The sequence below is a fragment of the Phragmites australis genome, chromosome 22 (assembly GCF_958298935.1).
Source record: "Phragmites australis chromosome 22, lpPhrAust1.1, whole genome shotgun sequence".
Taxonomy (NCBI): domain Eukaryota; kingdom Viridiplantae; phylum Streptophyta; class Magnoliopsida; order Poales; family Poaceae; genus Phragmites; species Phragmites australis.
Window position 1 is genome coordinate 9,461,201 of NC_084942.1, and position 72,089 is coordinate 9,533,289.

The following is a 72,089-nucleotide window of genomic DNA, read 5'->3' on the forward strand; positions in this document are numbered from 1 at the left end:
GTTGCTCCTCGCGAGTGTCCAGCTCGCCGGTGTGCCTCCTCGACACTCGGTCGCGCTCTACCGCGAGCCACTCCAAGCGGTCGGCTTTCTCCTGCGTGGCAACAACCTCATCGCATGCCTCCTCCAGTGCCTCCCGCTCCACGGCCACCTCCCGCATGGACTTCTCATAGGTCGAGCGAGCCGAGGCCACGCGGGTCTCTAGCAACTTGCGGACCTCCTCTACTCGGCTCCTTTCGTCGACTAGGGTGGCACGCTCTTTCTCGAGCTTAGCCTGCTCTGCCGCAACGGCTGCCTCGAGCCGCCTGATGACCTCCCAGGCGCTTCCCAGCACCTCGAGGAGGGGTTCCGGGGCTTGGCCAGGGGATGGCCGGGGGCTAGGTCCCCTGTGAGCCCTCTCAGCAGAGGCGCTCGGGGACCCTGACGGCAGCCACACAGCGCCACCCTTGTCACGACCACCTCCCCTGCAGCCAGTTGCTCCACCCTCGGAGGGCTCAGGGCAGGGCCAGCCGGGGCCCTCGGCTCAGAGTCGTCCGGGGCTCTTGGCTCAGGTCCGGCCAGGGCCCTCGACTCAAAGCCGGCCGGGGCTCTCGGCTCAGAGCTACCCGGGGCTCTCGACTCAAACTTGGCCGGGGCTCTCGGCTCAGGGGTAGGGATGGCCTCGGCTGCTCTGGGGACAGCAGGCCTCCTGCGGAGCCCTTGGATGGCCTGGAACGAAAACAGGTTAACCCCAACCAAAATCCGGGCAAAATGTACTCGAGAAAGAAAAGGGGCTTACGTGGTTTTGGGCCCGCGGTACCGCCATCGGGACTGCGGGATCCAAAACTCTGGGTCCTACGGGCTAGGCTCAGGCCCAAGCTCCGGCCTCCTTCTTTTCGGGGGAGGGCTCTGGCCCTCGGGCCGTTGTGGGCTGGTCTCGGCGTCCGCCCCGGAGCCTGCTCCCGAAGACTAGCCGGTTCAGCCGGCAGCCTCGCGCTACCGGCCAGGCTCTGGCCCTCCGGTCGCTATGAGCTAGTCCCAGCCTCCGCCCCGGAGTCTGCTCCCGAAGACTGGCTGCCTCGATCGCCCGCCGTCGCACCGCCTGCCGTCGACCATAGTCGCAAAGGTGATGGCGACATGGATGAGGATGGTTGAGGGATATACGCCTGAGGATGCTTCCCCTTATCGCCCCGGGTCAGCGGCCTGCTGTCGGCGGCGGCGGCAGCCCACCCTCCATTATCATCCACCCCTGGGATGTGCAGAGTTCCGGGGCCTCGGCGCCCCGGATGGTCAACCAGCCCCTGGGCGTCGAAGGTCGACATCGTCTCTTGCAGAGTCGCCCAGCCCAGGTCTGCGCAAGGCGCCAGCTCCTCGCGTGGCAAGACCGTCCGGGCAAGGTCGTCGACGCTGGTCACCACCTTAAGCAGTGTCACTAGGGCCCCCTCGTCAAGGTCCCTGTCCTCGCCTATGTAGGTCCTCATCAAGTCGCGGGACCCGGTGTACATCCAGGCGAAGCGGGCGCGTTCCCTCAGGGGGGCCAGACGACGGCGCAGGAAGTCAGTGACCAGCATGAGCGAGGTAAGCCCCGCCCGGCGTAGGTCTTCAATGCGGTTCAGCACTAGGCGCAGGCGAGCATTCTCCGTGGGGACTGACATCGATGTAAACCCAGTCCTAGCGCCAGTTGTCCCACTTGCTACGCAACACATGTGGTATGTAGGCGTCACCGAGTCCCTCCCGCAGGCAGGAGTTGCAGCAGCCCACGACCTCTACCTCGTCCGACCCTTTCTTCTTCCCGGCCGTTCGAAGGATGAAGAAATGCCGAAAGAGCGCGATCGACAGCGGCACCCCCACGAACATCTCGTAGAGGTGGGCGAAGACCGCCAGGATGACCACTGACTTCGGACTCAGATGGGATAGCTGGACGCTGAAGGTGTCCAGCACTTGTAGAAGAAACACCAAAAATGGCGCCACCAGGCCAGCGGCGATGAAGGAGACGAAGATCACGATCTACCCAGGCCTGCATGAGGAGGGTGGATAGTTGGCTGGTGTCACCACCGACGCTCCCCACTGGCCAGCGGGCACCATCAACTTCCGAACCTTCTCCGTCACCATCGGCAGAACGCTGCTGGCGCTCGATGAATCCCGACAGCCGCTTCCTGCCCTTGGCATTTTTGCGGGTGGGAAGTGCGCTGGAGGAAACTAGAAGCAAGGTGCACCGAGGGCTGGAGAGAAAGCTCCTGGTGCGCAAGGAAGACAAAGGCAAAAGATGGCAACTGCAAGAATGGCGTGGGGGGTAACGGTTCGTTGCACCTCTCCTTTCCTATCGTGGGGAATTCAAACGCCCCATTCCTCGGCGCAATATGCGAGGCGCATCTCCCTCGATCCACGCAGTTGCCAGGCACACCTTGATGAGGACATCACTCTTTCGGATACACACACACCGAGTATTCCTCCAACAATAGGTCCATTGACACGAGCTCGTGCACGTCAACTAAATCATGAGGTGAGCTCGTTCCTTAGTGTTCCTTTATATTTTGATAAGGATGGGATGCTACTGAATAATTGTGATGTATTGTTACTTAGTTACACGAGAGAAGAACAGCAAGGGCGCCCAAGCCAAGGTGGAGGTCCAATCAAGTTCGAGTCCGTTTCGGAGTCCAGGACCAGCCTGCACTAAAATCGTCGCCCAGGACGTATACGGACTCCGTTTTTGACGTTCTACACATGGTTGGAAAGCTAAGGAGATAGACTTTCTAACGGGACTAGTCCCATGTCCAAATTCTTTCTGAGTCAACAGGAATCGTCGAAACAAGTGGACATCCAGAATCTGTCAGGGTGCTGCTCCACCATATTTTGGGCCGTTGGGCCGTGTAACGTGTTGGAGTCCATTAGGGACGCGTCCAGGGGTCCTTGGCCGACCCTAGTCTTTTATATACAGTAGCCTCTGCCCTAATTAGGGTTGGGTTTTGCTTAGATATTGATCTACACACAGATTGTGAGATTTTTGCTCTTGTTCCGGACCGACTAGGCCGCCGCAAGTGTTTGTGGAACCCCAACTTCGAGTGCCTAAATTCTATTCGCAATATTTCAGATTGCATCTTCTACGTTCTTGCTTGTGTTCTTGGTACGCTTACAGGGATTGAGCCTTCTTGGCGAGGTCAACCGCGCGACACGGTTGATAACCAACGGAGCTATGGTGTAGTGATTGCAAGCTAGACGATCTGTTCGGGTCGAAGCCTTTGGATCATCAACGTCGAGTTCTCCACCTACCGACTTATCGCTACCTATCGGAAGATCAGGCCTACAATCTCATCAACTGGTATCAAATTTTCAGGTTGCCCATTAGGTAATTTCATTTTCCCCTTTAGATTAGTCTGTTTTTCATCACCTAGAGTCCAGAAAAAGCCAAAAAAATTCCGTCAATTTCCGCTGCCCTAGAACCCTTTGTGCCTTTGCAATTTTTGTTTTCAGTTGCACGTTGTTGAGTTTGTGTCCGTGGTCGAGTCTTGTTGCTGGTTTTAGAGTCGTGTTCTTGGTCTTTAGTCAACGCTCCGTGCTGTTTTGATCACACCGCTATCCCATCGCCACCATCCCCACCAACAAGTCGAGCCACCACATTACTCGATTTGCCACCGCGAGCCGCCTTTTGTTACTTTCCGCCACGCCAACCCTAGATAGGTCGCAAGCCGCCTTGTATCAATTGCCCTGTCACCACTGCCCTCCTTGTTCATCTCGCGATCCTATTGCTTGCAATACCTTAAAGAGGTCGATTTCTGCAAGAGGTGCTTTGAAAAAAACCCTAACTCGACAGGGGTTCAGTAAAACAGCAATAACTTTCTCATACGGACTCGGAATCAGGCAAAAAAAAAATTCACGGACATCTACAGAAAAAGTTACATCTGTTGCTTTGCCGAGTTTTGCCGAAATTGTTTTCCCAAATTCGGCTCGGAAGATTGAGTATTTGAGCCGCGAAGTTTCCGCACGCTTTTCAGAGAACGTGCTTGATTTTCTATAGGCCACATCTTGCATCCGTTTGAGCTGAAAATTTCTGTGGTTGTTTCTTGTGTGCTCCTAGTTCAGAAAAAAATATCAGAAAAATACAAAAAAAAATCATGATTCCTACTAGTGCTAAAAGACAAAAAAGAGGAGCACATAGAGAACACCAGATAATTGTGCTGTTTGCTGTGTCTTTCTCTGGTCATTTTGTTTAGCTTTGTTTCAGCTATTGTGCTAGGACTAGGGACACGAGATAGACCAGCAACTGTGATTCATACTTTGGACACTTATTTAGCTTTGCTCTTCTGATTACAGTTATTGCTAATCCTTGCTACCATATTGTGCCTTCCAAGCTCCACCTCCTTTGATCCGAACAGGTTCACTCTTGCAATCATCCCACGCTTCCAGACTTGTCACCGGTTGTTCCTCCTTGCTGCGTTGGTAAGAACATTTGTAAGAGCGTGGTAAGATGCTTGAGTGTGTGTGATTCCACCTTCCACCACCTAGTAGTTGATAGGGATAATATTGTGTTGTACTTTGTTTTCTACTAACCATGTCAGGTGATGGCTCTCCGTCGGATTTTAAGGATTATGTGTCCAAGGAAGAACTCAACAAAGCCTTGCAGGATCATACTAGACTATTGACAGACATTAGAACAAGCATTGCTAACCTTGTCACGCGAGTCAACGACCTTGAGTTGCGACAGCCACCACAGGATGATGAACATTCACATGATGATGACGGAGATGGTGACCAGGAAGATGGTGAGGTTTTTGTTGGGCAAGATGTGTGTGCTGAGCAACGTCCTCGTGCTGAACAATTACGTCGTGACCACCAACAACGTCGTCAAGGTAACGGAGGTAATAATGTTAATTGCAACGGTCGCGATGATCCTTATTCTAAGATTAAGTTTTCAATGCCTCATTTTGATGGTGCATATGATGCTGATGCTTATTTAAATTGGGAAATGACGGTTGATCAAAAGTATAGTTCTCATATGGTTCCTGAAATGCATAGAGTTAGACTAGCCACTTGTGAGTTCACGAATTATGCTATTATTTGGTGGAATGGTTTAGTTTCTAGTGGCTTAGAACCTGAATCATGGCCTAGACTAAAGCGTGCCATGCGCAATAGATTTATTCCTCCTGATTATACATGTGAATTAAAAAAGAAATTGCAGCGCTTAAATCAAGGGTCTAAATCTGTGCATGATTACTATCAAGAGCTTCAAATTGCTATGCTTCGTTGTAGTATACAAGAGGATGATGAGGATACCATGATTCGTTTTTACTCCGGGTTGAGACATGAAATTCAGGACCTTGTTGATTATAAAGATTACAATACTACCAATAGGTTTTTCCATTTTGCTATCTTGGCAGAAAAAGAACTGCAGGGTCGACAACAGGTGCAGAAATTGCGGAACAATTTTGGGAGTACATCTACTTCATGAGTACCACCGGGACAAGCAACAACATTCCCTTCTACATCTACACGATCTGCTGCCCCCTCCTCCAACACTCGGGCGCGTTCAGCAGGAGCACCACCACCATCACGTGAGGTGAGCAAATCTACTGTTTCGCAGGATCCAATGCCAAGCTCTTCTTCAAGCGCAGCTACCACGGGTTGTACAACGGGCATTGTGTGCCATCGCTGCCAAGGTATTGGCCACGTCATGAAGGATTGCCCAAGCCAGCGAGCATACTCCGCAACAGCAAATGGTGGATATGTTAGTCATAGTGATGTCGAGGAAGAATATGCATTTGAAGCTAATCTTGCAGCCGATCATGACATGGATAGTGAGGGGGAGGAGATTAGTGGTACCGCTGCCACGGAGAGTTATGCAGCACGCACCTTTATTGTGAAGCGAGTTTTGAGTTCTCAAATGGGGCAAGCAGAGCAGCTACAACGCCATCATCTATTCCAGACATTCCTCATTGTCAAAGATGCACGTGTTCGCAAAATAATTGATGGCGAGAGTTGCAACAACCTCTTGAGCTCCGATCTTGTGAAGAATCTTTCCTTGCCAACACGTGCACATCCTCATCCATACTACATTCAGTGGTTCAATAACAGCGGTAAGGTTAAGGTAACACAATCTGTGAGAGTACATTTTTCTATTGGTTCCTACCATGATTATCCTGATTTTGATGTAGTGCCTATGCAAGCATGTTCACTTTTGTTAGGCCGTCCTTGGGAATTTGATACCGATGCTACACACCATGGTAGAAGTAATAAATACTCTCTCATGCACAAGGGAAAGAAAATCTCTTTACCTCCTTTGACACCTGCTGAAATTGTGCAATGTGATAAAGCGCTAGCTGAAAAAGAAAAGAAAGAATGTGTTTTGGAATCTGAAAATCAGCAAGTAGCTCAATCTGTTTTTCCACCTAAGAAAGAGAAGAACACACCTAGGTCCGAAGGCATTAAGTTAAAGGGTGGTATTATGCTTGCTACTAAATCTGACCTTGCTGAAATTCAAGATAATGATACTTTGTGCTATGCTTTGGTATGCAAAGAGGTTTTATTTTCAATTGATGATATACCTAGCTCTTTGCCTGCTACTGTCACTAACCTTTTGCAGGAGTATAAGGATGTCTTTCCAGCTGAGATACCCCCGGGGCTGCCACCATTGAGAGGGATAGAGCACCAAATAGATTTGATCCCGGGAGCGACTTTGCCAAACCGCGCTGCATATAGGACCAATCCGGAGGAGACTAAGGAAATTCAGCAACAAGTCCAAGACCTTTTGGACCGTGGGTACGTATGAGAGAGCCTTAGTCCTTGTGCTGTTCTTGTTCTTTTGGTTCCTAAGAAAGATGGTACATGGCGCATGTGTGTTGATTGTAGAGCCATTAATAATATCACAATAAGGTATCGTCACCCTATTCCTAGGCTAGATGACATGCTTCATGAGTTGAGTGGTTCTATTATTTTCACGAAGATTGACTTGCGTAGTGGTTACCACCAAATAAGAATGAAATTGGGAGATGAATGCAAAACTGCTTTCAAAACTAAGTTCTGTCTATATGAGTGGTTAGTGATGCCTTTTTGGTTTAACTAATGCACCTAGCACTTTCATGAGATTGATGAATGAGGTTTTACGTGCTTTCATAGGAAGATTTGTGGTGGTGTACTTTGATGATATTTTGATCTATAGCAAGTCACATGAAGAACACATTGATCATCTACGTGCTGTTTTTACTGCTTTGAGAGACGCACGTTTGTTTGCTAACCTTGACAAGTGCACCTTTTGCACGAATAGAGTTGTTTTTCTTGGCTATGTTGTTACTCCACAGGGAATTGAAGTGGATGAAGCTAAAATTGAAGCCATCAAGAGCTGGCCGACCCCTGGGACTATCACACAGGTGAGAAGCTTTCATAGCCTTGCAGGGTTCTATCGGCATTTTGTGAGAGATTTCAGCACCATTGCTGCCCCACTCAATGAGTTGACAAAGAAGGGCGTTCCGTTCCAATGGGGGCCAGCACAAGTGCAAGCTTTTAATACGCTGAAAGATAAGCTTACGCACGCACCTCTACTCCAACTTCCGGACTTTGGTAAGACTTTTGAGTTAGAATGTGATGCTAGCGGCATTGGAATTGGAGGAGTGCTACTACAAGGAGGTAAACCCGTTGCTTATTTTAGTGAGAAATTGAATGGGCCATCTCTTAATGATTCGACTTATGATAAGGAGTTGTATGCTTTAGTGCGAGTTTTAGAAACATGGCAACATTATCTTTGGCCCAAGGAGTTTATTATTCATTCTGATCATGAAGCTTTGAAACATATTAGAAGCCAAGCCAAACTGAACAAACGTCATGCTAAATGGGTTGAATTTATAGAGTCATTTCCTTATATCATTAAACACAAGAAAGGTAAAGACAATATCAATGCATATGCATTATCTAGACGTTATACCATGCTGTCCCAACTCGATCATAAGATTTTTTGTTTAGAAACAATTAAAGGATTATATGCTACTGATTTGGACTTTAAAGATGCTTTTGAACATTGTAAAGAAGGAAGAACTTGGAATAAATATGTGCCGAATGATGGATTGCTATACCGTGCTAACAAGCTATGCATCCCAGCTAGCTCTATTCACCTATTGTTCTTGCAGGAACCGCATGGAGGTGGTTTGATGGGACATTTTGGAGTGAAGAAGACCGAGGATGTCCTGGCTGCTCACTTCTTTTGGCCTAAGATGAGGCGCGACGTCGAGCGCTACGTGGCACGCTGCACTACTTGCAATAAAGCTAAGTCTCGCTTGAACCCACATGGACTTTATATGCCTCTTCCTGTTCCTAGTGTGCCTTGGGAGGATATTTCTTTGGATTTTGTTTTAGGATTGCCTAGGACCAAGAGGGGGAGGGATAGTATATTTGTCGTTGTGGATCGTTTTTCAAAAATGACACATTTTATACCTTGTCACAAGAGCGATGATGCTACAAACATAGCTGATTTGTTTTTCAGGGAAATCATTCACTTGCATGGAGTGCCTAACACCATTGTTTCGGATCATGATGCAAAAAATTTTAGCCACTTTTGGAGGACACTTTGGAATAAACTTGGGACAAAGCTGCTGTTTTCGACGACATGTCACCCTCAAACCGACAGACAAACGGAGGTTGTGAACCGCACATTATCCACCATGTTGCGGGCTATTTTGAAGAAAAATTTGAGGATGTCGGAAGAGTGTCTACCCCATATTGAGTTCGCTTACAACAGATCAGTTCACTCCACCACCAAAGTAAGTCCGTTTCAGGTAGTGTATGGTTTTAACCCCCGTGCCCCTATTGATTTACTTCCTTTACCAACATCCGAGAAACTGAATTTTGATGCTAAGACACGTGCTGATTTGATTCTGAAAATGCATGAGTTGACTAAGGAAAATATTGAAAAGATGAATGAGAAGTATAGAACTTATGGTAGCCAAGGTCGGAAACATATTACTTTTGAAATTGGTGATCTTGTGTGGTTACATTTGCGCAAAGATAGGTTTCCTGATTTGAGGAAGTCTAAATTGCTGCCTCGCGCTGATGGTCCTTTTAAAATTCTGGAAAAGATCAATGATAATGCATATAAGCTTGAGTTGCCTGCAGATTATGGGGTTAGTCCCACATTTAACATTTCAGATTTAAAGCCTTACTTGGGAGAAGAAGATGAAATTGCGTCGAGGACGACTCCAATTCAAGAGGGGGAGGATGATGAGGACATCACTCTTTCAGATACACACACACCGAGTATTCCTCCAACAATAGGTCCATTGACACGAGCTCGTGCACGTCAACTAAATCATGAGGTGAGCTCGTTCCTTAGTGTTCCTTTATATTTTGATAAGGATGGGATGCTACTGAATAATTGTGATGTATTGTTACTTAGGAACACGAGAGAAGAACAGCAAGGGCGCCCAAGCCAAGGTGGAGGTTCAATCAAGTTCGAGTCCGTTTTGGAGTCCAGGACCAGCCTACACTAAAATCATCGTCCAGGACGCATACGGACTCCGTTTTCGACGTTATACACATGGTTAGAAAGCTAAGGAGATAGGTTTTCCAACGGGACTGGTCCCATGTCCAAATTCTTTCCGAGTCAATAGAAATCATCGAAACAAGTGGACGTCCAGAATCTGTCAGGGTGCTGTGCCACCATCTTTTGGGCCGTTGGGCCGTGTAACGTGTTGGAGTCCATTAGGGACGCGTCCAGGGGTCCTTGGCCGACCCTAGTCTTTTATATAAAGTAGCCACCACCCTAATTAGGGTTGGGTTTTGCTTAGATATTGATCTACAGACAAATTATGAGATTTTCGCTCTTGTTTCGGACCGACTAGGCCGCCGCAAGTGTTTGTGGAACCCCAACTTCGAGTGCTTGAATTCTATTCGCAATATTTCAGATTGCATCTTTTATGTTCTTGCTTGTGTTCTCGGTACGCTTGCAGGGATTGAGCCTTCTTGGCGAGGTCAACCGCGCGACACGGTTGATAACCAACAGAGCTATGGTGTAGTGATTGCAAGGGAGACGATCTGTTCGGGTCGAAGCCTTTGGATCATCAATGTTGAGTTCTCCACCTACCAACTTATCGCTACCTATCGGAAGATCAGGCCTATAATCTCATCATACCTTCCGCCTCATCATCACTTCCCTCGAAAGTCGGAAGGGCACGCGCCCTTTCGGTTTTCCCCTTGGGCTATACCAAGAGCCTGGGCCAAAAAGCTGCAAGGCCCTCAAAGATTTCAGCACCTGGCGACAGAAAGCCACGTGGCACCAACGCTGTGATCGGCCTCGAAGAAATAAGGGCCCCATCCACAGTCTCTGGGCCATCGCCTGCCGATGGGCCCAGGGACTGCTGTCGGTGATCTGGAAACCAAGGGTTCCCGAGTCCCGAGGCCAGGATAGCATAGTGCCACATGGCGCCATCTGAGAAAGCCAGTTCTGGGAGGGGTGCTCGGGGCCATGAACAGTTGGCCCCCGAGTACCCGGAGTTCCCAGAGGGCCGAGAAGAGCCAGTTCCGGGAGGGGTGCTTGGGGCCATGAACAGTTGGCCCCTGAGTACCCGAAGTTCCCCGAGGACTCAAGAAGAGCCAGTTCCGGGAGGGGTGCTCGGGGCCATGAACAGTTGGCCCCCGAGTACCCGGAGTTCCCCGAGGACCCGAGAAAAGATAAGTCCAAGAGGGGGTGCTCGGGGCCATGAATAGTTGGCCCTCGAGTACCCGGAGTTCCCTGAGGACCTAAGAAGCCCCTTGCCGGTGGACCCCACAAGGGCTTCGCAGTGAGGTGTCAATCGGTGGGAAGCCTGATGCTGCATTTAAAAGGGAGCATGGCCGGTCACATCCAACCACTCCGCCCCACGCCTGCCGTACTGAGTACGTTAGTCCCTGTCACCGCCTGGCAGGAAGGCGTGGGGACATTTAATGCAACGGGCCCCATCGCATGTCACCCTGTGGGGCCCATAAAGGAAATGGCTTGGAGATATCGTCACTGGGCTCGAGGCGTATCGCCTGCCACCCTGCAGCGGTAGACCGTGTCAGGTCTGCTCTGACCGGACGGGCATGCAGGGATGTTCAGTGGCAGGCCGGTGGGCCCCCTGCACCTGCTAAAGTTGGGGCGTAATGGGCGACGGGACCGGTCGGAGGGCGCGTTTTCAACCCCTGTAACATCAAACTGTAGACCCATAATGGCTGCTTTCCATTTATGGCTTACAGGAACTCGTGCCCCCGTTTTGGGCATGCCGAGCCTCCCCCCGATAGGATAAAAGGGGGGAGGGAGCACTTCGGAGGAAGACAAGCTAACTTCAGGCGAACTTGAAGCAAGAAGCAAGATCGAAGCTCAAGACTTAGACAAAAAACCTTGTAACACAGAGATCCAGAGAAAGGCATTACAAGAGCATTAATAGCACATCATACACACAGGAGTAGGGTATTACGCTCCGTGCGGCCCGAACCTGTCTAAAATCCCTTGAGCATTTACTCCTACTAGCCGATGATCATCCGTCCCGCCTAGATCTCATACATTCGCATCAAATCCACATACGAGGTAGATCCAGAATCAGCCCCCCAGCCGAATCTCAAAGGGGGTCCCTCAGGATCCCCACTTGTGGTGTTCATCCACCGACGGTGTGAGAATATGAATTTGATGGAGAACAAACATGAGACCAACTAGAACTTCATAACCTTGTTGGGCATTAAGCGTGAGATGTCTGATGATCTCTTGTGCTGTTATGCCTTATGAGGTGTAGTTATTTGTTGTCAACCCAACACATGCCTCTATTGGTTCTATCCAATGGAGTCGATGCAAAGCCAGATAAAATTTTTGCAAAACATATGTATTACAAAAAAAATATGTATTTATAGAACATGGTATTACTATGTAGCCCTCGACTCTCTGGTCGAGGAGAAGAGTCCCTGATCGGAGAGTAATAAAGAACATACCTGTACCATCTAAAGTATATTACGTAGCCCTCGACTCTCTGCTCAACGACTAGATCGAGTGGAGAGTAGACTCTCTATTTGATGTGATAATCAAGACAGAGATTAGAGTTGTAGCATTAAAAAATGCCCGATGTGGCCTGTTCACTCAATAATTGAGTTTGAGTAGAAAGTAGAGCATCAACGCTGACATTAAACAATATAACTCATGGCTCTATGGTTAGCATGATATCTAAATAGAGAGTGAAGCATAAGCATGGAAATTATGTGATGTAGCCCCTGACTCTCTGCTCGATGACTCAATTGAGTGGAGAGTAGAGCATAAGCATCAATTCATTATTCTCGAATGCGTAAACCTACGAGTGTATGATTGTGGTTATGTTATGGTCATCGAGTAAATTCGAACAGTCGGGTAGGTGAGAATTAAAAACACACTCCCGTTCGTGCTCGTTTCACCGTAACCTTTGATTTAACATATCATAATGACGCGGCATCCCTCTGCATAGAGATTGGATGTGCTATAATGCCTTGGCGACATCTTAGCTTTCGTCCAACACGTTAGCCTTGAATTACCGCGCACCCAAGGTGACCTTGGAAATTCAACTGTCATTATCGGATCCTGATGGCTTCACCATTTTCCGTTTGATCCGTTCCCGTGAATATAAATAGGGGGACCCAAAGCCATTCATTTCACCCTAATCTCCTTCCCTTCTTCCCACACACTGCTTAGTAGAACTCGTAGAACTTGAAACCATGGATTCCACTCCATCGTCGTCTCCTGAGCAATGTCCAGAAATCAAAGAAGTAGGATCTCTCACCCCACGGCCTCTTGACATGGTTCCACTGGGAGTCATCATCGTTTCCTCTAATGAAAAGGAATTGAGTGAGAGGTTGAAGAGGAAAGGGAACAAAATGTCTACCAGAGGTCCTTAACCCTTCACTCGGCACCTCCTGCGCCCTCTACATTGACGCCATGGAGCGAACAACGTAGGAGTAGGTGACGCGGGCCGCACAAGAGGGACATGTCGATGGTGGTGATCTTGACGAGATCATCGGCTAGGTCGCCAGCAAGGCCGTCGGTGATGGAGCCCCTGAGCCTCCGGTGGTGAAGAAAGTGCGGTCGTCTTCTCCATCGACAACCGCCAGATTGCCTTCGCATCCCGTGGAGGATCACTCAACATCACTGGCGCCGGTTAGCAGCTCCAATAGGGTCTTCGCCTCGACCACTCTCCCTGGCCTTTATGCTTGTTGGCAGCCGGTTCCCTGGGCGATCAGCTACCGCCCCAAGGAGGAGCAAAAGAAATTCCTTGACTCGTTCGAGGGAAAGTAGGGGTCCACATACTTCTAAACTCTTGGAGATGGTGCATCTTCAATATTTGCAAGAGCTAGGCAAATCCTTTCTATCAACTTTCCACTAGCTATGCAGGTCAGAAAGAAAAATATGTAATAGGGTAGTCAGTCTAATCAAAATGTTATCGTTATATGAATGAAACTATCGGAGTTGACCGATGTTCCACGAGTTCTTGAGTACCTCACCGTTTGGACTAGATAACCGTACAGATCCAGGTCGAGTGACTTCAACTACCATATAGGGCTCCTCCTACTTAGGTGATAACTTATGGCGCTTAGCCTATTTCTACACCTTTCGTAAAACAAGATCCCCAGCAGTGAGTTTCCTGGGCTGGATCTTTTGGCTATGATATCTACATAACACTTGTTGATACTTAGCTGCTCCAATGGACTCTCGATCACGGTACTCCTCTAGTAGATTGATACCATCTGCTCGTAATTTCTCTTGCACCTCTTCGGAGTAACATTCCACTCAAGGCAATCCAAACTGCAACTCAGTCGGAAGCACTGCCTTTGCTCCGTAGACTAAGAAGAAAGGAGTTTCACCAGTGTCTCTGTTAGTCGAAGTATGAATAGCCCATAGTACTAAGGGAAGTTCCTTTGCTCAACGTTTTGAGTAAGTTCAACCTATCGAAGACCCGTGCCTTAATACCCTCCAAGACTATACCATTAGCGTGCTCAACCTGATCGTTACTTTGAGGGTGAGCTACTAAGAAAAAACAAGTTTTGATGTCAAATTCTTCAAAGAATGCAATAAAGGTCCCACTTTTGAACTGGCTACCGTTATCTATAATTATATGATGCGTGATGCAGTATCGAGTAATTATGCTCCTCATGAACTTATTGGCCACTTCTGCGATGATTTTTACTATAGGTTCGGCCTCGATCCACTTAGTGAATGTGTCGATAGTCACGAATAGGAACTTATAATCGTCTTGGGCCCTTGGGAACGGTCTCAGGATATCCAAGCCCTAGATGAAGAAAGACCAAGAAAGAAGAATTGTTTGTAGAGCTTGGGCTACTCGAGTAGTTTGCCTTCCAAAAAATTGGTAGCTCTCACACTTTTTGACCAGCTCAGTGGCATACTGGATGGCAGTCAGCCAATAGAATCCTTGGTGGAAAGCTCTTCCGACCAAGGTGTGATAAGACGCATGATTACCACACGTGCCTCCATGTATATCGAGCAATATTTTATTTTCCTCTTCCTGAGTGATGCACTTCATTAAGATTATGTTACTCCCCTTTCGGTAGAGCTTGTAGTCTACCAAAGAATATAGCATGGACTAACAAGAAATTTTCTCTGCAGACGCATCATCATCAGGGATCTCTCGACCTTTGAGATAGGCTCAGAATGGAGTCATCCAAGTCAGTTTGCATTCGAGTAGTGCAGCTACCGTGGCTGCGGATTCTGCCTCGCTGGCCTGACCAGACTGCTGATTGGGTTGGGTAGCATCTGCACTCAAGTTTCTCGAGACAGATGGTTTGTAGAGTTTCTCAACGAAGACCCCTACAGATGTGGGAGAATGAGACGAAGCGAGCCTGGAGAGTTCATCGGCGGTGGAGTTGTTGTTTCTGCGAATGTGCGTGACTTCCAGCCCATTGAACTTTTGCTCGAGCTTTCGTACTTCGCTCAAATAAGCTACCATGTTGTTGTCTAGGAATGGTACTCCTATTGCACTTGGTTTATGACTAGCTGTGATTCCCCTTTCATGAGTAGTCGCTTGATTCCAAGTGATATAGCAATGCGGAGCCTGTTTACTAGTCCTTCGTATTCTGCAACATGGTTCAAAGCATTAAATTCTAATTGAACAACAAATATGAGTTCGTTGCCCGTTGGAAATTTAAGTACGATGCCAACCCCCGAGTCTTGAAGCATGAGTGATCCATCAAAGAAACATGTCCAGTGATCTTTGGCCTCGTTTGGCTTTGTTTCCTCAACATTTGTCCATTCAGCGATGAATTATGCTAGTACTCCTAACTTAATGCTTGTGCGTGGTGTGTAACCTACGTTGAACTCATTGAGCTTGACTGCCCATTGTGTGATTCATCCAGTAGCCTCCCAATTGTGTATGACTTCCTTCAGCGAATACATCATTACGATGGTGACCTTGTGCGCTTGGAAATAATGTCGTAGCTTCCAAGAAGTCATCAGGACTGCATACAACAACTTCTACACTTGCGGATATTGTAGCTTAGCATCATGTAGGATTTCGCTTACGTAGTAAACCGGTTTCTAGATCTTAGCCTTCTTCTCGGTGCATTCCCGCTCGACCACTAGGACCATACTCACAACTTGTGTGGTAGCTGCAATATGCAAAAAGTGCTCCTCTTTTTCATTAGGCTAAGTCATAATTAACGAAGACAATACATACCTTTTCAAGTCTTGAAAAGCCTTCTCCGCTTCTTCCATCCACTCGAACCGGTCATGTCTCTTTAGCAGCTTGAAGAAAGGCATCACTCGCTCGCCCATCTTGGAGGTGAATTGACTAAGGGTTGTTGTGCATCCTGTCAATTTCTGAACTTTATTTAGCATTCGAGGTTGACCTCTGTTTTGCATGGGTTGGCCTCTGTGCCTCAACTTGACACCAGGAAACCGAGAAGCTTGCCGGACAGGACGTCGAATGTGCACTTCTCGGGGTAAAGCATCATACGATACTTCCTAAGGTTGTCAAATGTCTCCTTGAGGTCATCAATCAATGCATCTTCAGTTCTAAACTTGACTACAACATCATCAACATAAGCTTCTACAGTGCACCTGATTTGGGGCTTTTTGCAATTTTGAATACATCGTTGATAAGTAGCACTAGTATTTTTCAAATCAAAAGGTATTTTTGCATAGCAATATACACCAAAGGGGGTAACAAAAGCGGTTTTTTCCTCATCCTCAACTCCCATTCTAATTTGGTGATACCCCAAGTAGGCATCTAGAAAACATATCACTACACAACCCACAGTAGAGTTGACAATTTGATTGATATGAGGGAGAGGAAAAGGATCTTTGGGACAAGCTTTGTTTAGGTCGGTGAAATCAACACACATTCTCCATTTGCCACTGGCTTTCTTCACTAGGACGGGATTAGCAATCCATGTAGGATGATGAACCTCTCGGATGAAGCCTGCCTTTAGGAGTTTGTTGACCTCCTCCTGGATGGCTTGATTTTTGTCCTTCACAAATCTTTTTGCTTCAACACCACAGGTTTGGCATCAGGTTCTATAGCTAGTCGATGCTCGATCACCTCCATGGGGACCCCGACATGTCGGATGGTTGTCATGCAAACACATCCTAGTTTGCCTGAAGGAAAGCGATGAGCTCGAGTTCCTATTTGGGATCAAGGTCGACCCCTATCTTGACCATCTTGGTTGGTTCAGACGGGTCGAGGAGCACTATCTTGATGCCACCACCTGCCTTCTTGTCCTTAGAACTATCGTTGTTCTCACCTTTGGCAGCATTGTCAGACCTAGAGGCATCAGCGAGGCTTATGAGCTTGGAGTCCTTGACCTTCGTGGCGGCTTGTTGCTTCTGGTGCTTAGACTCCACGCTTCTTGAGGTAGCTGCCGTTCAGCAAAAGTGTTCGACCATATCCAAGCTCTGCTTGAGACACTTGACCGCTGCACATTGATCTCTCTTGATGGTTATGACCCCACTAGGGCCGGGGATCTTGAGTACCTGGTACGCTGTAACGCCCTGATTTTCAGATTTCTCAAATTTCTAAAATTTTTCAAGATTATTGAATAGCTTCACCAGTAGAGTAGGTTTAAAACCTATTTTCTTAATCAATCAATCAATATAGGGTATTATTTTGTGTGCATTGCATTCTGAGTTTTGTTAGGAGCCAGATAAATGCATTAGAGTTCTTTTTCCTTTTCTTTCTCTTTGGTGTTTTGAATGAAAAAGAATTTGAAAAGGTTTTTACAAAACTCAGTAGTGAATAAGTTAAGGATCTTAATGGTTGGAATTCAAAATCTTTGAATTCATCATTTATTCAATCCTTGATCAAATCTGATTCTTCTCCAATTCAATTCAAATCTTATCCAAATCCTTGTTTAAAGTCAATCTCTCCTCTGTCTCAAATTCTACCCAAATAAATTCAAATTCCTTATCTACTCCTATTTTTGTTCAACCTCATTTTTTTGTTTCTCTTAAATTCACTCCAAACTCAATTCAAATTCATACCCTATTCAAATTTCTCTACAAAAGTTTCTTTTCTAAACTCTAGATATACCTTGTGGTGCATTTTTGGAAATCAAGATGGCATTTTCAGAAGTTCCAATGACTACCAAAGTTGTAGATCTTTTCAAGTACTACAATTTAGAATCACGAAACGTCCAATTTGGAGTCCAGACAATAGAGATATCATCCTCGGAATAGAGAGCTGCAAAAAAGGAAATCGTAACCGACTCAAACTCGAATCCGATTCGTGTTCGGTTTGGACTCCACCTCAACCAGCCGCCCCTAGCTCTATAAATAGGAGTTGCACGCTCTCTCCTACCCCTATTCCATGCCCCCAAGCCCTAGAAGTCGCTGCTTCCATGTCCGTGCATCGCTAGAGAACCGCCATTCGCCGGAGCCGCCGCCGCCATCACCCGTGATGCGCTACGTCATCTTCTCTGCGAATCCTCCTTCTTCGACCATCAAATCAAGGTGAGGACCCCTTTTTCTCCTCCCTTGCTATTGTTTTAGCATCATACTAAGTCCCTAGCCAAGCCCTAGCTCCAGCGAAAGCCCAATCTATACCGCTACGGTCGTCGCCGTCGTGGACAGCCGCGGGACAGCCATGCTGTAGCGGATTGGCATCGATGTTCCTGACCGACCAGAGGTCAAATCACCAAGCCCTTTAACCGGTGCATGTCTCATGATGTTCCCCACGCCCTCACCAACCAGGTCGGCCATTAAAGCAGCCAAACCATCGAAATCAAGGTCGACATACCCGCTGTACGATTTCTGGACGCGTTCTGCACGCGCATCGGATTTGCATTCGCGTTCCCCGTCAAAAGCCGTATGGATGCACCAACCACGTCAAGGCATGTCCCATCGAGTCTTATACGTTACCCTAGGAGCCCATCTCCGTTTGTGCAGCAACACGACCAGGACACCATTGCCAACCACAGCACGTCGTAGCCATCACCCGTCACATCTCTGCTGATCGTTCTTCCTCTCAATGGATGATCTACCCAAAACTATGCCGTAGCATTGTGTTCCCAGGATATATGATCATCTTTGTTCAAACGGTTTCTCAAATTTCATAGCCAATCTCCTGGAATGCAAGCGTCTTCGTTCCTGCATCTGTTCGCGGTCACCACCAAACCTAGCAGCAGTCATCGCTGTTTTGCCGCCACCTTGGATGACCCCTTCCAAAACCAACCATACCGCTGAGTTAGTCTTTCCGCATTCTACGCCATGCTTCCCTCGTTTTACTAAGATACCACTGAAGCCGACATTGATGTTTGTGGCCACGCGCCCGATCGCCATCTCTAACGAAACCTGAACCACCGCCGCTACATAGAGTCACCAGTAGTATCCTTAACCTATAAGCATAGCATTCAGCCTTTTTGATCCATCATAGGTGGTCGATACTAGCTCTGCGTATCCCTTCTTTAATCCAATATGTTACTTGCATAGCATGCCAAGGCAACGCCACATCATTCTCCTTAGCCTAGTCAGTGAAGTCTAGTCTTCCGTACACTTCTTGAATCTTGTGCAATGATGTTGTCAAGCCTGACACAGTGCTTGTGCGATAAAACTTTTCTCATAGGAAGATAGTTCTAAAAAATCAGTATTTTCTTTCAGTCTAATCCATCTTCCGAAAGCCAGTTCTCTTTTCATCTTAACTCCAATTTAGGCGATTCTTGTGTCTAAATGTTTCAAAAATCATCCCTATCCAACCAAGTGTTTTTAAAGTGTTTTTGATGATATTTGGTATGTTGTTCTTAGTGTTTGCTTTGTGTTGTTTGTCGATAGTTCTTGCGATTAGTCAATAACGTTCCGAAACAGTTCGAGGGACTTCAAGACCAAGATTTTGACAACACTGAGCAGCATTGGGTAAAAGGCAAGTGTCCTTGATCATCTTGAACCTATGTTTTTAAATATTTTATTTTACAAATTGCATGCAGTGTCTGTCAATTTGATGGGTAGTCACCTATGTTAGGGTTTTCCCTAGATTTTCCCTTATCATCCCTTGGAACCTAGATAGTTTATGGTTAGGTGTCTTTTATGGGTAGATTGCTTAGCCATGCTTTTGAGATATTGGGAAGTCTCATAATCTTAACTAATGAACATATGCAATATTGGTGGTTAATGTGTTAATGGTCTAGCAACATGAAACTTTAAGCCTTGAGCAAAGTGGTTTTGATGGTTGTCATGGTTATGATGTTGGTTTAGTGTTTGCTCAAGTAACCTAAGTAAGGACCGGTTCGTGAAGCGACAACCCAAGAAATATCATACCAACCACGAGACCTGGTATGGGACAGGCTTAGCCTATTAATTAGTGGATTCCAGTTTTTGTGCATGCCAAACGGAAGAGTGGTTGTGTCGGGACGGCAAAGGCCAGAACCATTTGGATAGTGGTATGAGATGTGTAGTGGAAGGGAATGGTGAAAACTTTCGGAGCTACAAGGCGCAAAAGGGGGCTTCTGGGTGGTGTGAATGCCACTTTGACGGCGGTGAAACCTAGCGGGCATGCATATACTGGATGAAACTTTGTAACAGCTTTGTAGTGACTTTCCGGGCGACACACCACTGGCGTGTGTTAAGTGTCTAGCTAACACAGCAACATGGAAATCACGACTTGTGGGGAAAGCTGGACAACCTCTGCAGAGTGTAAAAACTGTTATAACAGCTGTGCTTACGGTTATGAGAGACTTGGACCCTCACATGATTAGTGGGTTGTGGTTATGGGTTGTGATTATGGGTTGTGGTTATGGTTCTGGTACAGGGAGTACTAGATGGTTGTGGTTATGGTTCTCGTACATGGAGTACTAGATGGTTGTAGTTTTGGTTATAGTACAGGGAGTACTAGACGGTTATGGTATGCAAGGTGGGGAGCCTTGTATGCTGGGTGTTGGACTATATGTGTTACATTCACTTAATAATTGTTTAATGTTTTTTGAGTCCAAATATCTTTTCATTACTTGCATTTACGCAGATATACCATGTGTTAGCCTATTCTTGATATAAGCTTGCATATTATTATCTTTCCCACACTTGCTAAGCGAATCATGTGCTCACACTTGCTATTTTCCCTACACCATACGACATATGTGCTGCTGCTCAGTGAGTGAAGATGTTGAAGATTGTTAAGACGAGGTTGTGACGTTCTAGGCGCGTGTCTCTCAGTCGGTTGCTTGCGGTGTTGTTGGGTACCAGTGCTTCTGTTCCGCTGCAAATATCTTCATAGAAGACAATATATGTCAATTGATGTAAGAGTTTAAAGTTATTTAATAAAAGTATTACTTTTGTTACTTCACCTGTGACGTCCTTATGTGTGTTGAACATCCTGGACACACATAAGCCACATCTGGTTTTGGCCGTTAAAACCGGGTGTGACACACGCATAGTGCACTACAGCTATGAACCTGCCTAGCATTGGGCGACTAGGATCACGTTGTAGGTCGTCTTGAAATCCGCAACATGAAAGGTCAGCTTCTCTATATGGAGATTCCCAGCAACTTGATCTGGCCAAGGGGCATGGTCAATGAGTTTGGAGTTATACCATAGAAAGGCTCAGCTCCTATCTTAAGCTCTGATCTATGGATTCCAATTTTGTCTAATTTCCCACCTTGAACTTCTCAGGCCATCGTATCGACTGCAACTCAGGTGCAAAGGCTTCACAGCCTCTGTCGAATTCTTCAAGAGGAGATGAGGTGTCTTGAGCTCTGATCTATGGATTCCCATCTTGTCTAATTTCCCACCTTGAACTTCTCGGGCCATCGTATCGACTGCAACTCAGGTGCAAAGGCTTCACAGCCTCTGTCGAATTCTTCAAGAGGAGATGAGGAAGGACTGTTATGCCTGTTCCTTCGAATGGTTGAGTCACGTCAACCGTCTCGTCCCAGAGGTCTGCAGTCGTTATAACAACAATCGTCATCACGACGGTCCTGACAACAGTTGTCTACCACCCTCCGTAAATCATGCCTATCATGAGGGATGCAATTCCTTAGGTCTTCCTGGTTCCCGTGCCTATGGACGGGGCAATTATAGTCTGGCTCGCATGACTGTGCTAGAGCTCGACCATCCGAGCTTCCTACTTGAGATCCCTCGACTCGAGGATGCCCGTGTCCGTGACTCCTCGAACCAACGCCTTGCTGGCTGGGGTGCCTGGAGCTGCTGGGTTATTCACTCGAGCCACCTAGATCTAGGCCACATTAGCTTCTGGAGTACTAAAGACACTGCTGCCTAGAGTTGGTTGTGGTCGAGCCGATGTAGCTCCGCGATTGCTATGTTGATGGAGTTTGTCCCTTAATCTTGGAATCATTGCGGGTGGGGGCCCCACCTAAACAGCATGCGTTCCGAGGCCAAGTCGACGTTGAATATCGGGGTTCCCCAGATTTTCCTCTGCCCATTGATGATGGATGGTGTCAGGGGCCTGCAGAGCCCCAGCTGCTGTTGCTGGGTCCTCGGGGATTCTTTCACCATCATTCATCACGGTGTCCAGATCCTCCATGTTTTGCTCAACAGGTGTGCTCGTCGCTACCGACTCTCGTCGTCACTGTCAGTGTTCATGAACTGAAGAACGTTAGGCTCCTTGGGCTCCCACTCGAAGTGTCCCACCTTGCAGTATGTGTCCAATGGGTTGGACTCAATGATATCGATGTGGATCAGTTCACCTTGATCGTCCCAGCGGTATGCCATTGTTCTGAAGGTAATCTTTGAATTGGCAGGAGGTGATGCGAAGATGACCGCCGCCGACTTGAAGTGGTCATAGAAGCTGGTATCGGAGAATCCAACATGAATGAGCACTTGAGACATGATCGATCCTGAAAAATAGATGAAGGCCCCTACCTTGAGTGCCAACTATTGAAGATTAGTTTATGATAATATGTTCGTAATTGAACTAGGGTACCTTCAAGATCAGAGATTGAACAGAAAACAAGATACACCATATATACAGGTTTGAGCCCCCGAGGCAGAGTGATACCCTACATCCTGTGTGGATGATGTTGTATATAGATTGTCTCGAGTACAAGCAAAGTATCTAAACCTAATACAATGGAGTAGATTGGATCTAAACTAATCTAGAGTTGAAGTTACCGAGTACCTCCAAGGCTAGGGTCTGGATGATTGCGTCGAGTTGTGTAGGCATTGATCTGTTGTCTGTTGCGAGTCGAGTTCCCTCTCTGGGGTTCAGGGTCCCCGCCTTATAAAGAAGTCCTGGCACTGTCTAAGTTCCAGCCATAATCGATAGGGAGTCCTTCATCTGGTCAGTCAAGGCAAAGTAGTCAAATCCAGTTTGGATACTAGTTGTATTCAAGTCGGTTAACCCGATCGAGACCTTCCCAGTATAGGTATTCATGATCTCTGAGTATATCAGGTCCTGCAGATTCAGATTCAGAGTTCAAGGGGAGTCAATCCCTAAGTTATAACCATATGATCATCAAATCATATATATATATTACACTCTTTTTCCCTCTATGAGTTTCTCTCTAGTTTTCTCATATAAGGTTATTAATGAGGCAATATAAATACAAGCATATATGCCATATCATTTTCTCCTAAGTTTTTTCCCTATTAGGTTTTCAAGGAATTTTTTAATGGCATATTATAGTCATTTTTCCCCTCATGTTTTTTCCACAGGGTTTTTAGAGGATTTTTTCTTTGTACTATATATGTTACGTCGAGGTCTCGATGGTAGTGGTGGAGGTTCAGGTGGCGGCCCCTGACTTCTCAGGTGGTAGCCGCCGGTAGGCAAGGAGCGAGGTTTTGCCCCTCGGCTCCCTATTTTGGGTAGAAGAGGAAGATTAGAGAGAGAGGAGGAAGATTAGGAATGAACTGATCTCCTTCTTGAATTATTCTCAGGGTGCCCATCGGCTTACATAGCCATGCGGCTAACCAAATCCTCAAATTAAGAATGCTAAGAATGCGTGGCTGGACTAATTCCTCAAATGCATGGCTGACCAAATCCTCAAATTAAGGCCTATCACTCATGCTAACCTTCCTTTATCCACTACTTGGGCCGGCTGGCACCTTTGACTTCTTCCCCTTCCTTGTGTAGTGTTTTCCCCACATAACATCTCTCCCCCCCTCGACCAGCAGCTCGTCCGCGAGCTGAAATGATGGGTATCACTGCTGGAACAGCTCCACGTCCTCCTAGGAGGCTGTGGAAGGGGGCTAATCACGCCACTTGATTAGAACCTGGCGCACGCCGCGAGACAGCCGGGCTTGAACGGCTTCCGCTGGAGTAGGCAACGCGGCGCCGTGATGCATTGGGGGCAGAGGCGGTGGCACAGCCGACGGCTTGCCCACGAACTTCTTAAGGAGGCCGACGTGGAAGACGTTGTGCACGCGCGCTTGCAGAGGGAGCTCGAGTCGGGCGGCCACCACGTTGATGAGCTCGATGATCTTGTAGGGCCCGTAGTAGCGGGGTTGGAGCTTTCCTGTTGTAGCCGTGGGCAGTGATAATGGAGTGCGGTGGCGCACCCTCAGCCAGACCCAGTCGCCCACCTTGAAGTTGACGGCGTGGTGGCGGCGGTTGTAGAGCTTCTTGTATACCGCTTGAGCCTGTTCCAGCCGGTACTTGGCATCCCCCAGGAGCTCATCGCGCTCGGCCATGGATTTGGTGATCGCGGCGACTCTGGCCTCGCCCGGCTCATAAGAGCGGATCATCGGGGGGTCGCGGCCGTAGACGAGCTTGAACGGAGTGTCGCGGAGGGAGGTCTGGTACGCCGTGTTGTAGGTGTACTCGGCCCACGGCAACCACCTGAGCCATTGGCGCGGACGATCACCTGTAAAGCAATGCAGGTACATGGTGATCACCTTGTTAGCAGCCTCGGCCTGGCCGTCTGCCTGCGGGTGAAACGCCGTAGTCATGTGGAGCTTGGCGCCGGAAAGGGTCAGCAGCTCCTTCCAGAAGGCGGATGTGAATACCGGATCCCGGTCGGAGACCAAGGACTGCGGTATGCCATGCAAACGCACGACCTCGACGAAGAACGTCTTGGCCACAGACTCCGCCGTGTACGGGTGCCCCAGCGGCAGGAAGTGGCAGTACTTGGAGAAGCGATCCACCACGGTGAGGATTACGGATTTGCCACCCACCTTGGGAAGGCCCTCGATGAAGTCGAGCGCAATGTCCGCCCAGACCGCGGACGGCACTGGCAGAGGCAGCAGCAGGCCCGCCGGCTGGAGATGCTCCGTCTTGTAAAGCTGGCAGGTGGGGCAGCTGCACACAAAGTCCTGAACCACCATGCGGAGGTTAGGGGCGTGAATGTCGCGCCGCAGCCGGTGGAGGGTGCGCTGAACGCCTTCATGGCCGTCGTTGTGCACATCGATCACCAGTTCGAGGAGGAGCGCGGAGGACGAGGGCACGTATAGCTTGGAGTCGAACGTGACCAGCCCATCCACCAGCGCCCATGGCTGTTGTCATGCGCCATTCTGTATATCTTCCGCCAAGGCGCGCAAGGCTGGGTCCGTCGTGTGGGCTTGCCGAAGACGCGTGATGAAGTCGAAGTGCGGAGTGGCCATCACGAACGCCGTGGCGGTGTTAGTGTCGCGGCAAGAGAGCGCATCCGCCACGACGTTGGTGCTGCCCGGCTTGTACTCCACCATGAAATCGAAGCCCAGGAGCTTCCCCACCCAATGGTGTTGAGGGATTGTTGCCAGGCGCTGATCCAACAAGTACTTCAAGCTGAAATGGTCAATGCGAACCAAAAAACGGCGGCCCCAGAGGTATGGACGCCAATGGCGGATAGCCTGAACCAGCTCGATGAGCTCGCGCTCATAAGCGGCCAAGGAGTTGTGGTGAGGCGCGGCTGGCCGGCTGAAGAAGGCGATGGGCCGCTTCTCCTGGAGGAGGACCGCGCCAAACCCCACAGTGGAGGCGTCGCACTCGACGATGAACGGCTAGTCGAAGTCTGGAAGCGCAAGCACCGGCGCGGTGGTGAGTGCAGTCTTGAGCGCCTGGAACGCCGCGGCGGCCTCCTCAGACCAGCTGAAGCCTTCTTTCCGGAGGAGCGTGTTTAGTGGCGCCGCCACCATGCCGTAGTCCTGGACGAACTTGCGGTAGTAGCCCGCAAGGCCCAGGAAGCCCCGCAGCGCGCGCACCGAGCGCGGCATGGGCCAATCGACCACCGCCTGGACCTTGGTCGCGTCCATGGCCACACCGGCGACCGAGATGACGTGCCCCAAGTAGGCGATAGAAGTTTCGCCGAAGGCACACTTCGAACGCTTGACAAAAAGGTGATGCTGCTGGAGCACCGTGAGCACCGCGCGGAGATGACGCAGATGTTCCGCCCACGAGTTGCTGAAGATGAGGATGTCGTCGAAGAAGACAAGCACGAAGCGGCAGAGGAAGGGCCGCAGGATCTCGTTCATTAGTGCCTGGAACGTGACCGGCGCGTTGGAGAGGCCAAACGGCATCACCAGGAACTCATAGAGGCCGTCGTGGGTGCGGAAGGCCGTCTTGTGAACATCTGTGGGAAACATGCGCACCTGATGGTACCCGGATCGGAGATCCAGCTTGGTGAAGAAGCAGGCGCCTTTGAGCTCGTCCACCACCGGGATCGGAAATGCATCCTTCACCGTGATGCCATTGAGGGCTCTGTAGTCGACGCAGATGCGCCAGGACCCATCCAGTTTCTTGACGAGCAGTACCGGCGAAGAGAAGGCCGAGGAGCTGGGCCGGATCAAGCCCTGGTCGAGCATGACGCGACACTGGCGCTCCAACTCGTCCTTGTGCGCCGAGGGGTAATGGTAGGGTCTGACCGCCACCGGTGCCGCGCCTGGCACGAGGTTGATGTGGTGGTGATGAGAGCGCGGTGGCGGCAGCCCTTGTGGCTCGGCGAAGAGCCCCTCGAACTCGGTGAGCAGGTCGTCGTGGAGATCGCCACCGGTGGAGAGGTGGAGCCCAGGCCCGACCGGTCCTGCGGTGCCGCGCCAGCAGACGTGGTGATCGTGGCGCCAGAATGACATCGAGAGGCGGCCGAGGTCCCACAAGATCAGGCCCAGGGTGACCAGCCACTCAGTGCCCAGCACCACATCATATCCAGCAAGGGGGAGCTCGAAGAAGTCAACGACGAAGGACTCCCCGTCGATGGTGAAGGCGGCCTATCGCAAGACGCCCGTGCACGGGACGCGCTCTCCATTGGCCACCGTCACGGAGAGGGTGCCGCGGCGTTGGGTAGGCAGCTTTGTGGCGGCGGCGCCCTCCTCGGAGATGAAGTTGTGGGTGGAGCCTGTGTCCAGCAGGGCGTGCAGGGTGGTACCGCCCACCATGATGAAGAGCTGCATCGTCTCGCTCGTGCGGATCCCGGCGATCGCGTGGAGCGAGATGTGGGGGACGTCATCGGCGTGTGGCTCTTCGGAGCCCTCGGCGTCGTCGACCTCGTCATCCAGGTCAAGGAGGAAGAGGCGTTGGCACACCTTGTTGTGGCCCCGGCCGAACTTCTCATTGCAGTTGAAGCAGAGACCGAGCCGGCGGTGCTCCTCCATCTCGGATTGCGACAACTTCTTGACCTGGCGCCCTTCCACGGTGACCGTCGCTGCGGGTGGTGCCGGCAGCGCCAGGGTTGTTGGTGGAGCTGGTAGGGCCCTGGGCGCCGAGAGGATGCCTTTGCCGTGGTTGCGGGTGGATGTGGTTGGCGCTGAAGACGAGGCCGCAAACTGTTCACGCAGTTCCAGCTTACGGGCCAGGCTCATAGCCACCGCCAGCGACTGAGGATTGAGGACCTCGACGTCGAGGCTGAGCGGCTGCTGGAGACCCGCGGTGAAGAGCTACACCCTCTGGGCCTCCGTGAGGACACCCGCGCGCGGCAGGAGCGCCTGGAAGCGGTCTTGAAACTCCTCCACAGAGCCCGTGCGCTTGCACGCTGAGAGTTCGCCCAGGGGATTGGAGCGGAGGGGCGGACCAAAGCGCAGGTTCAGGAGCTCCGAGAACCGTCGCCACGCCGGGGTGCCCTCGTCCATTTGGATCTGCATATACCAGAGTTGCGCGGCATCGGTGAGGTTGTACGACGCCATCCATACCTTCTCTTCCTCGACGATGCGCTGCTGGAAGAAGTATGATTCGCAGCGGTTGAGGAAAGGTAATGGATTGCCCTTGCCGTCATACTTGGGGAAGTCCATCTTCTGGAACTTCGGCGTCCGATCGTTGTGGTGCTCGCCGGTGTGGTTCGAGCCCGAGGCGAAATCCCCAGGGCGTTGCGAGGGCTGGCGGGCTTGCTCCAGGCGCTGGATCGCCTGAGAGTTGCTGACGGTGGTGGTGGTCAGGGCGGTGACGGCGGCGGTGAGGTCCTTGAGCTGGGCCATCACGTCGGAAAGCGCCGCATTGACGTTGTCGGTGCCCGGCATGGTAGTGTTGGCGGCTGTGTGGGGGGTTTGAGCGGCGGAAGGGGTAGGGGAGGATGGCTTGGAAGCTGATACCAAGATGTTACGTCAAGGTCTCGATGGTAGCAGTGGAGGTTCAGGTGGCGGCCCCTGACTTCTCAGGTGGTAGCCGCCGGTAGGCAAGGAGCGAGGTTTTGCCCCTCGGCTCCCTATTTTGGGTAGAAGAGGAAGATTAGAGAGAGAGGAGGAAGATTAGGAATGAACTAATCTCCTTCTTGAATTATTCTCAGGGTGCCCATCGGCTTACATAGCCATGCAGCTAACCAAATCCTCAAATTAAGAATGCTAAGAATGCGTGGCTGGACTAATTCCTCAAATGCATGGCTGACCAAATCCTCAAATTAAGGCCTATCACTCATGCTAACCTTCCTTTATCCACTACTTGGGCCGGCTGGCGCCTTTGACTTCTTCCCCTTCCTTGTGTAGTGTTTTGTAGTGTTTTCCCCACATAACAATATACATATGGCAAAATTGATCAAGGAGGAGTGTTGAAAAATGATCAATTCTATGCCTGTTGGGAAGATGTGTCTCCCCAACAAGCATCCCTTCATTCTTATCCGTTGGAGAGATGTGCCTCCCTTTACTTCAACATTAAGTTTGTGCTGAATTGTGACGTTCTGCAATTTTTTCATTGTCGGTGAGATGGTAAGCTAAAAGGGTGGCAAACTATATGTGGGACGTGATCTAAGTGCAAAGAGCGTATATTTGTTGTCGAGTTTCAGTCGGGAGGGACTTTCTGCTGCGGGGTCCAGTATGCAAAACAGAAATTGATTGTACAAGGTACTTACTCCGGTCATAAATACATTTTATTTTGAAAAGTGTTCGATCAAACTTTTAAATTTTTTACCAACAATAACTTTCAAAATATTTTAATTTGAAAACCTTAAAATTATATGTGTAGATTTATCATGTAAAATATTTTCAAAATATCACAAATTCAATAGATTTTATAAAAATATATTCTAATAAAAAATAGTTGTCAAAACTATACACTGAAGACTGTCTTTATTGCAAACAATATGTATTCATGATCGGTTGAGTCTGAGCTTGCGTCGCAAACTTGCATACACACGACTAATACTAGTATAGCATACACGTCACACTCTTAATAAAGGTATTTTACATATTACTGCCATTTTTTCTCTTGGATTTTCTTTCTTTCTTTCTTTTTAATTTAAGATGATCCTTTGTGCTCTTGGTTCACACTGCATCGTCCATCACCGATTTCGACAGCTGATTAGGCCATCATGGTGTGTTCTTTCGGCCCAAAAGGCCCATCCCCTTCGTTCTGTGCTTCTATTGGGCTGCAACATGTTTTACTTCGATAGGGAGAACAGGGTGATCGTCGTCTGGTAAAAATAGAAATAGAAACAGCTTGAATGTAACAACAGCAGCATAAGCATTTTTTTAAAAAAAAAAGGCAGGATAGGAAAAAACAAAGATATTTTACCCTGTTATAATAAAATGAGCTTTTTAATTATAAAGAAAAAAGATGATCTGCTTAGTTTGAAAAAGAAATTTGATACTTCATGAACCGGACCCCAAAGTTATCCGCAAAACGAGTTGTAACAATCGGTAGCCATGGCGAAGTCACAGGTAAGTGTGTCATTAGCATCTGAGCACAGATTAATTCGCCAAATAGCCATGACACACGTGATTAAAATACCATAAACAAAGTGAGCTGTAGCTCGCGAAGTTAACCACTTGGGGAACTAAACCAATTAATCAGAAAACTATGCCACATTTCGTTTAAAAAGAAAATACAAAACATGACACGTGATTAAAATACCATAAACAAACTCATAATAAAATCTTAAATTCATACGTGTTTAAAAAGAAAATATAAACATAGAAATTCCTGTGATAACTAAAATATAGTGAACACGTTGTTTTGCACATTCGAAACTTTCTAGCTTAAAATACCTCCTATGCATTTGATAACCAGAATGAACTATGCTAATTGTTTTCAAATGATGAAGAGCTACAAACAGAGCAGAAAAAAAAAGGTCGAAGTAAATATCAAACCACAAAAGGTAAAAAAGAAAACACGTTTGCATACAAGTATAGAACATCAATGTTGAGAGATAACGTCTGTAAAACTTCTACAGGTATCATGCTAACGCGTAAGCAAATATATACAAAAGTTAGTTTGAAACACAATAAAATGCATCAGCTGTCTTTCGTTTGAACAGATGATTCCAGGACCCCTGAAGCAACGTAACAGTGGCATGTGGCTAAACAGCGTGTGATGCAATGCAATATGGCTATAGCTGTATCATACATTATCCTCTTCAGGCTTGTCTGAAGGCCTGATAAGAGGAACTACCCTTTCAGAAATGATTGCCTTACCATTCTCATCCCTCTTGACAGGGTACAGCACGTAGTGCTGAATTATGAATATAACATCGAAGAAAACGACTTCCTACAAAAATATAAAGTAGATTTTTATTAGTTGAGTTTAGCAAGCATGAAATTTCTAGAAAATGCGCTGCCAAAAACCAATAGGTGGTGAAATAATTTGGTTAACATAAAATCAGAAGTCATGCTAACCAATGAAAGAAGGGTTTTCCCAATATTTCCATAGAAATTCACTAGTGTATCTGCAACACAATTTGTTCAGTCAGGAAAAACTGCAATGTCTAACACAAATCATGCACTAAAACCAAATAACATTTCCAATGCTTACGTTGATCTATAGATTGCGCGCCCATTTGACCAAAGTTGAGCACACCTCCTGTAAGATCAAGTAAAATATTTCCAATGCTCCAACCAATTGTACTCTTCCTCCTGACGTTCATGACAGCCTAAGGCAGAAAGAAGATAAGCAGAGAATATATCTATGAATACATAATATGACCTGGTAAACTTCAGTAGCTTTAAATTAGTTCCTTGAATTAGAATAGACTCCAAAACTATTTTCTTTGTTTTGTAGAATCTGAGAAAAAAAAAAAGAAAAATCTAGAAAGCTACACTGTCGACCTGACATCTAAGTATCAAATGCATAATAGGAACTGCCAGACTTTTTTCAGGGGTGTCCATGTTCAGTAAAGCCTATGTAATTGTATTACTCCCTCCAGTCACAAAAGAGTGACCTTTTCAGATACATGAAGTGAAATTTCTAGACTTTGGCTATGTGTGGATTTGCCTTGAAAAGCACTTCCATAATAGCATAATGTTATTGGGTTTCATAAATATATTATGATAGAATGTAGTCATCAAAGTTGTATTTCAGTGACTGTCTATGTCCAAAATGTCTTTTTTCTTGACTGGATGGAATACTAATATCAGCTATAGATGCCTTATGTTGAATTTTGATTTAAGTTAGCCCAGTACTGTCGTATATCAAAGATATCACTAGTTCCGAAATATATACACATCAAGAGAAAACCTAGCTATTGAATAACTAAAAGTATTGTTAATAATTATCAGTACCTGGGGAATGTACTTGATTGCTGTCATGCCAACCTGTATTGAACTGAAATTCGCATCGAATGAGGGGGCAAATGAGTGCCACATTTACCAAGAAGATCAAGATCTAGCTAGCTGCTACCCTAACTGACCATAGCTAGCTGTCTCAAAAGTCAAAGCTAATAGGACTTTCAAATAATGAGGGTAAAGAAAACTTACTTGAACACATCAATAAGCCAAAGCCAGTCCCTTTTTGGCCAAGCAATAATGAGGCAAACAATAGCGGCAGTCCAGACAATAGCAGAAATCGATATGCAAACTTTGGAGACTTTCTGGGTTCCTCGCTGTATGTTTCGAGTTCGAAAATTCAACACAGTAAGGAGTCAGCAATAGCTAGGAGGTACCTTCGTTGTCAACAATATAGTAAACTAACCAACCTCATATATGAATACTTGAAAAATGGTAAAAGCTGTTAACGCAACCGCATGTAGTGAAAAAGCAACATCATTTGCAGCAACAGGAATCATCTACAAAAAAAAGTGTTTATTGGCTTGAGGAGTATAATTTCATAGTTGATAGCTATCTATATGTGAACGAACATTTTTAGATAATGAAACGGCGATTCCAAAAGTTAGTGATGTAACAACACAACTACCAGCAAAACTGGTACAACAACAACACTATCAACTATGTTATAACTTTGTTTGCCAACAGTTTGTAAGGTTTGGTCTTACAATTATTTTAACTTCACTATGCTTGTAAATCCAGTGCCAAGGCAAAGATTTTTTAAAAAAATAATAACTTTGCATTCCTTGACATGCATCTGCAGCATACCCAGTTCAGCATTGTTCCAAGTTCCAACTCATGTCAGTATACTAATGCTACATCAGTTTATGGTGTTTGGCTGTACTGTTATTCAACATCGGTATGACACTGTCATGTAGGGGCAACAATACCGGCGATGGGGCCGCCGCCCACAGGCACCGGACTCCTCTGCAAGACGTGGTTGAGTTAGTTTAGATTAGTTTGGTTGTTAGCCGTTTATCTCTAAGATTATTAGTAGTTCGGATTAGATATTCTTGTTAGTACGCGAGCTATAAATAAGAGCCACCCTTCATCGTTTGGATCTATCAATACAAAAAGAATTAGCTACTTACCTGTGCCTTGCGCCAGGGCGTTGCCGGCACCACGGCGCCGTTCCGGTTCAAGCGTGCAGCTCTTCGTTCCCCTGTCCACCGCTACGCACTACGGCCTCTGCCAGCCCGCCGAGGCCGTGACAATTTGGCATCAGAGCCAAGACTCACGCTTCCGATGGGAGACCGGAACACCATGGACGAGCTTCTCAAGAAGTTCGGGAATATGCAGGCACAGTTCGCAGCGCTTGGTGAACAGCTGAAGGCCCAGGCGTAGAACATTAACCAGATTTTGAGCATCAAAGGAGACATATCCGATATCAAGAACCAGGTTGCGACGCACAATCTAGCAATTTCGCGCATGGAGAAGGCGGACACATCCACTGCTGACGACTAGGACGACGGAGCAAAGGCAAGGATGTAGCCACCAGGCGGCCGCGCCAAGTTCCAAAACATGGTGGACTCAGAAGACCGGGGGATGGGACACTACCATAAGTTGGACTTCCCATGCTACGATGGTAAGAACGATCTACTTCCGTGGCTCAATCATTGTGAGTAGTTATTTGGAGGAGTGCAAACACGGGAGAATCGCAAGGTGTGGTACGCCTCGTTTCACATGGAGGATGGCGCACGACAGTGGTACTTCCGGATCGAGCATGACCACAGGACACCAACATGGCCGGAGTCCGTCAAGCACGTCCACCGCTGCTTCGGTCCACCGACTGAGGACAATCATATCGGCGAGCAGTCACAGCTGCGGTGCACCGGGTCGGTGGCGGAATACCAGGACCAATTTTTGGCCCTACTGTGCCACTGCGAGGGCATCACAGAGTGGCACCAGACTCAAATCTTCACCGCAGGCCTTCTGGACCCCCTGCGGATGGAGGTCACACTCCAGCAAGCCGGGGACACTCAAGGAAGCTACGAGTCCGACAAGCCGCAAAAGGAGCCAAATATATTGTTGTAGGCCCTCTCCGGTATCCAGTACAGCGAGACCATGCGGCTTCCAGTGGTCATCGGCGGCAGGACCTTTCGAGCGCTCCTGGACTCGGGCTCAACGCACAACTTCATCTCCGAAGGCGTGGCACGTGAGGCCGGGCTAGACCCAAGCCACCGCCGGGGACTTAGCGTGGCTGTGGCCAACGGCGATCGAGTGTCCAATTCGGGAGTATGCCGAAACCAATGGATGTGCGTGGGAGACGAGGACTTCAAGTTGGACTTCTACGCCATCCTGCTAGGAGAGCACGAAATCATCCTTAGGGTACAATGGCTACGGACCCTGCGGCCGATCCTGTGGAACTTCCACGACATGTCCATGTCCTTCTGGCGCATTGACCACCGGGTGACCTGGAAAGGGATGGAAGGCCGAGAGCCATGGCGAGCACTACAAGCCTGCTATGCGCGTAGCTTACTAGAGGCATTGTTAGACGAATTCCAGGAACTATTCACAGAGCCGACCGGGTTGCCGCCTCCCCACGACTGTGATCATCGCATCCATCTTAAGCCGAGCTCGGTTCCGGTAGTGGTCCGACCCTATTGGTACCCTCCCCTCCAGAAGAATGAGCTCAAGCGTCAGTGTGCCGCTATGCTGGAACAGGGCCTCATCTATCGGAGCACATCCACTTACTCCTCCTCGGTGTTGCTCGTGAAGAAACAAGATGGATCGTGGCGGTTCTACGTGGACTACGGGGCCTTGAATGAGCGTGATCAAGGATAAATTTCCGATTCCCGTCGTCGACGAGTTGCTAGACGAACTACGGGGCGCGTGCTTCTTCACTAAGATGGATCTACGTTCGGGCTACCATCAAGTTCGGATGTGCGAAGCCGACTTCCACAAGACGGCGTTCCGTACCCACGAAGGCCTATTTGAGTTCGTGGTAATGCCGTTCGGGCTTATTAACGCGCTGGCGACATTCCAAGCTCTCATGAATTCCGTCTTACGGCCCTATCTTCGGCGGTTTGTGCTTGTTTTCTTTGATGATATATTAATTTATACCGCTCATGGGCAGAGCACCTCCGCCACGTTCGCCTTGTGTTCCAGCTACTGCAGCAGCACCAACTCTTCCTCAAGCGCCCAAAGTGCTCATTCGGAGAGGAGAAGGTGGCCTACCTCGGGCACATAGTGTCCGCGAACAGCATGGCCATGGACTTATCCAAGGTCCAGGCGGTGAACGACTGGCCGTGCCGGGCGTTTGTCCACGCGCTTCGCAGATTCCTTGGGCTTGCGGGGTACTACTGCAAGTTCATTAAGAACTTCGGGGCGATCGCGGCGGCCCTAACGAGTTTGCTCAAAAAGGAAGGTTTCTCGTGGTCACCGGCCACCGAGTCCAACTCATGGCAGTATCGAGACCTCGCTTTGACTTGCTGGAAGAGGTTCCGCAGGAGACCGCCAACAACTCAGAGCTGGCAGAGTTGGCGTCCAAGATTGCCCAGAATGAGATGGGGCCAAACTGGATGATTCAGGACGGTCTGATCTTACGCAATCGACGGATCCATGTCCAATCCGAGTTCCCCTTGGTGCCAGCCATTTTCGCCTCCGCGCATGAGCCAGTCCACGAAGGAGTTCAAAAGACCCATTTCATCTGGATCGGAGTGCAGCGGGCGATGGAGGAATACGTGCATGCCTGCTCTGTATGTCAGCGCAACAAGATTCCCACCCTAAAAGGTGCTACCGAAGGTGCATGGCAAAACAGTAATCATGATAGTGGTCGATCGCTTCTCCAAGTTTGCGCATTTTGTGCCTTTGGCACACCCGTACATAGCTAAGATGGTCGGTCGGGCATTCTTGACAGACGTGGTCCGTCTGCACGGTCTGCCTCTCACCATTGTATCCGACTGAGACCCTATCTTCACTAGCCGATTCTAGCAGGATCTCTTCAAGATATCGGGCGTTCAGTTGCTCATGAGTACAGCCTTTCACCCCCAAACGGATGGCCAATCCAAAGCGGTGAATAAAGTGATCACCATGTATTTGAGGTGCATGACAGGTGATCGGCCACGGCAATGGGTTCAATGGCTAGCTTGGGCTGAGTACTATTACAATACATCATACCGCACCGCTCTCCAATCAACTCCGTTCCGTATCGTATATGGAAGGGATCCTCCGTCCCTGCGTGACTATGATCCCGAAACAGCCCATGTGATCGTTGTTGACCAAGCTTTGGTGGATCGTGACTCCTTCCTTCGGAACGTCCGGGAGCAGCTCCTCCAAGCTCAGCAACATGACAAGCGTTACTATGACGACAAGTACCAGCCGCTAGTTCTTGAGGTTGGGTAGTGGGTGTGGCTGCGTCTCCGTCAACCAGCGGCAACTTCGCTATCGGTGGGCACTCCGCACAAGTTGGCTGCTCGGTTCTATGGGCCGTACAAGATCGTCGAGCGGATCGGAGAGGTAGCGTACCGGCTGGAGCTCCCTCCTCGCACACGGCTGGATCCGGTGTTCCATGTCAACCTCCTGAAGCCCTATATTGGTGAAAGACGCACCTCCACCGTTGCCGCTGGTTCGCAACGGACGGACCATTCCTACACTAGAGAAGGTGGTTCGGTCCCGCCTCAGTCGAGGAGTATGGCAGGTTCTGGTGCAGTGGGCGGGGTAGCCAGCGTTGGAAGCTTCATGGGAGAACTTTCCAGAATTCCAAGTTGCGCTATCTGGAGTTCCAGCTCGAGGACTAGCTATTTCTCGAAGGAGGGAGAGATGTCATGTGGGGGCAACAATACCGACGACGGGGCCGCCACCCACAGACACCGGATTCCTTTGCAAGACGTGGTTGAGTTAGTTTAGAGTAATTTGGTTGTTAGCTGTTTATCTCTAAGATTGTTAGTAGTTCGGATTAGATATTCTTGTTAGTACGGGGGCTATAAATAAGAGTCAACCTTCATCGTTTGGATCTATTAATACAGAAAGAACTAGCTACTTACATGTGCCTTGCGCCGGGGCGTTGCCAGCACCACGGCGCCGCTCCGGTTCAAGTGCGCAACTCTTCGTTCCCCTGTCCACCGCTACGCACTACGTCCTCTCCCAGCCCGCCAAGGCCGTGACAGACACATTAACCTTGAGGTACAGAGAGTCGATCCAAAAAAAGGCACTTGTCTGACATGCATCAGTAGCTTACATGACCCCCAACATTGGCATATTTCAGGGAAACATCAAGTATCAGTGCAACCTAGAACACTACCAAACTATCATCAAAGAGGAGTTGATATGCAATCATTTTAACAAAAGAGGAGCTGATTTGCAATCATATTAATAAAATCATGCAACAGTATATGGATTGGCAATCATTAATGAAAGAACCAATCACACATCAGTTAGACTGGTCAAGCACAAAAGTGCCCAGACTTGTTGATATACTAATGGTTTTAAATGCCAAAGAAATCCAACAAGATGGGTCCAGTCCTGCTGCCCTCCTTGTCACAGCCGAAAGCAAAACATTCATTACATAAGGGTATACCCCTCCCTCCCTCTACCTCTCCCGCCCACATATGGAACATACATACGTGGGAGCATAGCTAACCAAGGACAGAAACTATGCAAAGTAACAGCATAAAAAATTAAGTTCGGCCAGTTAGTTGTGTACTCCTGTGGTTATAAGTATTATCTAAAGAAGTGTAAATGCAAGCATTTCTTTATCCTTTTGATCATCAGGGGTAAATATGTTCCTTGTATTCACCAACACAAAAGTCCTATTTGGCTTTCTAAAATCCTTGGAATGCAAACAACTACAACATAGACCTTTTGTTAAGATGGGCCCATTAAGAAAACTCTCTTATTACCAATTTACCATTATTCTGGTAAGATTATTTAAGAATTGACAGTTAGGACAAAGGTTGCTGACTGTATGTGATGCCAAACCGCAAAGATTCTACGCATCATCAATAGGCTTACCCATATCCAATATGAACTATAAAAATCTGAATTTAAACTGTGACATTCATATCTGAATATATTGTATACTATACAAAAGAGTCAGTAGGACAAACCTCTTTGTCACCATATTTGTCATGATACTGTCTCTGGATGACCGGGCTGAAAAATAGAGCCGCGTTGTATATGAGGTAGGACGAGTGCTTTGTCAAGTTCAACACCAGAAAATCAAAATTCAGACCCACAACACTGCAATAGATTGATATCAATTAAACCACAGAACAAGGAATTTCCATTAAAAAAAATGCATATTTGGATCAGATCAGGCTTGAATCTTTAAACACATTAGAAACAAAACAGAATAAAAATCTGACACTGCATATTGCAAACAAATGAAGAGTAAGTGTTAAGGTGTAAACTGAGAAAGCCATGCCAAAAGGCCAATGTTGGGTGAGGAAAAAACTGGTCAAACACTTGGCAAAGTTATACTTTTCCCTAACTGTCCCAGAAAAATAGGACAACGAGAGCATGGACTAGGAACCAAGTTAATAAAACAAAAGAAGCAACACACTCACCGAAGAAAGCGAACATGTTTTCAGCTCATAGTGACCAAAATGTACACAAATAAAAAACAAGAAAAGAAAGGAAAACAAAGCAAAAGGGTAGGGATGATCATAAATGGCACAACGTAGATGGTACTAGCGCATCTTTCTGCTGTTTATTATTTTATGGCCGGATTAGGAACATTCCAACTGCTGTTTAGATACGCTGTGCGACAGAATGCTATATAATGTAACCAATTATAAAGGCAAGATTGGATATATGCTATTTCAAAAGATGTCTATTATGTGCCAATAAGAAAGAGGAAATTAGTAAAATGCCACTTTGAAAGGGCTTTGTTAAAGTTTATGACATACTAGTCTCATTGGGACAGTTTTTCTCCTGGACACTCTAAAAATTTTGTATACGGTTCAAATTCGAACTAGAACCCAATATTTTTCAATAAAATACCACAATCCAGGCAGGCCTTGAACGGCATTTCAAGCTGCCATGCTAAGTAAATATTCCATAAAATCAAAGATTCTTTAACACATCATAGGAAGAGGGACCGCCTAGGCCCTGTTTGGAATATGGGAATGTTTTCAATTCTGGCAGGAAATGAATCATTTCCTTACATAATTCATGCAAAATTCCAATGACACTACTGAATTCCAAACTGGCCCATAGTTCTGGAAGTACAGACAGTGGAGGTTACACACTGTGGGTTATGCTTTCACGCAACTACAAATAAGAGGATGTATGAATTTCAATGTAGCTCCAAGAAAAAGGACAGTTTCAGACCACACTAGTTTTTTTCGCCACAATTTTGATCTGGCCATATTTGCTTTGACACATGTTCTCATGTTGCTTGAAGCGTGATGAACAACTGCTAAATAATCATTTTAAACACTAAAGAAGCTAAATCGCTTATCTACCATATGCCCCTTGAACCGCAAAAGATTTCACTTTGTGCTATCCTCTAACATCCCCCTTCTGTTTCCTTTTTACACGCATTCCACAATCTAATTGGGCTACATCTCATTACGCCAGCAATGCGACCGAGACAATTCCGGGAACTACTTTCCCACAACATCAATCAATCAATGGAAAAAAAAGATACCTGTTTTACTGTGCTTTTTCACAATTTCCACTCTAGTAGGGCCCAAGGCAACTCACAAAATCACTGAGCATCATCTCCAGCTTGCAAAGGTAACCAGAGAAACAAACAACTGAACGAATCGAGCTTCGCAAGGTCACTAGTTAAAGGACGAATCACCCCCATGGCCCCAAATCAAGGCACGAGCACGGCAAGTTGAAGCCTCGCTCGCAGGAGGAGGAGCGAAAGGCTCCTGAACCAGACCCAACCCAAGAAACGGCAGCAAGAAGGGAGGCGGGGGGGGGGGGTGCGGAACAAGGAATCGTGCTGACCTCTTGCGCTTGTAGTTGAGGAGGACCTGCGGGTAGAAACTGAAGGACCAGGCGAAGAAGGCGACCCACCCGAGCACCTGGTACAGCACCTCCAGCCCCACCGAGTTCCACGACGACGACATCGCCGCCGGCACCGAATCCCCTTCCCCTCCCGGTTCTTGGCTCCCTCTTGTGCCTTGCGATCTCGATCGGTCGGCCTCTAGCACTCCTTTTTCTACTGGCTCTCTGCTCCTCTCGGCTCCAATTCTTTCTGTGTCGCGCCCGGAATTTATAGTGCGGGGAAAGTGAGGCCAAGCCACCAATCCGGAGGAAATGGTAGCATCAACGATTCCTTCGCTATCGCCGTCACGACTGACTGACGTCCCTCCTCTTTCCCCTGGGTCCCGCCGTTCGTTCGGTGGGGGAGGAAAAGGAAGGAAATGGGTGGCGTCGAAGGCTCGCTCTCCCGTTTCCGTTTATCTACGGTTGAGCGGAGCCCGCCGGGAGATTCATCGTCCGGGGCCTGGTTACCTGGGCGCACCGGGACGGGATCCCGGGGAGGTGGGAAAACAGGGTATGCCGGGCATGGGCCCGTTGTGTGCGGTTATGCTCTGCGCTGCGGTTATCAGAAACGGAACGGGCTAGTTTTTTTAGCAAATTCTTTATTTGCCATAAAAATTTCCCTCTTCCCTCTGTACCATGAAAGAAAATGAAGTTCTTTCTCTATGATCGGTTTTATCTTTCTTTCTTTTCATGAAGTTCTTCCATCTAAAACATTGTTCATAGATACTGTTTACAGCACAATGATCTTCTGATATTTTAAAAAATCAGTAGTCTTCTGTTTCTAAAAAATTCTAAATTTTTTTTATGTATTTTATAATCCATGTGCAACCATTTTAATTAGATTAATCCAAAATATTATGTAGAATTTAAACTAAAATTCTCAAAAAAACTTATAACTACTTTTATAACTTCTAACAATTATTGTGACCTCAAATAAAATTTCAAAAAATCTGAAAAAATTCGCTAATATTCTTATTATATAATTAAATAATTGGATTCACTAATATTTCAAGTCCCAGTTTATATGGTGAAAAACTGAGTTTCTTTGTAATGCTCTATTTATATGCATTTTTTTATCAATGTATATAAATGGAGTATTACAGAATAACTCATTTTACTATATAACTTGGGGCTAAAAATAATTTTAAAAATTATTTCATCACATAAGAAGAATATTATTAAAAAAATTCAGAATTTTAGGATTTTATTTGATGCCCTAACAATTTTTAATAATTATAAAAAATTATTTTTAGAAAATTTTACTTTAAATTCTACACAGACTTTCTGGTGAATCCAATTATGGATTATGGAACATGTACAAAAAGTTCTAAATTTTTTTATATATTTTCTAATCCATGTGCAACCATTTTAATTGGATTAACTCAAAAATTATGTAGAATTTAAACTAAAATTCTCAAAAAAAGACTAATTTTATAACTTCTAACAATTTTTGTGATCTCAAATAAAATTTTAAAAATTCTAAAAAATTCACTAATATTTTTATTATATGATTAAATAATTGGATTCACTAATATTTCAAGTCCTAGTTTATATGGTGAAAAACTGAGTCTCTTTGTAATGCTTTATTTATATGTATTTTTTATCAATGTATATAAATAGAGCATTACAAAAGAACTTATTTTACTATATAACTTGGGGCTAAAAATAATTTTAAAAATTATTTCATCACATAAGAAAAATATTAGTAAACAATTTCAGAACATTAGGATTTTATTTGATGTCCTAACAATTTTTAATAATTATAAAAAAAATATTTTTAGAGTATTTTAGTTTAAATTCTACACGGACTTTCTGGGTGAATCCAATTATAGATTATAGAACACGTACAAAAAGTTCTAAAATTTTTAGAGAAACAAAAGATCACTAATTTTTTATATCAGAAGACCAGTGTAATGATGAATAGTATATTTAGACGGAAAAACTCTGTGGCATGGAAGTAAAGAAAGATAAAAACTAATGACAGAGAAACAACTTTATTTTCTTCGATGGTACGGAGGGAAGAGTGAAACTTTTTTATGCTTAATAAGGAATTGCCCCTAGTTTTTTTTTTAAAGACCTCGAGCAACTCCTCGTTTGATTCATTAGGACTAGAATCCTCCTGGAAGCAACGATGCATAAAAGGTGGCAGGCGAGGCATTATTGGCACATAGATGATCTCATGGAATACATGTCGTGTCTTTCCCTCGACCAAGCCCCCAAGTCCTGGTGGCTGGGGAATCCACATCAGCCTGAATCAGGTTTGTATCAACGAACGGCTCACTGGCTCAATCAGATCACTAACGGATAGATTATTTAACTTATCGTGCAACGAAGACGGCATGAACTGTAAGAAGCAAAAGACGATATCAAATGTATCATTTCTCGCGCGAAGCCCGCACCAGCAAGAAAACGTGTATGAGCTCTACCAACGGATTCAGCTCCATAGATCGTGCAGAAGAAACACCAGACCAGGAAAATGCATGTATTAAATGTGCCGCTACATGCGGCTACCTACGTACACATGAGACCCATACGAATACCTGTTGTCATCGCCACCGCAGTGAACAGTACTTATAACAATGAGTTTAATAATTATTCCTCTCTTGTTATTACTCAGTCACGTGGGGTATTTATAGTTATACCTTAACTATCCTATCATCATTACATTTATGCCTCTTATCCACAAGAATGTTATTTCTAGTACTAGGGAATATCTTAGGATATTCTCGAGGCATTACAGCCATTGTACACTCACGGTGTTCCATTTTATCTAATCCTAACACATGTCCTAAGAGGTCCTACATCGAACCTTCCTTTGGGACTATTGGGGAGCACCCTTCGGTCACCTCACTACTACAAAACCTATTTTTCGAAACACCTAGAATTGATTTGTACATGCGGTTCGTAGGAAAAACCGCTTGAGAAAGTGGTTGCGGCCCCGTGCGGCCGAGGACCGCCTGTGAAAAGTAATTTCCACAGGCGGTTCCTTACGTGGACCGCCTGTAGAAATGGATCTACAGGCGGTCCACGTAAGGAACCGCCTGTGGAAATGGAGAATTTACACAGGCGGTTCCTTACGTGGACCGCCTGTGGAAATGAGATCCATTTCCACAGGCGGTCCATGTAAGGAATTTCCACAGGCGGTCCATGTAATGAACCGCCTGTAGAAATTACTTTTCACAGGCGGTTTATTAAGTCGACCGCCTATGAAAATACTCCATAAATACTGCATCTTCTCGGCCAGCTCCATTCAGACAGACTTACTGTTCGAAACAGTAAGCATTTACTGTGGCGGCCGATTTGGAAAATAGGGGGGGAAGGTTTTGTTTTTGATTTCCTTGGAGGAGCCAAATAAGATATGTATATCTCATCCCTAGCTTGCATTTTTTTAAGTTTAAATTTAGATTTAAGGCTAAATTAGAGTTTCAATGTGATCTAGAGATGCTCATGGTTCTTGCTATTTTGATCATCAAATTATCTCAAATTTGTTGCAATATTGATTTAATTGTGTAGATTCACATGATTCTAGTATTGTATTTTAAAATTGTAGCTAGAATGTGATGTTTAGCCTTAGGAGGTTTCATCATGCATGAATGAGGATATTTTCTCTAGGGGAGAGGGAGAGGGAGAGAGAGAGAGTAATGAATTCACATTATTTTGAGTCATAAATTTACGTTAATGTAGATTCAATTGCGTAGACATATTATAATCATAATAATCTTTTTAATTATGATTTTTAAATAAATTATTTAATTAATTAATGTACCTAATTTTGTGGTTGAAGTTAAAGATGGACAGAGCATGGATGTATGATGCGCCAAGACATGGAGAAATATACATCAAAGGACTCTCTGTTTTTATTGAAGCCGCAGAGAAGGACGCTTTAATTAAGAAGACAAAGGAAATGTACTGTCCATGTTCTGACTGCAAGAACCAGAAATTGTGAGACAAATCAAGTGTAATCAAATCGCACTTGATCTTGAGAGGTTTTGTTGAGAATTACAAATGTTGGTCCAATCACGGCGAACAACGTACAAGCAAATCAAACCAGGACATCACTGCTGATCAAGTAGATGGTGATGATGAGGGAGCAGTCGGAGCCGACAATGATTTTATGATGGATGATGAACCCGATGTTGATCTGGATGATGATGCTGACTTTGATCTGGAGGAAATGCTGCGCCACGCTGAACCGCATGTTTTAAGGGACACGAGAGGTTTAGATAATTTCGAGGCATTAAAAAAGGCATCGAACGAACTTTTGTATGAGGAATCGAAGGGCTGTGATAAGGAGTTCACGGTGTTGCATTCGGTCCTTGAACTTCTAAGGTTGAAGGCCAGCAATGGATGGTCCGACAAGAGTTTCTCGGATCTGTTGAGTCTCTTGGCAAACATGCTTCCGAAGCCTAACTCCTTGCCCACCACCACTTATCTGACGAAGAAGCTTATCTGCCCGTTGTCATTGGATGTGCAAAAAATACACGCGTGTCCGAACCATTGTATCCTGTACCGTAAAGAGTACGAAGCCTTGGATAGATGTCCAGTGTGCAATGCGAGTCGGTACAAGTGGAATGATGATTGCGAGGACGAAGTTGCTTCCGCCAACACGAAGAAGAAAAAAAGTAATGCTGGTCGTGACGAAGAAGACACTTCTTCCAACACGGAGAAGAAGAGAAGAAGTCCTGCGATGGTGATGTGGTACCTACCAGTGATACCCCGCTTGCAGCGCCTGTACTCGAACCCTAGGGACTCTGAACTGATGCGTTGGCATTTCGATAAGCGCAAGAAGGATGGAACTAAGCTTCGACACCCCGCAGATGCTAGGCAATGGAGAAAGTTCGATGCCATGTATCCAGAGTTCGCTGAAGAACCAAGGAATGTAAGGTTCACGTTGAGTACGGACGGAATGAATCCTTTCGGTGACATGAGCACCTCACATAGCACTTGGCCAGTGGTCCTTGCCATCTACAACCTTCCTCCATGGCTATGCATGAAGCGGAAGTACCTTATGCTGTCCACTCTTATCCAAGGACCGAAACAACCAGGCAACGATATAGATGTGTTTCTGGAACCATTGATGGAAGATATGGCGAAACTGTGGAACGAGGGGGTCCGGGTATGGGATGAATTCCGACGACAGTACTTCACGCTGAAAGCAATGATTTTTGTTACCATCAATGATTATCCCGCCCTTTTTAACCTATCTGGACAGGTTAAAGGGAAGCAAGGATGTGCAGTGTGCTTGGATGAAACCGCATCTGTGTACCTTCCGTACTCACAGAAGGTAGTGTACACCCGCCACCGACGGTTCTTACTCAGAACTCACAGATACCGCAATATGAAGAAATATTTTGACATCACGGTTGAGGAAGATACTGGCCCGAAACCTCGCAGCGGGACACGAGTGTTTGAAATGGTCAATAGCATCAAGGTTGTTTTTGGGAAGCCGCCGAAGGGTACAAAGAAGAAGAAAAGTGAGACGCCGACCAGCATGCTGTGGAAGAAGATGCCAATTTTCTTTAAGTATTTGCCCTACTGGAAGGACTTGGACGTCCGTCACAGCATCGATGTGATGCACGTTGAGAAGAATGTGTGTGATAGCATCATTGGCCTCTTACTAGACATACCAGGTAAGACAAAGGATGGAATCAAGTCACGTAAGGACTTGGTGCATTTTGAAATTAGGCCAGAGCTACACCCTGAAGACAGACCAAATAGAAAACATTATCTTCTGCCGGCTAGCTACTCTCTGACACCTGAGGAGAAAAAGGCACTGTGCAAGTGCTTACGTGGGGTGAGAGTCCCGACTGACTACTCATCCAACATTAAGAACCTAGTCTCAATGAAATATTTGAAGCTAATCGGCATGAAGTCTCACGATTGTCATGTGATGATGACGCAGATGCTCCCTATTGCAATAAGGGGTATCAAGCCGAGATACATAAAGGTGGTCATCACACGGTTGTGTCACTTCTTCAACGCAATTGCTCAGAAGGTGATCGATGCTGAAAAACTGGGTGCTCTACATAGTTCGTTGGTAGAGACTCTGTGCCAACTTGAGATGTGCTTTCCTCCATCTTTTTCGATATCATGGTACACCTCTTGGTTCACATTATGAATGAGATAATTGCGCTGGGCCCCGTATTCTTACATCAGATGTATGCGTTTGAACGGTACATGGGCATTCTGAAGGGCTATGTACGGAATCATGCTCACCCAGAGGGTTCAATGATCGAGGGCTACAGTACCGAGGAAGTCATTGAGTGTTGCATCGATTACATAAAAGATTCTAATCCCATTGGTGTACCTGTATCTCGACATGAGGGGAGGTTGTCTGGGAGAGGGACCAAAGGAAAGAAAAGATTCATCGATCATGATTACAAAGCAGTGGAAGAAGCACATTTCACCATATTGCAGCAGATCCAGTTAGTGGCGCCGTACGTCGAGCAACACCTAAAGGAGCTGTACACAAAAAATCAAGGCTGCTCGTATGATTGGATCTTGAAAGAGCACAAGCGTCGCTTCACCACATGGTTCAAGAACCAAAACCTTCCGGACGGTGAATCTCTAGATAAAAAAATGTTAAAATGTTGGACTGTGGCCCATCAAGTTTAGTTATGTCATGGCAAGCGTATGACATTAATGGGTACACGTTTTATACCAAAGCAAAAGACAACAAGAGCACGACCCAAAACAGCGGAGTTCGAACAGAAGCCTATGACACAACAGGGGAAAAGGTCACCTACTATGGGTTCGTAGAAAAAATCTGGGAACTCGACTATGGAGTGAATCTACAGATTCTCGTCTTTCGGTGCAAATGGGTCAAACACCCAAATGGCGTGGCGGTGGACAACTACAGCTTCACAATTGTCGACCTCAGCATTGTAGGCCACAAAGATGACCCGTGGGTACTCACTGATCACGTCGCATAAGTTTTCTATATAATCGACCCCGCAAATGAAAAGAAGCACGTAGTTGTTGCCGGAAAACAAAGAATTGTCGGAGTCGAGAATGTGGAGGATGCGGAAGAATACAATCAGTTCGATGACGTGCCACCTTTTGGAGATCCAGAAAAGATCAAACTTGTAGAAGCAACCCTCGATAGATCTGTGATGCCGTACATGCGTCTGGATGGTGTAGGGAAAACAGTTCAAGGCAAATAGTGCAATGTTATGCGACATATTTTTCTAATGTGATAGAACCCTGAAATTTGTATACAATTAGGATAAGCTTTAATTTGTATTATGGACTTGTATGCATTTAAGATGCTTCAATATGTAATAGATTATTTAAGATGCTTTAGTACGTAATAGAACATTTAAGATGCTTTAATATGTAATAGAATAGTATTTCCCAAACTAGCAAAAAAAACATTCAACAGGTTTCCACAAATAGTTTACTTAAGGAACCGCCTGTGGAAATGGATTTTCACCGGCGGTTCACCTAAGGAACCGCCTGTGGAAATGATCCATTTCCACAGGCGGTTCTTTAGGTGAACCGCCTGTGAAAATCCATTTCCACAGGCGGTTCACCTAAGGAACCGCCTGTGAAAATGATTTCCACAGGCGGTTTCTTAAGTCAACCGCCTGTGGAAATCGTTCCTATTTATATAACCGCGCGCGGCCCCGAAAACCCTATTGCTTTCAGAATACTTCGACCTCGCCGTCAGGCTGTCCGCCTCCCGCGCTCTCCCTTTCCGCCGAGTGCGACCGCGCCGAGGACCCGCCGCCGCTGCCGAGTTCGGAGCGCCGTGGAGGAGCCGCCGCCGCCGCCGAGTTCAACACCGTCGAGGAGGAGCCGCCGCCGCCGCCGTTGCCGCCGAGTTCGACAGCGCCGAGGAGGAGCCGCGCCGCCGAGGTCGACAGCGCCGAGGAGGAGCCGCCGCCGCCGGTGAGTAGTTCCATATCCCCCTCCCGGCCGAGCCGTCGTAGTCGGTTCTCCGGCCGGTTGTGTGTTCCCCCCCCCCCCCCTTATCTGTGATGCCGGCCATCGTGCCGTGGTGCAGCGCCACCGGTGAGTAGCTTCGTTTCCCCCTCTCGGTCGAGCCGTCGTAGTTGGTTCTCCGGCCGGCCGTGTGTTCCCCCCTCCCCTTCTCTGTGATGCCGGCCATTGTGCCAAAGTTTTAGAACCTAACATGTGAGAACTCACTCTTGTAATGAATATTTAGTTTGCATTTTCTCTTGCATAAGAACACATACAGAAACAGAATATAGCTTTGAATTGTTAGCTCAGCTTTGAATTCCCATGTCTTTTGTTGATTCTGAATAAAACACGAGTAGACCTACTTCCTGCTGAATCACATCATTGCAGAGGTGTAAGATAGTGCCTTTCCCACTATCTAGTTGTTTGTCAAACATTGATTGAGTGATTAGGTTTTCCTAAAGGAGTCCAAACAGACACAGAGATCAAAGGTCTAGACTTCTAGCGCAACTGAAGCCTCCCCTTCTCATGTGCAACCCCACCTACTGAACAACCCAACCAGCATTCTGGCCTGAGCAATATTACATGCACTCAACTCACAAGACAAAAAACCTTCCATTATTCTTGAAATTTTTAAAAGCTAGATTTCATTTGAGTTGTTATTTCAATGCTAGAACACCATATTCCTCTGTTTCTAATTTCTGAACATAACTCCTACAGATATTCCATTTGATCTTTTGTTTGGTCTAAGTTGCTTGTCTATATCATGGCTATGATAAACATTGTACATGGGAGTACAAACAACACTATAATTGTGAGCCCCGTTTGCTAACTAAACCTGACCATATCACTTATGAAATATAAATTGTTAGACCCTTAACTTGGTTCATCAATTTCACATCTATCCTTATCTTGGAGTATGTAGATGGATTGCCCAAAGATTTAAGTTCTCATTAAAAAAATATGCATATGTGAAGGATGGTACAAGGGATAAGTTCAGTGTATATGACATTGTACCAATTCAGAATTCAGTTATCCTTCACCATAGACCATAGTAGACCAATCAGAGCATCTTAGGTACTTTTGGTACAAGGCATATATCAGTTTTCATTTGAATTGTTTTTTGTATGAATGATATACTAACAAATGAAAGTGATTCCCGAATCAATATAGCATGATGCTATAATGGGACAGCCAACATGGTAAGAATAATCGAGTAAGCATATTCTTAGGTAGTTAGCTGCTGAGATCAGGATTCGAGAAGAGGAAGGGTATTTGCATAAGAAGATTCTGAAAGCTGCAAAACTACAACCATAACTGAAAGAAAAAAATTAAGAGGTGAAATCGGATACCTGTTTCTCTTGCTATCTGTCTTGACTTCCACCCCAGCCCACTCGATCCTCCCCTCAGCTATGCGACATACTTGCGCACGGAATCTGCAATCCATCACAGGTTAAAAAAACAAAGAAATCAGCTGAGCTAAGTGTTGGAATGTAATCTGTCAATTCCGTCCATCTCGGCTCTCCTTCCATTCTCGCCCGATAGTATTCTATAAATCGGTAGCTTGAGTATGTTTCTGAGGTAGAAAGCATAGTTGATACCAGGTGTATTAGTAACTAAGTACATGTAGAATAGCCAAAAGTTAAGTGCATAAAGTGCTATTGGAGCCAATCTTTTCTATAAATGGCACCACCCGTCTTGCAAACTTCACGTAGAAGCTTCCTTTCCCGTGTTATAGAGCAAATCCTTGTTCAAAAGCTTAATCTATCACAATGGTGATCACCAGAAGGAAGACCCTCATTCTTTACTTCAGGTTTCTAGACTTTGACATTGCGGCGTTCGAATAATCCAATATTGTCATTCTCTGCTCTCTAATTTCCATGCTTTTCTTGTGTTCTATGATACTCCATTTTGCATTTTACACTACTACTAAATTCCCCTTTTTTTCGTACTAGCATACTTGTTAGCTTTTTCTGGACAACAATAATCCAGCGGTCGATTCAGTACTATGGGGCAGAAGAGGACAGTAACCCCGAAGAAACCAGAAGCAACCAGGATGTCGGATGTTGCAACAGAGGTCTCCCCGGCACAGAGGACGCTCACAATAGAGACCTCCCCGGCACAGAGGTCGGATAGGGATCCAAGCCCACACCAACCGTCCTCCTCCGACAGCAGCAAATGCTCGGGCTCGTATCACAGCCCGAGCCCTGTTCCGTGCGAGCGGGAGATCCGTCGTCGGGAAAGTGACAACGAGTACGATCCCGCCGAAGAGGTATTTAGTTGAGTCAATGCATTTCATACTTGTTACATGGAGGAATATCTTCTGTTGATGTCAACTCTCATTTATTTTCTCTCTAGAGGGTGAGGGTGCCAAGATCTTCACGTTGATCATCCGCGCCACAACATTCTGCGCCACAACCCACCGCTACATCTGTGCCCGAAACTGCGGGTCCCTCTGGGCCGATGCTGAAACGAAGAAGGGGCGAGCGTAGCAGGAACAAGTTGCCGTCCGGCATTTTTACAATAACACAGGTCGGAGTTGAAGGGGAGCCTATTGCACCTCGTGAGGCCTGCGCCAAATTCCGCAACGGTTGCGGATTCCTTGTCAAGGAGTACGTCCCAATCACTGTAACTGATTGGCGATTGGTGTCGGATGAGACGAAGGATTTTTTATGGGCAACATTGCAGAGAACCATCCGATTACCCTCGGGAACAGAGGAAGCAGCCAAACAGAATGCATTGAAAACTATGGGAAAAAGTCTCCGGGGTTGGAAGAGTGAGCTCAACAAGGAATTCGTGAAGAAGAATCTGGTACCCTTTAATAAATACGGAAAAATTACACCAGAGCAATGGGCAGAGTTTGTTAGGCAGAAGACCACACCTGATGCCATCAAACTGGGTGAATCGTTCAAGCAACTTGCGAAGAAGAATAAGCACCACCATCACCTGGGCACTTCTGGGTACGCCCCCAAAATTCCTGAGTGGAGGAGGCAAGAGGAAGAGGCTGCCCGGGTTGGGAAACCCAACCCTTTAGAAAATTGTGACGAGCGAAGTAGGAACTGGGTCTATGCTCAATCACAACGAACCGAGTCTGGGGACTTAGCCTTCAATAGCCCCGAGACCATGGAGGTGACCCAGACCATCCAAAGGCTTGCTAACGAAGGGTCTATAGAGGCTGACAGGGAGAATGACCTGCTTACCAAAGCCCTGGGGAACAAGGAACACCCGGGTCGCACTCGAGGCATCGGATCAAAAGTGGGCTAGAAGCATGGGTTCCCAAACGATGCGGGCCAGTACAAGACACGAACTAGATATAAGAAGACCCTAGAGGAACAGATACAAGAACAAGTTAAGGTCGAATTCATGAAGATGTGGAATGAAAAGGAGAAGGAAAGGGCGGCATTAATGCTGATAGAGCAACCAACCAGCCCAGGATTTCGGAGCAGTGTCGGGTCCACACATTTCGATAGCCAGAGATATCCTGTGGATGAAATCAAAGAGGCTACCCCTTGCATTCTTCATGTTCCGGTCGGCAAGGGAGACTTCACTGTCGAGGCTGCCACTGGCCAGGCCATTCCAGGCTGTGTGTTTCACAGTCAAGATATTCCGGCCGGTTACGCCAAGGTACAAGTGGACTCGGTGCAACCGATTTTCAGGAAGTACAAGCTCGAAATCAACGCACCTGAGGGTATTGAGATTCTCGATGAGGCTGTTGGAAACTTCATTTTGTGGCCCAGACGGGATATCATAGTAAGCTGTCCGAAGTCACAATCGCCAGCGTCCCGCCTATCCCAAGGCCCTGCATATCTGCCTCAGGCATCGCTGCCCCAGAGCCAACCCACTCCGCCTCAGGCACCTCAGCCCTAGAGCCAACCGACTCCGCCTCAGGCACCTCAGCCCCCATGCCAACCCACTCCGCCTCAGGCACCTTCGCCCCCGCGCCTGGTATCTCCGCCGCAGGCAACTTCGCATCGTGCTTCACCGTCTACAACTCAGGCACCTCCGCCTCCAGCGTCTCTGACTCCGGCGTCTCCGCCTCCTGCACATCCATCACCTGAGCATCGGAGAGTTCCTACAATGATTACCCCGTATGAGAAGATTGAGCTACCTGATCCGATGAAGAGGTGGCTTCTGTCCTCGTCAAAACCAAAGGCATCATCCGCACAGGAATCTCCAGCGAAGGGCAATCTCACGAAAGAGATCGTCAAAGCATTAAGTACGTCACAGATAGATTTTGTGCCTACACTAGATGTTCCCGAAAAATATGAGCATGGCAAGCCATTTCTGCCATCATTTCAACTCCAGGAAGGTCCGTGGGAGATGAGGAAATTCCACGAATGGTACATGAGGGCATGTCGCGTGGGCCTCTCCATAATCACTGCTTCTGTCCCCGCTAACGTTTATCTAAGCGGAGACAACTACCTCATGTTGGATTTCAAGGACATGCACGCTGTGTTCCGCCTCGACAAACTTGACATCAATCTCATAAGCGTCTGGTGCCTGTAAGTGCCAACAATCTATCTCTACGTTCATAAGTGTACCAATATATGTTATAGAAGCTAATGACTATTAATTTGTTCTGTAGGATGCAATTTAACGATGCAGATAAGTTAAAGAGGCCTGTCGGATTCCTTGATCTGCAACGAATTTCCCAGCCAAACATGATCGTGAACATAAGGACTGATGACCCTAGGATTAAGGGGAAGAGTAAAAAGGATAAAGCACGGGTCATAAAAGAAGCAACCAAAACAAAAAGGCTCGAAATGTCAACCTACGTAGGAAGGGCTATGCTTGAAATGCAGGACAAGGACTGCATCTTCGCTCCCTACAACTTTAAGTAAGTGTGATACGTTATGATTCTAACATAAGTGTTCAACTTAGTTGATTGATCAAGAATCTAACAGAAGTATTCATGTAGCAATCACTACATTTGTATAATACTGATGCCGAAGTCGAGCAGACTCGTGGTCCTTGACTCTGCCGATTTCCAACAAAAATCCTACCAAGATTTCATTGATATTATACAGAGGTAAAGGAAGTCTCCCATACTTAAAATTCTTATACATTATTTATGAATTGATAATTACTTGTTGGTATTCGAATAGGGCCTACAAGTGGTACGTAATGAAAGGTGGGATACACGATACGGACAGGCCGGATGCGATGACAGTCCGTACACATTTTCCGGTACTAACACAACTTCTAATTCTTGTATTCCACTATTAATGACGAATAGTTTTATTGAACTAACGAATACGTTGCGTTTTTTTAAGTGCCACAAGCAAGGTTTCAATACCGTTCTTTGTGGATACTATGTTTGCGAATTTCTTAGGATAAACGGGAGGTACACAACGAACCCTGAGGACGTAAGTCACCATTGCGCTTGCACATTCTTATTTGGTTATGTTTCCGTTGTTAGTAGTGTTTTAACTCTTTTAGTGTGTTTTCAAACCAGGCAAGGATGATTCAATGTGCGAACCAAGCTCTCACCGATAAAGAAATCCAAAACGTCCAACGTGACATGTGCCGGTTTATTATGCACGAAGTCATCCACAAGAACGGTAGATTCTTTGATCGCGGAGGCGAATTAGCTAGCCATCCGAGACTTTGTGTGTGGGACAGCGACTCTTAGCTATATAGGCTTGTGATGTTGTAAATACTGTTTTGTAAATATTGCTGTACTTGTGTTAAATGTTGAAATATGTGATGTTATTCATATTGTTATTGAAACTGTGTGAAATCTGGATGGAATAAAATATATTCTATTTATTTTTTTGAAATAAATACATACCACAGGCGGTTCTCCTACGGAACCGCCTGTGCAAATCTTTATATCACAGGCGGCAGCTAATGTGGACCCCGCCTGTGGAAATGGATTTCCACAGGCGGTTGTCTTAACGAACTGCCTGTGGAATTCCATTTCCACAGGCGGTTATCTTAACGAACCGCCTGTGGAAATCCATTTCCACAGGCGGTTGACATTAGGAACCGCCTGTGTAAATAGATTTCCACAGGCGGTTCGTTAAGATAACCGCATGTAGAAATCCATTTTCACAGGCGGTCACTTTTGCGCCTGTGGAAATTCCACAGGCCTTCTGTCAGAGGCGGGTGCGCCAAACGCCTGTGAAAAGGCTTTTCCACCCGCCTGTACAGTATCGTTTTGTAGTAGTGCCTTCCAGTCAGGTTCAGATTTAGGTTCCTTCTCGGACTAGCTTTCGCTCTCTTATCGAAGGTCTGTGCGCTGTCTCCCGTCGTCCTCATGACTTTAATGTATATCCTTCGTCCTCTAGGCCTCATCGTATTCCTTCGTCCTTCGTTCCTTATCTCTAAGCTTCTTTCTTTGGACTCCTCTCCTACTTGTGCCCTTCGGTCCTCATGCCTGGGCTTGGCCCTTTCGGCTTCACTTCCATTGTTCATAGGGCCAGATGGCCACCGCGATCTCCATTACAGAAGGATGGCCCATGGGTGTGTGACCACCTATGCGCCACCTCTGATCACAGGTGCACAAACTCACACCGGTGTCAAGTATGATGATACTCGTTCTGCCGATGATCATTTCCTTGGAACCAATTTTTTAGGTTTTTCTGATTTTTCTGCAATGCACATGGGCAACATTTTAAACTAGAGTTTCCTTGTTTTGATGGTACTCAACCCCATCTGTGGAGGAATCAATGTGAGGATTATTTCGACCTGCATGCGGTGCTGAAGGAACAGTGGGTTCAAACTGCTGCATATCATTTTGTGGGAGCAACTATGGCTTGGATTCACAGGCAGAGCCGAGTAATCATGTGGGAGGATTTCTGTACCAAATTGTTGGAGTGATTTGGGTGAGAACAGTATGAGGATCAGATCAGGCAACCTTTTGAAATCCGGCAAATACAATCGGTTTCTTAGTACAGAGAGAAGTGTGAGCCCTTAATGCACCAGATTTTGGCACACAATTCGACATTTGATATGGTGTTTTCATGATGAGATTCATTGATGGTCCATGAGAGGATATCAAGGCAGTGATCATGCTACATAGGCCTAGGGATTTGGACATTGCCTGTTCCCTCGCTACTCTACAGGAAAGTTTGTCTGCATCTTGCCGTTAGCAGGTTGATCGGGTGATTGGTTAATCATTTGCATCTATGCCACAAGCTCGGGCTCCGTCCATGATGACTAATTATGTGAGACTTCCATTTGATACAATGGCAACCGATCGTCAGGGTACTGATGATGCTTGTGCAGCAAAACAAGCATTACAATAGAATAGATCATTCGTGCCGAGTCAGCAGTGCCAGCTAGACCAAAATTGGCATTATGAAGTATCAGTGCTAGTTCGTAACATTCCACGCTTGTGTCACGATCCCTAGTCGATCAAACACCCAAATCAACACATAACATCAGCAATACCTCAATCTCATTGAGTATCAGGGCCAATCGAGTCAAATACAGCAAGAGGATACAATTTATGGAGAAATTAGAAGCATAGACTAGGAACTAGCAATAGGCTGGGTACAAGAGAGGGGATTGGGGAAGGAGAGATCAGAGAAGCAGAGGATTGGGAATGGAGGATAGAGCTCGGGGAAGAAGAATAGATGCTTGAGGGAGAAGAAGATGTTCTTGGTGGTTGTTCTTTGATGGACGCCTCTGTCCATGTTTTCCCCCTTTTGTAGTTGCCTCTCTCTGATGGCTTGACCCACCTGACAATCAAGGACGATGGCTGGGCCCACTTGGCAGCCGGAGAGCCAAGTCCGTGACATTCTCCTCCCCTTGAGACTCGGCTTGCCCTCAAGCTGATAGAGTGGAGAGCTCGTGAAGTATCGGATCTCCAGAATTCCAAACTTGAGTGGTGAATTGGTTGTTCAGGATCTCCAGCTGGTTGCGCCATCCTTTCATCCGACAACTGAGTAATCGAAACCCACCACCAAGCTTCTGCTGCTGATAGCAATAGCTCGGATGTCACCCACTTCACTGTATACCCTCCTTGCATGTAGGGATGAAAACGGACGGGAACGGTCGGGAAAACTCTCTAACCGTTTTCACTTTCATATTTTCTCTGCCGGACGGAAAAGAAAACGGGATAGACGGGAACGGGAAAAAACAAAAATGATCGGACATAATCGGAGGGTCGAAAACGAACCAATCCGATCGGGAGAATGCCGGTATCGGTCGGGATTCGAAAACACAAAATGGAAACACCGACCTACAGAACCATCAAGACGTGTCAACATGTATAAGTTTAACATTATCTTCAGATAACACTGAATTAATAAGTTTAATGAACCAATCCAATCAGCAAGTCGCATTAAAGTAAAAAAAAAATATCATATGATTTTTCGATTCACATGACATATCATTTTTTATCAATATTTGACTCAAACAATACAAGATACGAAGATATAACAACATAAGCCTTAGGACCGAGCAGTAGCTCGGTTGGTTCGCTCCTAGTGGCAGATTGACAGGGATGGCCAGTTGTGGGTTCGATCCCTAGGATCGACCCACGAGCCTCATCGGGGGTTTTTTCTTAGTAGTTAGGGGTATGTACACACGTGCCCGTTTAGCGAGAATATATCTGTAACGTGTATGCTTAGGACATGCACGTGTGTGCGTGCGTTAGGCGTGAGTGTGATGTAAGTGGGTTATGTACGTCATGTTTTGTACCTCTCTAAATAAGAATCACATAAACCTTAACTCGATACTCGAGCATATAATAAACATAAGTGATAAGTCTCATCCAAAGACATAAATGAGCATACGGGTAAAAACGGACGAAAACGGTCGGAAAAACCCCCCTACCGTTTTCACTTTCACATTTTCTCAGCTGGACGGAAACGAAAACAGGATAGACGGAAACGGGAAAAAACGAAAACGGACTGAAAAAAAGGGATACGGCACCGGGACGGAACGGGATTTTCCCGTTGCGTTTTCATCCCTACTTGCATGTGCTTCCCTCTATCAAACACACATGAGCTCACAGAGCAGATGAAGCCTGAGAGCACATCCATATCCAACATATGTGTCTCCTTCACCCGTCCCATGTATATTATGTCAACAGCAGGAATCAACAGAGAAGAGATCCACTGTTGTACACCTGTAGCTGAGCTATGATCAACAGAGATGGGTTTAGCTAAGACATCAGCAGGGTTCATAAGATCTGGGCATTCGAATTGAGCCCATTCACAGATCACCTTTGGCTGAGCTATGATCAACAAAGTGCATGACCAAGTGAATTGAGCCCATTCGACAAAACATTGAGTGGCAGTTCTACAATGTTCAACTGACCAATTGAGCAACCATGACCAAGGAGATCTCTTCACCAGCTGTTCTTGATGAACCATATGCATCAGTGCTAGCAGAACAATTCCCTTGTAGTCAGCACTGAAATGAGCAGTAGATGCATTATGCACAAAAACCATTGTCTCCATGTATTCATGTATAATGCCCAGATGTTCTACAATTTCAGCATTTAGTTTTGTTGAGATATACTGACTCTAACCACCGCATTCGCAAACTTACTGATATCAGCAGCTCGCCTTTTCTGAGAACTACATGTCGCCTGCTCCCTTTCAAACTTGGCTAGCTTGAAGAATGACATTCCCAATTGACCTGTAGTTGCTCTAAGATCATCATAAGCTTTAACAAGCACCTCTGCCTGCTGAGATGCTGTCACCAGGTGCTGCATCAATGTGTTCTCAAAGACAGTAGCAACTGTAGCATATGGATCTCCACCCGTGATGACATCTCCAACATCTAGCTTCTTTGGCTCAAACTCCCACAGTGCATCTTTGTCAAGAGCAGGACCTGCAACACCACGGGGAATGTACACATCTCTTGATTTAGGTCCTGTTTGGTACAGCTAAAATTTAGACTTTTGCTGAAAAGCGGCTTTTGTTGAAAGTTGTTTATAATTTTTGGCTTTGGTTGTTGGTTTTTACGAGAAATTTTTAGATTTTCAGCACACTAAAAGGTAGAAAATTCACTTTCAGTCAGCTTATCAATTTTTAATTTATTTTATTAGAAATTAACTTTTCAGTTTTTCAAAAATCAGCAATAAACCAATCTGCTTGTTTTAGCTTTTGGCTTTTGAGAAGAAGTCATCAATAAGCTGAAATAAATGGGGCCTTAAGCAATAGTTTTTAAGGGCGCTGGATACCATAAAAAAGGTTTCCAAGAGTTCCAGGTCCCAACTCAGCTGAAAGAGGCCTTCTTGTTCTCAAAACAGGGTCATCAACCATCAGTCCAGCAGTTCCTCAGAAACTTGAATTGTAGCTGAATCACCCTCAAGACGAATAATTTCCCTGATGACACTGATTACGACCATGTCCGTCGAGGGTCACCTATAGAGGCAGGCAGGGAGTACGCAGAACACGGTCGCGATGCCATCCACCATAACCAGCGCGCGGCAGGCTGGCATGCCCTCGATGCTGACGTCCTGGCCGGTCACGACGGCGACGGCGATCTCCGGGAAGAGCGCAAGCACGACCTCTCCACCGAGGAACTCTTGGCCAAGAGTCACCGCGGTGATCGCGAACACGGCGATGACTGCGTCCTTCAGGTACCTCACAATGGGCAGCACCTTGTCCCTCGCAGCCTCGGTCCTATACCCGAGTGGCATGCAGGTGGCCACGACCAAAAACATGCTCAGCGCTGACGCCAGGAAGGACACCAAAATGTCGAACCGGCAGCCCAGGTGCCGTAAGCTGGAGTTGTTGAGGTAGCCAGACATGAGCGTGGTCTGCATGGCAAAGGTAGTCGCCGTGGCGAAGAGGGCGACCTTGCGGCCGCTCTTGATCCCCGCTTCGAACGCCTCGTCGAGTATGTGCGACGCGTGGTACATGAGCATGCCGACGATGATCTGGATGGGCAGCAGGTTAAGCGAGGGTGTCACCGCGGTGAGCTCCCTGAGCAGGTCGAAGTGGGCGTTGATGAGGTGCCCAATGATGAAGCCACCGTCGAGTACCCGCATCTGGATGAGATCCTTGGCGTCGCCCACGTGGAGCGGGTCGATGGCAGGAGTGCCGCTGACACGGGAACACGCATGTCGCGGCTGCGACCTGTCGAACAGTATGCGGGAGTCAGGTCGGGGAAGTGGCCTTCGTGGAGCACGACCTGTTGCTGGCGGCTGTGGCGAGGGCGATGCTGCGGGCGTCCGAACTGGCCGCCCAGCTGGACGTCCAGGAGCGGTGGCTCGTGTCCATGGTGGCACCGTAGGAGAAGGTCTTGGAGATCAGGGTGCTGACCGGTGCAGTGACGAAGCTGTTGGGGCAACTGCATGTTGAGAGCTCGCCGACGGTGAAGGTGCTCGAGTACACGAACAGCGGCGACGTTTCGATGTCGCTGTACAGCACACTCATGCACCGGAACGCCAAACGAAGCGACCGCACCTAACTGTCCGTGAAGTATGTCTCCTGGGAGAATTTGGATGTCACCGTGGGGTTTGCGCGCGGGTCGGCGGGGCGCAGCTCGATGTAGCCCGAGGAGACCACCTTCTCCAGGGTGAAGCCGCCCCGGAACGCCCGCCCGTCCAGCCGCCGTATCGCCTCCGTCGCGCATTGGCAGTGCGGGCCGTCGCGGCGGAGGCCACCGAGTAGGCCGCGTATGCTGACGAACGTGCGTGTCGCGGTGATGGCTTGGCATCGAACACCTAACAAGCGTGGTCAATGGTCTCCGCCGCCGTAGTTGCACTTGTCACCGGCGTGATTCTGTCCTGTGGTGTGATCCAACCATCGTGTCGTGATACCAGGAGGCGTTAGGCCTCTTTTCTTTGTAGATTGGCCTCTCCCCGTATAGGGGAGGTGCTGTCCATCTTTCCCCGTGCCGTTGCCCCACTTCGGCTGTGATCTGTCATCGTTCTCGTCGCCGGCCGCTGTCGACGAGCTCCCCGTCGAGTCCGCCGTACCACGTAGTAGGCCGGCATGAATTCTTCCTCGTGAAACCCCGGTCGGTGCACTTCTCCAGTGAGCCTCCCACAGCGCGCCACTGTCGAAACCTGTTTTGGCATGGGTAGGTAGAGTGATCCTTCGGGAAGGATGCTGTTGAGGACTTGAGTTACCTGATGGTATTCATTTTCAATGAAGATGCTTGGCCCAACTGCTTAAGGACTGAGTTTTGCACCGTCATGCTTAGCCACCCTCGTACAACCACACGCCATGTATGGTAGGACTTGACTTTTCTTTCACCGGACTGATTTGGGCATCATACCAGGAGGCTGAGAGCAACGAGCAGTCAAGAGTCCATCTGTCCTGCTATCTGGAGGTTTTAGAGACCGGCTTAGGCTTAAAAAGGGATGCTGGCCTTCGGAACATGCAGCTCTGGTACTTGGTGTGACTCGTGGAAAAGCCCGGTAGGAAAGGTGTTTTGAGAGTCTCGATATGATTCGCTCCTTCGCTTGCAATAGTTGGAGGCTGAGCATATCACGTGGGTAAATCTGTACAATCTCTGTAGAGTGTAAATCTATTTGAATAGCCGTATCCACAGTCATGGACGTGCGAAGGCATGGTCACACTTGAATAGACTCCGGGTGCGTGTGTCTTGATGAGTGAGTGTGTGGTACTAGAGGTACACCAGATATGATAAAAGGGACTATGGAGTGAGGTGTAGCCCCTCCCAGGACCAAGAAACCCCAGATACAGCTTGTTACTGGTTTTTGAACTACTTAAAATATTTTGAAGTCGATCATAGTTGATACAATTGGACATAGAAGAGTAGTCTCTAAAGTCACGTTCGCACCCTCACTGCTTGTGGCTTGGGCTTTTACTTCCGTTGTGTGTTTTAATGGCCGCTAGGCCAGGCTTATAATATTTGGTTTCGATTGTAAGCCTTTTGTACCTAGAACCTTACTATTTATATACAGAGTTTGACTATGATACTACAACCGTTATACTCTGCATATCAGCTACGTAATCCAGGTACTAATACAAGAGGCACAAGAGATCCCAGTAATGTGGGTCTTAAAAGAGTGGTATCAGAACCATGTTTGGCTGTAGGACATGACCTTAGGATAGACTAGCTCGTGTCTGTTTATTTCCAAAAACTATGTTATCAAAAAATCTCTTCTGTACTTACCTCTTGTCTTGGTACCTTTGAAAACTTGATATGCTGGTTCTAAGCTGTCCCCTTTTCCCGGAAGATGGAAGATGAGGATTGGAACACAGTACGATATCTACGAGTGAAGGGCTTTCCCAAGTTGCTGTTGGAAGCTTGTTTTCGCCTAGGGTACACCCGACGCCCGGAGTACACCGGGCGTGAGTACGACGAGAATGGATCCCTGAGGTGCCAGGTTTTTCTGCAGATCTTCGATTGCCCGAGGCATCCCAGTTGGCGATCGTGGCACGTCAGCACCATCGGAGTACGGTACCCTGACACGTACCAGTTGGTGGCCTACGACGCACTTCAGCATCTGTGCGGGAGGCGTGTCAAAGAGGTTGCACACACTCCATGAGGCACTTTCCAGCTGTTGCTGGCCAACGAGCTGCTTGGTGTGCACACCTAACCGCCATGGAGGATGCAGGACAGGAGGAAGAGGAGGACGATGCCACCGTGTCTGTCACAGCACAATACCTCCATGCCTTGGAGCCCGTGCACAATGAGACCTATCCGCTGTTCCAGGATGCTCGCTATAGGGCAAAGGAGTCCGAGACACGGGAGAGAGCTCTCTGTATGATGCTAGATCAGACCAGAGTCCAGGCCGCAGCTGTAGAGGACACCGCAGGAAGGAACCGCGAAGGATGGCAGAGGGCGGTGAGAGCCCATCACAGGGATTTCAACCGACAGCATGCCATGAGTGGCTCCTGGACCAGGACGACTGCCAGGAAGAGCACCTTCAGTATCCCCACAAGTAGGACCCAGCACGTCGTCCTTGCAGGTGTTCCTCTCCTGCCAGTGCATATAGCAGCGGCTATAGCAGATGGCCGGATTGAACCCTTGCCAGTTCCTGTAGCCACTGGAGGTTTGGTGCTTGCTGAGCCGATCCAGGACGGAGATATGGTGATACCCACGGAGGACTCCAAGGAGGAAGAGGAACCTAGCGATTGTGAGTTCATTAGTGACCGCAACGATGACAGCTTCGACAGGACCTCCGACCCCACTTCTACCCTGGCATCAGCAGGGACTCTCTCACCCGCCAAGTCAGCTATTGGCAACACCACCGACGACGCCTGAGGACGACGGGTCTTAGCTAGATAGCATTAGGAGTAGATCCTTTTGTAACTTTTGTTGTAGATATCCTAGTAGCATGATGCTCCACGAGCATGCTTTTGACGTAGTAGATCGAAAACTTTTGTACTAGTGATCTAGTGTAGATAGTCCTAGTTTTGTTTAATACATGTTGCTTGTACTCTTGTATGGTGTTGCTTCTTGTTTGAATATTGTTTGCGTAATTGGAAAGGATTATCCTTGCTCCTATCTTGTTTGCCCTCATCTTATAGCTGTATCTCAGCTCTTGCTTCCTCTCTTATCTTCAGAGAACAGATGAAATCATCTAGGGAGTCCTCTCACCACCATCAACAATGTCAGATCATACCTATCAATGGAGCCCGTGGGATGGGATCTCAAGTAGGAAGTATGATAGGGTCCCAAGGAAGGCACTCCGAGGACCAAGGTAGAAGAAGAGATAGGGGTGCTGATTCTCAGCCCAGTCATGAAGTCCATCAGAGCCACCGGAGTAGTCAAAGGACCCCACTACCCCCACCACCAGAGAATGATCTAGTTGCAGTGATGACCAATCAAACCCCACCTACTGGAGGCCATAGCACAAGCAGGAATCAACAACAAAGGTTATGGACCTCAGAACAAGATGGCAAAGCTTATGAGGATCAGACCTCTGACCTTTGACAGTACCGATGACCCCTTGGAGGCTGATGACTGGTTTCAGGCAATCACTAGGAAGCTCCATGTCATCAACTATGAGGGTCGAGACAGGGTTAATCTTGCTGCCCACCAACTCACCTGGTCAGCAGCAGAATGGTGGGAGAACTACTATGAAGCATCAGTGAAAGCCGATGCCATCACTTGGGAAGAATTCTGTGAATAGTTCAGGAAATACCATGTACCGACAAGGATCATGGAGATGAAGGCTGATGAGTTCCGTGACCTAAAGCAAGGGTCAATGACAATGAACCAGTACATTCGGAAGTTCATCCTCCTTTCTCTCTACGCACTAGAAGAGGTATCAACAAATAAGAAGAAGCAGAATCGCTTCAAGAAGGGAGTGCAATGCAGCCTGTATGTTCAGCTTGTGCTTGTTATCTACCCCGACTTCAATACCATGATGAACAAGACCCTCCTACTAGAAGAGGCTCATGCAGCCATAGAGGCTGAAAGAAAAAGAAAGTTCGCTGATCTGAAGTCGCAGGGTGGTAGGTCCCAGTGGACCAATTCCAACCGAAGGCAGAAAATTTCAGTATTCGCAGCAGTCAACCATGCAGTTCCAACTCCGGAATTCGCGTCCTGCACAACAGCATCTACTCATCACAGTTCCAACCCAGGACAGTCTCAGTAGAGCAGCGCTCAGACTCCCGCATCTACACAGAAGACATGTTTCATTTGCCATCAGACAGGGCACTACATGAAGGATTGCCCCAATGCTAATCAGAACAATGTACCAGCTCGTTTAGCCCCAGTAGCAGGAGTAGGACAAGGAGGAAATCAATCAGCAGGACAATCACAGAACTATGGACGGGGCCACATCAACCACATTAACGCTCAGGAAGCCCAGGAAGCACCGAAAGTTGTAATTAGTGAGTTCCCCATCAACTCAACCCTTGCAACAGATCTATTTGATTCTGGAGCTTCACATTCGTTTGTTTCTACAAAGTATGCTGCACTGCATAAGTTACCTATCGTGATACTTAAGAATCCTAAACTGGTTTGATCTCCTGCGGGAAATATCCTATGTTGTCTAGGATACCCCGGGTCAAACTCCATTTAAGTGGAGTAGAGTTCTTAGCAAACTTGGTGATTCCGAATTCAAGTGGAATAGATGTTATCTTGGGAATGGATTGGTTAACCAAGCATGAAGGCAATATAGCCCGTGCTAGTAGAAGAGTTACACTAGTCAATCATAAATGAATCAAGGTAGAGTTTGAGGCCAAAGGACCCAAGACTGACCCAATGGTATGCAACTTGCCTACCCAGTCAATAGAGGATGTGCCTGTGATATGTGAATACCCTGATGTATTCCCAGAGGAGTTACCTGGTATGCCACCGGATCGTGACATAGAGTTTGTTATTGATCTCTTACCTGGGACTGCCCCAATTGCCAAGAGACCTTATAGGATGGTAGTTAATGAACTGGAGTTATTGAAGGAGTAGATAAGAGAATTACAAGCAAGTGGTTTCATGAGACCTAGTTCTTCACCTTGGGGATCTCCAGTTCTGTTTGTAGAAAAGAAAGATGGGAGTCAAGGATGTGTGTTGATTACCGCTCCTTGAATGAGATTACCATCAAGAACAAATACCCACTACCAAGGATTGATGATCTATTCGATCAGTTACGAGGAGCCAAGTACTTCTCTAAGATAGATTTGAGATCTGGATACTACCAATTAAAGATTAGGAAAAGTGACATCCAGAAGAACGCCTTTGTAACAAGGTATGGATTGTATGAGTTTACAGTCATGTCATTTGGATTGACAAATGCCCCGGCCTACTTTATGAATCTAATAAATAAGGTGTTCATGGAGGAACTGGACCGATTTGTGTTAGTGTTTATCGATGATATTCTCATCTACTCAAGGAGTGCCGAAGAGCATGAACAACATCAGAGGGTGGTTATGGAAAGACTGAGAGCACATCAGCTCTATGCCAAGTTTAGCAAGTGTGAGTTTTGGCTTCAAGAAGTGGCATTTCTTGATCATGTGCTAATAGCAGAAGGAGTATCAGTGGACCCTTCCAAAGTTGAAGCAGTGGTCGATTGGATTCAACCACTCAATGTCTCAGAAATCAGAAGCTTCCTTGGATTGGTAGGCTACTACCGAAAGTTTATTGAGGGATTCTCAAAAATAGCTAAGCCAATGACCAAGTTTCTCCATAAAGACGCCAAGTTCGAGTGGGATGAAGCCTGTGAAGAGAGTTTTCAAGAACTCAAGAAGAGACTGACTACAGCCCCTGTGTTGAAATTGCCAGATATCTAGAATGACTTATATTGTGATGCCTCACGCCAGGGTTTAGGTTGTGTGCTGATGCAAGATGGCAAAGTTGTGGCTTATGGATCCAGGTAACTGAAGCCGCATGAAGAGAATTACCCAATTCATGACCTGGAACTAGCAGCAGTTGTGCATGGACTTAAGATATGGAGACACTACCTTATTGGAAATAAGTGCGAGCTTTATATGGATCACAAGAGCCTGAAGTATATTTTCACTCGGTAAGAATTGAACCTAAGGCAACGAAGATGGCTAGAATTGATAAAAGATTACAACCTGAGTATCCAATATCACCCGTGCAGGGCTAATGTTGTGGCTGATGCCCTGAGTAGGAAAGTTTACTGCAATGATCTACCAGTCCAGGAATTAAGACCAGAACTTCTTGCAGAGATGCAACATCTAAATCTACACGTAACACAAGGACAAGTTCACACCCTGGTGGTACATCCAACAATAGAGGATAAAATCCATGAGGCCCAATTAAAAGATGAAGATATTCTATAAGTCAAAAAGAATCTCGGGTTAGATAAAGCACTAGGTCTCAGAATAGATCCACGAGGAATTGTGTGGTACAAGGATCGGTTATGCGTGCCAGATCGGGAAAATCTTAGAGAGTTAATCATGGATGAATCCCACAACTCTCCCTATTCTATTCATCCTTGATGTACCAAGATGTTCACAGATCTAAGGACCAAATACTGGTGGACAGGTATGAAGTTTGACATTGTAGGTTTTGTCGCTCGATGTGACACTTGTCAAAGGGTCAAAGCAGAGCACCAAAGGCCGACAGGATTGCTGCAACCGTTACAGGTCCCGACTTGGAAGTGGGATGAAATTGGTATGGATTTTGTAGTTGGGTTACCCAGAACACAGAAGGGTAATGATTGCATATGGGTCATAGTATATCGCCAGACAAAAGTAGCCCACTTTATACCAGTCAAGACAACCTATAGAGGAGACAAGCTGGCAGACTTGTATATCGACCATATTCTGAGACTACATGGAGCAGGATCGTCTTTGGCCGAGGACCCCAGTTCACATCAAGATTTTGGAAAAGCCTACATACCGCTTTGAGGACTAGACTAGATTTCAGTTCTGCTTACCAGCCACAAACAGATGGTCAGACTGAAAAAGTAAACCGGGTCTTGGAAGATCTTCTGAGAGCTTATGTGATAACCTATGGAAAAGACTGGGAGAAAAGCCTATCATTTGAAGAATTCTCCTACAATAACAGTTATCAAGCCAGTCTGAAGATGTCCCCCTTTGAGGCATTATATGGGAGAAAATGTAGAACACCCTTGCTATGGTCAGAAGTTGGAGAGCGCATGCTCTTCGGGCCAGTGTTACTCAAGGACACATAAGAACAAGTTGCCAAGATAACGAAGAACTTGAGAGCAGCTCAGAGTAGACATAAAGGTTATGTGGATAACCGAAGTTGAGACTTGACCTTCGAAGTAGGAGACTATGTCTACCTCAAGGTATCCCCAATAAGAGGCACTCGTAGGTTCCACGTTCATGGGAAGTTATCGCCTAGATATGTGGGACCTTACTAGATACTCGAAAAGATTGGCGCAGTAGCTTACAAGGTAGCTCTTCCGGAAGAGATGTCCGATGTACACAATGTGTTCCATGTTTCACAATTAAAGAAGTGTCTAAGAGTTCCAGAGGAAGAAGTCCCCTTGGAAGTTATGGGTCTACAACAGGATCTTCAGTGTGAGGAAGGACCCATCCGAGCCTTGGATGTGGCAACTCGTCAAACCAGAAGCACAACAATCAGGTTCTACCGAGCACAGTGGAGTAATCACACAGAAGTAGAAGCTACATGGGAACACGAAGAGGATCTAAAGAAGGAGTTTCCAAATCTCTTCGACGAGCTTTCCGAATCTCAAGGTCGAGATTCCATTTAAGTGGGGTAGGTTTGTAACATCCTGAGTTTAAGCATGCCAATTAATTACAAAATTTTCTCCAAATTAAAACTTTTTAGGATTAATTAAGCTAGCTAAGGGTTGAGAAAATAGGTATGTGGATGTATATATACCAGTATAAACATACATTCATATTTATGAGTGGTGCTAAGTTGCATAAGTATTTCAAGATGCACTAGAATCTATTTCAAAGTAGTCTATGCATTAAGTAGGTTCATATGCTTTAGTTTGAGATTTCTATGGTTCTTTGTGTGAAGGTTTAAAATTGAATGACTCTCAATTTCAAATCTACTCTTAGATTCTATTCAGCTCCAATCCAATTTGAGTTCAAATCCTTTGTTGCAAGTCATCCTAGAAAGTCTCGATATCCAAGTTCAGATATTCCAAATGAAGTTGAATTTAAACTTAATTCTTATTCCATTTCTTTCTTTTTCCTCTTCTCGGGCCGATTTCCCCTCCCTTCTCTCTTTCTCGGCCCAGCAGCTGGCCTTTTTATTTTCCCTTTCTTCCTCCCGCGCAGCCCAGCCTGGCGGCCCACCAAGCCGTCCCCTCTCTCCTGCGCGCTGCGGCCGGCCCGCAGCCACGCTGAGCGGCGCAGCTCGCTCACCCGCGTCCCACGCGCTGCTCAGTCGTCCACGTACCACGCATAGCCAATCCAGCGCCCGCGCCTCTCTCCTTTCTCCTCCCTCCAGTGCGCGTGCTCGTTGCTGGCCACCGTTTCTCCTCTCCGGGAAATATCCCACACGCCCCGACCAACCTCCACTATTTTCCTCTCTCTCTTCTCTCTCACGCGCACTCTCTCTCCTCCCATGCCCTACAAGCGCGACTTCCACACCCACGCCCATGCTTTGCCGGCACAGGCAGCCCATACCCCACGCCGCTGACATCTCATGATGCCAGCATGCTATGCCATCTCTCTCTCCATCCCTCTTCCCTCTATAAATAGAGCCTGACCTCTACCGCCCTCTCTTTCTCCATCTCGCCTCACCCCACGCTCTCGCTGTCGCCATCGCCACCGCCATTGCTCGCTACCGTAGCTCGCCACTGCCGATCCATCGACCACATGCTGCCAAGGCGCTTCAGGACCTTGCTGCCATCCTTGTGCTGCCATCCAATCGTTGGAAGCCTGGTAGGAGCCTGCCCGAGCCGGTAGCCGAGCAGTGCCGCCATCGCCTCTTTGACAAATCGCCGGCCGCCGCCCCGCCCATCACCATTCCTACGCTCGGTGAGCCTCCCAGTTCCCTCTCGCATCCGCATAGATAGCATGTAGGCATTCCCTGGGCTCCCTCTTAGCTTGTTGCCGCACACGACCGTGTTTTGGTCTCCGCCGCCGTAGCTGTGCTTGTCGTCGGCATGATTCTGCCCTATGTTGTGACCCGACCATCGTGCCGTGATGCTAGGAGGCACCAAGCCTCTTTTCTTTGTAGGTTGGCCCTTCCACGTGCAGGGGAGGTGCTTGCCATCTTTCCCCGTGCCGTTGCCCCACTCCGGCTGTGATATGGCACCGTTCTCATCATCTGCTGCCGTCGATGAGCTCCCCGTCGAGTCCGCCGTACCAAGTAGTAGGCTAGCATGAACTCGTCCTCGTGAAACCCTGATCGGAGCACTTCTCCGGTGAGCTTCCCACCGCGCGCCACTATTGATTCCTCGCCACCGGCCAATTCTTCCCTCCCCTCCGCCGCTCACCAAGCGCCAGCACGTGCGCACTTGAATTGACCTCGGGCTGTGGCTCAGCTTGGTCAATTGGGCCGTGGCTCGGCCTAGTGGCTGGCTGGCTTGTCAGGCCAGCCCGGCTGCCAAAGGCCATATGCCGTGGGTCGGCCCAACTTCCTTAGCCCATTAGCCACCAGCCCAAGACCCGAGTGGGCTAGTACTGTACGGCCTAGTACTATGTATCCAAGCTCGGCCTAGGCCCATCTAGGCCCGGATCCGGCCCATCTAAGCCCATTCATCTCAAATCCGTACATTCATGTGGGTCCCACCGATCACTATTCCTATGAGGCCAGATTAGTGTTCAGTGGGTCCCACCCTTGGGCCCCACCTATGAATAGTGCCATTTTGTAATTTTTCGATTTAATTTTTGATTGAATCTTCCGGGAGTCACAACTTCTCCGTTCGGGCTCCAATTTCGGCGATTCTTTCACCAAAATTCATCTAAAATCAAGATATACTCATTTTCCATATTGTGATGTCCATTAGAACTTATCTGGCTTTCCATTTGGTGTTAATTGAATCTCCTTTTGTATAGCCATTATTGATCGTAGTCGCAATTGTAGAGCAACCAGAGTTCTGCGAGTGCTGCGCAGGAAGCATCAGGAGCGAGGAGGACCTCGATTATGATCAAGACTTCAAAGAAAACTTCAGAGAAGGCAAGTCCTATCTCCTTGATCATACTGAACCTATGTTTTCAAATAATATTCGTGATCAACTAAAACTGGACTTATTATCGCATGTGCTATATATTACGCCTTTACGAACTACTTGCAATAGTTAATCCTATCAAACACATGCCATGTCGTGAATATTATCATACATAATACATATCACCCTAGGATTACCTGTCATTATCTATAATAACATCGGACGACGCCATGATATCTAGCATGCTTAGGAGTGAATGCTTCTCCTCGGATACATCACTTTTAAAAACACCTCTCCTCGGAGGTAAGATTTACTGTTAACTCATATACCATGAATCCTTGTTGGTTGTGAATTCCGTGGAGATTGTGAAATCCTTGATGTCGCGTGGGATATGGAGGGTGATGTGTAAAAATGGGTGAAAACTGTTTTGGCGCGGACAAGTAGAGTGGTCCTTCAGGAAGAATGCTCTTGGGGGCTTGAGTTACCTGGTGGTATTCATGGCCAATGAAGATGCCTAGCCCGACTACTTAAGGACCGAGTTTTATGCTGTCATGCTTAGCCACCCACATGCAACCACGTGCCCTGTATGGGCAGGACTTGAGTTTTCTTTCACCGGACTGAGTTGGGCATCATACTAGGAGGCTGAGAGCAACGAGTAGCCAAGAGTCCATCTGTCCCGCTGTTTGGAGATTTCAGGGATCGTCTTAGTCTTAAAAAGGGATGCTGGCCTTCAGAACATGCAGCTCTGGTACTTGGTGTGACTTGTGGAAATGCTTGGCAGGAAAGGTGTTTGGAGAGTCTTGGTATGATTAGCTCCTCCGCTTGCAACGATTGGAGGCTGAGCATATCCCGTGTGTAAAGCTATACAACCTCTGCAGAGTGTAAATTTGTTCGAATAGCCATGCCCACGGTCATGGATGTGCGAATGCATGGTCACGCTTGAATAGACTCCGGGTGCGTGTGTCTTGATGAGTGAGTGTGTGGTACTAGAGGTACACCAAATGTGATAAAAGGGATTGCGGAGTGAGGCGTAGCCCCTCCCAGGACCAAGAAACCCCAGATACAGCTTGTTATTGGTTTTTGAACTACTTCAAATATTTTGAAGTCAATCATAGTTGATACAATTGGATATCTGCATAAGTTGCTTTACGCTTAAATCTAAACCATAAAACTTTATCCTTGAATAAACCCTTTATGCATCTATCAACCCCTTGAAGTAGTATAGGGCTTGCTGAGTATCTTCCGTACTCACTCTTGCTGTCATTCAGATGAAGAAGCCAATGCCAACTTCGCTGGAGGTGAAGCTGGAGACACGGAAGAGTAGTCTGAAGTCGCGTTCGCACCCTCGCTGCTTGTGGCTTGGGCTTTTGCTTCCGTTGTGTGTTTTGATGACCGCTAGGCCAGGCTTGTAATATTCGATTTGGATTGTAAGCCTTTTGTATCCAGAACCTTACTATTTACCTATGAAGTTTGACTGTGATACTACAACTATTATACTGTGCGTATCAGCTATGTTATCCAGGGACTGATACAGGAGACACAGGAGATCCCGGTAATGTGGGTCTTACAACCGTCAACCTCAAACTCGTTGGATACATAGAATAACGTGCTTGCTAAATATGTTACACAAATCTTCTATGTTACACAACTTCAAGGAAAAAGAAAGATTGTCGGTGTTGAGGATGTTGTCGACGAGGAAGACTAAAATCAATTTAACAAAATGCCTCCTTTCGGAGAGAATGTTGACCTGCCTTTCATTGATGACACTAAGAAACCTACCTACATGTCACGATCATAATAAAGCTATTATCGTTAAATGAAAGCAGCTTTAATTTAATAATTAATTCAGGCTTCGCTGTAGTTTGTATCAAGGACATGTATTAAGTAAGAATGTGCTTTAATTTATATTAAGTAAAAAGTTCACAGCTATCATTTATGCTTTAATTAGTACAAATAAAGCTAATGATAGTTATAGGTCTAATTCGTATCTACTAAGAATATGCCTTAATTTCTATGAAGTAAAAAGCTTTAAATTTTATTAAAAATATACATTGCCTTATGTAACAAAGATGTACTACACAAACTATAAACCTAATATAAAATTAATTACCTAATATACAATAAATTAGTTCTTGCGAAATAATGATTAAGTACTACATAAATTATAGATATAATATAAACCCTAATATACAATAAATTACATGCCTAGATATACAACAAAATGTTTTGTCAAAAAAAGGAAAACAATATCAGTGCCAGCTGTTGTCTATAGCCAGCACTGATACAACATCAGTCACGGCTGTAGGCCGCAGTCGGCATTGATACAGCACTGATACGGTTGTAGCCTCCTCCATTCATCTCCTGAAGTTGCCACTAGTACCCGTCACATCTCCTCGACAGCTCCCCAATGCACCGCCTCGCCGATGGACTCCTCCACGCCTCCCTAACACGCCAACCTCCTCCCTGACAACAATGCCAGCCTCCTCCTCCACGACGGCATCCTTTCTGGCGTCACGAGACCGAGCCCGGCCTCCTCATCCCAGAGCTCCACTCTAGCGACCGTGCCGGCCTCCTCCTCCCCGGCGCACCGAGCACCTCCTCCCTGGTGCCACAAGCCCGAGCCTGGCCTCCTCATCCCCGAGCTCTGATCCGACGACCGTGCCGACCTCCTCCTCGGTGCCCCTAGCACCTCCTCCCCAGCTCCACGAGCTCGAGCCCAACCTCATAGTCTCGCTCTTCCTTGTCACGCTCCTCTACATCTTCGCGATGAGTGCTCCACCGCCCGCCGTCTCCCTCCCCCGTGCGGTGACATTCGGGTGCACCTTCCTTCTTCTCTAGTGCTTATGTGGTTGTCGGCCATCGTGCCGTGCTGATTGAGATGCTCCCGCCGGTGTGGTTGCCTGTGTGCTAAAGCTTGTTGTGTAAGAGTAATGTCAAGTAAAATCATTCGGCTGTTGTTCGATTCAATCCTGTTGTTGTTATGTCGAAGTATTTGGTCAAGTAGTTGTTTTCTCATGCCACTTGAGCACTTAAAAAAATCTAAAAAACATATGAGGAAGTCTGTGTGGTTATCCCATATTTACAAAGGCTGTGTTGCTTGGTGATGCTGACAGTGGTTTGATTTTGCCCATATTGCCTATCTTGCCCTCTCTTTGTTATTGCCATTTGATTCTACTATTACATTACCCTTTTCATATGTGGTTATCCAATATTTACAAAGCCTAGAAAATTGATGAGGAAGCCTGTGTCGACCCATATGTTTCTTGTCATTCTCTTGCTTGTGCAATGATCCTGAAGCATAATTTTTCCTGCCTCATTATGAGTTTTTTGGTTTAGTAATGGCAAAAATTGATCAATTTTTTTATTGTAGTAGTTAAATTATTGATTTTCTTCTGTAAATGGAGATTCACAGGGTGGTCACTGCTTTAGTGTTTTGCAATTATTGTTTTCTTTAAGTATCTATTTGGTCAAATTTTGTCAGTTGAGTGCAGTTTCTCATATGTGATTGTGCTAGTTGCAGGAAAAAAGGCGTAGCTTCTCAACTACAATTTTGTTCAAGTC

The 72,089-nt window shown here is 46.9% G+C and overlaps 2 protein-coding genes across 4 annotated transcripts in view; both read right to left on the reverse strand.

Moving 5' to 3' along the window:
- Positions 1-1,481, reverse strand: part of LOC133904510 (uncharacterized) — a 1,957-nt gene extending 476 nt beyond the window's left edge. The window contains exons 1-2 of the mRNA XM_062346009.1: positions 1,141-1,481; positions 1-461 (exon numbers count right to left, since the gene is read on the reverse strand). The exon at positions 1-461 is cut by the window's left edge and continues 476 nt beyond it. Of these exons, the coding sequence (XP_062201993.1) occupies positions 1-461; positions 1,141-1,481 (802 nt within the window). The remainder of the gene's footprint in view (positions 462-1,140) is intronic.
- A 27,282-nt stretch (positions 1,482-28,763) lies between these two features.
- LOC133904394 (cystinosin homolog) lies at positions 28,764-39,542 on the reverse strand. Of its 3 annotated transcripts, XM_062345883.1 has the most exons (9): positions 39,149-39,542; positions 37,297-37,429; positions 31,621-31,710; positions 31,403-31,527; positions 31,208-31,250; positions 30,462-30,579; positions 30,326-30,375; positions 30,125-30,197; positions 28,764-29,124 (listed from the first exon to the last, which is right to left on the reverse strand). In XM_062345883.1, exons 1-9 carry the CDS (start codon positions 39,268-39,270, stop codon positions 29,072-29,074), a joined length of 807 nt encoding a protein of 268 aa, XP_062201867.1. In that variant the 5' UTR covers positions 39,271-39,542; the 3' UTR covers positions 28,764-29,071. The 3 variants fall into 3 exon arrangements, with proteins under 3 accessions (XP_062201867.1, XP_062201866.1, XP_062201868.1); XM_062345882.1 differs by lacking the exon at positions 28,764-29,124 and having other exon boundaries at positions 29,808-30,197; XM_062345884.1 differs by lacking the exons at positions 28,764-29,124; positions 31,621-31,710 and having other exon boundaries at positions 29,808-30,197; positions 39,149-39,541.
- Between the last annotated feature and the right edge of the window lie 32,547 nt (positions 39,543-72,089).

Bases quoted from the DNA above. Each gene is read 5' to 3' on its own strand.
- LOC133904394 (XM_062345882.1), bottom strand. From the start codon at position 39,270: ATGTCGTCGTCGTGGAACTCGGTGGGGCTGGAGGTGCTGTACCAGGTG. The intron at 30,376-30,461 runs GTAAGCATTGGA...ATTGTGTTGCAG, and splicing joins CGCGCAATCTATAGATCAAC to ATACACTAGTGAATTTCTAT. The intron at 30,198-30,325 runs GTTAGCATGACT...ATATTTTTGTAG, and splicing joins GGAAAACCCTTCTTTCATTG to GAAGTCGTTTTCTTCGATGT.